The 69767-nt window shown below is 50.9% G+C and overlaps 2 protein-coding genes across 5 annotated transcripts; both read left to right on the forward strand.

Annotated features, from left to right (window-relative positions):
* Positions 1-1332: 1332 nt before the first annotated feature.
* On the forward strand, positions 1333-41752 carry LOC149857061 (dual specificity protein phosphatase 22-A-like). 2 transcript variants are annotated; one of them, XM_090062167.1, is made up of 9 exons: positions 1333-1532; positions 1637-1688; positions 9620-9653; positions 11926-12008; positions 18690-18739; positions 25431-25505; positions 26826-26997; positions 33842-34023; positions 38049-41752. In XM_090062167.1, exons 2-9 carry the CDS (start codon positions 1668-1670, stop codon positions 38140-38142), a joined length of 711 nt encoding a protein of 236 aa, XP_089918293.1. In that variant the 5' UTR covers positions 1333-1532; positions 1637-1667; the 3' UTR covers positions 38143-41752. The 2 variants fall into 2 exon arrangements, with proteins under 2 accessions (XP_089918293.1, XP_089918294.1); XM_090062168.1 differs by lacking the exon at positions 38049-41752 and having other exon boundaries at positions 1358-1532; positions 33842-37791.
* Positions 38051-59104, forward strand: IRF8 (interferon regulatory factor 8). Of its 3 annotated transcripts, none has more exons than XM_090062166.1 (9): positions 38051-38138; positions 47045-47219; positions 50144-50327; positions 51832-51923; positions 52637-52748; positions 53333-53389; positions 54086-54469; positions 55655-55770; positions 57787-59104. In XM_090062166.1, the coding sequence occupies exons 1-9, from the start codon at positions 38128-38130 to the stop codon at positions 57961-57963; spliced, it is 1308 nt and encodes a 435-aa protein (XP_089918292.1). In that variant the 5' UTR covers positions 38051-38127; the 3' UTR covers positions 57964-59104. The 3 variants fall into 3 exon arrangements, with proteins under 3 accessions (XP_089918292.1, XP_089918289.1, XP_089918291.1); XM_090062163.1 differs by lacking the exon at positions 38051-38138 and adding an exon at positions 42079-42133; XM_090062165.1 differs by lacking the exon at positions 38051-38138 and adding an exon at positions 42079-42133 and having other exon boundaries at positions 53336-53389.
* The last annotated feature ends 10663 nt before the right edge of the window (positions 59105-69767 follow it).

Below are 69767 nucleotides of genomic sequence, written 5' to 3' on the forward strand. Positions count from 1 at the left end.
CTTCATGGGAGTGGTTCAAACATTTGTGGTCTTGAAAAATCTTCCCTTACCTAAAATGTGGTGCTTTGGGGGCAGTGTGTTAGAGATGGCTGCAATGCAGTTGGTTCAACTGCATTAGCAGTAAAGCTGACTGTTCTGCTGCCTTGGAAAGGAAGGTTGGTGAGGAGTTTACCGGGGGCTGTCCTTTGTGCATTGCAGTGCCAGTTCGCTAAATGTAGGGAATGTATTATGTATGCTTAAAGTGTTGGATCATTTCTCCCAGTAAAATATGGGAAGCTAGAGCTGGGTGTCCTTCCCTTTCCCTCCCCCCACACTGCTTTGACTGCTTCTTGATAATTTGGTCCACTCAGAAGCAGATTTAGACACAGAATCATAGGGTTGGAAGGAACCTCAGGAGGTCACATCTAGTCCAATCCCCTGCTCAAAGCAGGACCAGCCCCAACTACATCATCCCAGCCAAGGCTCTGTCTAGTTGGGTCTGCAAAACCTCCAAGGATGGAGAATCCACTACCTCTCTGGGTAACCTGTTCCAGTGCCTTACTACCCTCCTCACAAGAGATTTTCCTAACTCGAGTGCTCCATCCCAGGCTGTAAGGTGAATATTTAATATCAGGACTTTAACAGTGCTCACAGAGGAAAAGCAACGCAAGCAATCAGCTGTCTTGACCATCCTTTGCAGGCAATTACCCATATCCATTTTATAAACTTAGATTTCAGGAGTGGGGGTGGTGGAAATCCAATCTTGTGCTGCTTCAGAGAAGAGTTTGTCTCATCCACTCTGCGGGGAGGGAGGAACAGATGCCGTAAGCCTTCTCTTATGCAAATACATGGTCCATTACTTGTCGTTTCAGTGTGGGTCCAAATGAAGATGCTCTATTACAGTACGTGTGCCGGATTCCAATCTCATGCCTGTAAGTGTGAATCAAAATGCCATGTGATTTAATGAAGTGATTCTGCATTTCCATGAGTGCCAACCAGAGAATTTTGCCCTAATCCTGCTTTCAGCCCAGCGCTGTCAGGAATAATATTGCTGATTTTAACAGAATGGTAAGGAATTTGGACCCAGAAGGAAAATAATCAATGGGAAACTTGACTCTGATGGAGGCTTCTGCTACTGGGGAGAGCAGCGAAGGCAAATACCTGGAGCAGATCCTGAAAGGGGGAAGGGAAGATTCCAATATTTGGCAGGGGAAAGAGCCAGGCTGCAGCAGAGATGCTACCCTGCCGCACTGGGGAAGGTGTCCTGTTACTGTCTGACTGTGCTGCCTTGGGGCTTTTGATCACCTTCCTGTGAGCTCCAGGGATGAAGGAAGCCAGGTGGCACTGGGGAGTGACAGTGAGATGAGCGACTTAGCTGAGAAAGCTGGGCTGTGTGGGCAGGAGCCCCAGAGAGACAGGGAATCCGGAAGAGAAACCTGAGCCACAGCACGTCCTGAGAACCGTATTTCATCCTCTGCCCTGCCGCAGCTGCAGTCCTCCCCGTTCTCTTGTCCCACGGAGAGGCTGAGCCCTGGGCAGAGCTGCTGCCACTGGTAAGTGAGCTGAGTTTCCTGGGTGTCTGCAAACTCTCCTCTGTAGCTGTATGCACCTTGGCAGCCGGTGGATCTCACGGGCCTGTTTTGCTTTTTCTCTGCAGGTGACTGAGCGAGAACCTGCATCGAGCTGTCATGGGGAGTGGAATGAGCAAGGTACCTGCCCAGCCCTACTCTTGCTGTTACAATTTAGGCAAAAAAACCCTTGTTAAAAATGGTTTGCTGCTGTCCAGCTTGTGAATCTTGCAGGCTTGCGGGGGAAGAAGGAGGCGGGAGGGGATCTCTCAGCTGTGAGCTGGGAAGCCTTTTCCTGCTCTTCTCATTGTGATTCTTGCATGTGAGAGGCTGCAGGTGGTTCCCCCTGGGAAAAGCAAAGCAAAAAGTGAGCAGTGATTGTTGGCTTTAAACATGGGTTGCATTGTGTGGAGACATCTCCACCTGGAGAATGAGAGAAGCCCACACCATTAGCCTCTTACAGGGGCAGCACTCGCTCTTCTAGTCCCTTCCTGAATTCCAGGTCAGGGTTGTATTTTTGGGAGAACATATTTCCTCCCATATATTTAACTGCTCTGTTCATTTCTTTTGGATCTAACGGGGGCTGAAAATCATTAAGGGGCGAAGCAAGATTTCAGTGATGTGTTTGCACTTGAGGGCAGGCGGTGGGAGGATCAGTTACTGTTTGTGTCCTTAAAAAACAGAGAGGCATGAGTCATCCAATTTAAAATTAGCTTCTGGATTCAAAACAGAGATCAAGATGGGCTCTGGCTGTCACTGGACACTGGATCAGTACGGGCACTGCATTGCATTACTGTGTCGTGGAGCAAGATGAGGGTTGCACAAATAGGATGCCTGGCTTCCCTGTATAGCAGGCTGTTTTATGATGAATGTAGAGTCCTAGAAAAATAGGGGTAGAAGGGGTCCCAGACAGGATCATTCCCTCTCTAAAACACCCCCAAAAAATGCATTGAATCTGTGCTTTAAAGCTCCCATGAATGGAGATCCCACGACTTCCAGGGAACCCGTCCTAAAGTATAACCACCTTCATTGATAGCTGATCTAAATCTCCCCACTGCATTATATTTGGACCCTTTACTTCTAGTCCTGTCCCCTGAAAACATGAGGAAAATGTGACTGCCATCCTCTTGGTTATAATCTTCTGCAAAGACAGTCTTAACACACCGCTGTGACTGGCCCCATTTCTATTGAAAAAAAGTCCTGCCAGGGCCCACATGCAGAACTGGGCTCGATATCTTGTCCCAAATCCAAACCTGGCATTTGGAAACTTGGACACAGCTCGGAGCTGAATGTCGCAGCTTTTCAGGCCTGGTTTGCTTTTAGAGAACTTGCTGCCATGGCTAGCCCAGTACTGGCCTGACCATGCTCATTTTGTTCTCAGATCAGTGTGTTATCCGTAGGTCCCTGATGCTGCAATACAGTTTATTCAGCGTCATTCAGATTTCCAAACTGGTTATGTTCAAGGCTATCAGAAAGAGCCGCTTCAGTACTCAAAGTCAGAAACTCCCAACAGTCATCATGCTTAGTCATCAGCCCCCCAAGGGATGACAAGATTGAACGGTCACAAACTCCACTGTGACCGTTTCAGGCTGGACATAAGAAGGAACTTCTTCACTGTCCGGGCCCCCAAGGTTTGGACCAGACTGCCATCTGAGGCGGTTCAAGCACCCACTTTGAACAACTTCAAAACACATTTGGATGCTTATATTGCTGGGATCCTATGATCCCTGCTGACTCCCTGCCCCTGGGGCGGGGGGCTGGACTCAGTGATCCTCCGTGGTCCCTTCCAGCCCAAATGTCTATGAAATCTGTGAAAACTTAAAGGACCTTCACTTCTACACCTTGTACACCTATTTTGAGGGGCATGTTTCATTGCTAGTTCTTGTGACGTTAGCTCCTTCAAGTTCAAAGTGGGATTCGATACTAGTAGCTTACCCTTCCTCTCTCTCTAGTGCAATTTTTCTGTTCTAGCATAAGTAGTGCCCTTATACATTACTGACTCAGTTTGCTATACATAATAGTTGTACTCTGAGGCACTTTGATTTGGACATAGCTATTCTTAGAACAACTTCTGTAACCCTAAGTGAAATACTGTCTTGTGTGAGAAGAGAGGACAGGCGGCAGATCAGGGGGTGGGCAGTGAAAACAAGCCCGTGGCAGGGCAAAGATCCAGACATGGCAACGTTTCCCATCTCGGGTACTGGATTCTGCAGCAGTGGGTAAGCCATGGGGTATAACACAGATAGTCGTGCCCACAGCCCCAGGAGAGGACAGCTGAACTGGCAGGATGACTCGTGCCGCAGCAGCCCCAGGACGAGATCACTGCTTCTGTGGAGGACAGAAAATAAGTTCATGGACATGCCAGTGGCATGCGGTTTCCTAACCCTCCCATTTTAGCACCTCAGCTTGCAAGTAAGTGATTGGGGATGGTTAGAAGTCATTTGTAGCAGCAGCAAGAATAGATTTTTAAATTATTTAAGCAGATCGACAGCCTTTAAACATTTATAGGTGGGGGAGCCAGTGTGCAGAGTTTGGCAGGTTGCTTTCTAGGTAAGGTTACCAAGGTTGGTGTGATGCACACGTTAACTCTGCTGACAAACAGGGTAAGGTGGCACTGCCAGTGTGTGCACTAGATGTCTTACGATAGGGGTGCCAGGAAGCTTGCCGTATAGGTTAGGACAGTAACAAACCCACGTCCCCTTAGGGAATGTGATGGCCAGCGTGTGTGATTGCATTACCTGTCATAGGGACAGCACTTTGGCAGTGTGGGTAGATCATGCCACCGCCAGATGAGCTCTTGGAGAATCTGTCAGTGTTTAGCAGTATGGGGTCTCTGACATGTTGTTGCACAGTTCTGAATCCATTCAGTGGATGCCAGTGGTGCGCGTGCATCTCATCGCATCTGCTACTAGGACTCACTGAAAATTGGCCAGGCAAAGCATGAAAAATCCAAGCAAAACAGCCAAAATCTTGCAATGTTGCTCCATGGAGCCGCTGTATTGCACTTCTGAGGACTTTACAAACCCCACCTCCTTGCCCCTTGGAAAACCCCATTTCTGTACCGAAGCCCTCCCTCGAGCCGCTCTCAGCTGGGCTTGCCAATAAGCGCTCAGAGCTCTTTGCACCTGTTCCTGCTGCCCAGGAAAGCCTAGGCCAGGTCTGGCGGAAATGGAAAGGGCAGTCACATCTATAACTTGCAGGGCATGGGAGGTGTCTGAGGAGGAGCTGGCTGCCAGTGGCTGAGTGGATTTGCTTCTAAACTGAGACAGGGAACTGGGGAGCCAGCTGCCAAGTCAGTGTTAAGGGACGGGGAGCGTGGGCCTCCGAAGCCAGGCAGAGGACTTAAAACAGGAGGTTGTCATCGTCATCACTCGTTATAATGTTAGTAGGAATAAGAGCAGGGCTTGGTTTGCCTTCTGGGTTCTGAGCCTCGGATGTGCACTTGCTACCCAAGCCTTTCTCTGCCGTAGTGAGGGGTAGAGACTCACTGTTTTCAACAGACAGCTGAGAGGCTCATACAGTGCCCTCATTGCAGCAAAATTGGTGCTAAAGGCATGGGATGTGGGAGCACGGCAACCTCCCGTGAATGCTGGGGTTTTCCCGGAGGGTTATGCTTCTGGGCTGAGCACTGGTGAAGCCCATTGCTTAGTCGCACACATTTGCCCATTTGCTGGCTGAATGAAGAGCATCGCAGAGGCTGGAAGAGTGAAGCCCTGTGGCGGATGAGGTATTTTAGACAGAAAAAATCCTCCCTGAGTCTCCTGAGGAGGAGCATGGTCTCACCCCAGTCCCCACAGACACTCCCAGCTCTGGGTGGGATCACAGTGCTTTCGGCACTACCCCGGGTCTGTATTTAGAGATTTCCTCTGCTGCCCCCCAGCCCCTTCTGCTAGCTTGTGGGATGCTCCAGAGATCAGAAGACACCTGCATCCTTTGAAACTAGGTCCCCCACTTTCCACGAGACAATGCAGCTCCGCCAATCCCAGCCAGGGGCTTTGGACAACCCTGGTTAGAAGTGCACCAGTCTGTCCAGACCCAGCCTGTCTCACTAGCTTGGCAAAGGCATGCTGGTTTCTGCAGCCAATGGCACACACAAGAGTGATGTGGTCAGCATCCCAGCCTCTTGTCTTTGCCTCTCTGGCTTGATGAGCAGGTGCCCTCTCCCAGCTTGGTCATAGCCTCTGGCAGGAGTCTGAAGTCAGGCTTGAATTCACAGCCCTGGAGGTGCAGCCAGGCATCCTCATGGTTGCGTTCCAGCATCCTGCAGCAGCACTTCAAAGACAAAGCATAAGGTGCCAGAGAGGAAACATGAAGGAGTTGGAGGGAGATGAGATGGCCTGCTCCACGCACACCCTGATGGGACTGTTGCCTTCTTCATTGCCTTAATAGACTGGCATGCTCCTGGCCTGCTGATTGATGGCCTTGTCTAGGCTGGCGCTGAGCCTAATGAGCTGAGGGAGGGAGGCACAGGGCCTCCATGAGGAACACGGCGGCTTTGTACACACACGCGCACGTCGTGCTTGGCAGCAGAGTTCTCCCAACGCAGCCGTGAGCTTTGTCAGACATTACTCACAGCCGCTGCGAGAGCCCCGGAGAAACACCGTGAGCCATGCAGCAGATGGTCGGGGGCTCGGAGAGCCTGGGGAGGTGCACGGCAGAGCGCTGTGCACAGCTGGGCAGCACAGAGGGTGTTTTTCCTGCATCCGGGGTGATGCATGGTGGCGCAGCCACGAAGCAGGGCCCTGGGGACGTTCACTGCTTTGTAATCCCAGGGAAAGGCACGGACGTGCATCCTCTCCAAGCTTCCAGGCTGCTCCCTCAGCTTCTCCAGCCCTCGCAGACGTTCCTCCTGCCCCAGCTCTCCTGCTGGAGGGGGGCTTCCACTTGCCGCAGCTTTGGGTTCAGTTGCTGGGGTGCAGTGCTACCTGCCCCCTCTTCATCTTATGGTGGGCTCAGTCAGATGCCACAGAGCAATGCCTTTCAGGTTGGCCTCTCTCAGATGTGCCTTGGAGGCACAGAGCCATTCTGGTCTGGGGTCATTTGACCCCAGTACTCTTTCCTGCCATGGCAGGGGGTCGGACTAGATGATCTGCTCAGGTCCCTGCCGACCCTACAAACTATGAAACTATGATCCTTGTGGCATCCTGCATTGCGTGAAAAGGATGCTTTAGGAAGGGGCTTTTCTACCTGCTCTGTGCAGAAGGAATCCCTCACCTCTTATGGCAGAAATCAGCTGCTTTCACCTTCTCTTCCACCATGGATAGATGCCTCTGGACTCCCTACTCCTGCTGTCCTGCCCAACCGTCATCATCATCATCATCATCATCATCATTATCAGATATGCCACTATAGATGGCTCACTGGCTGTCTGATCTTGCTTTGCCCGATCTAGGGGGCATGGGGCTGGAGTTGTGGGCTAGACCCTTTCCATCTGAGCACATCTGGAGTGAGATGGGGGCAGAAAGGACTTTGCGGTCCCTCCATGTCCCTAAGCACATGGGGTTTCAGAGTTGTGCCAGGCTGCCATGGCCTCCAAGAGGCTGGGAATCACCGGCGAACAGTGATGCTTTGATCCTGTTTTCATCTTCCCAGCTTAGCCAATGCTAGGAGTTGGCCCTGTGAGGTCAGAGCCACCTGGGAATGAAGAAATTACCCCCAGCAGCCTTCTTCTCACCTTTGCAGTGTGCCCCCAAAGATTATTGCACTCTATAAATATTCATGGCTACCCCTCCCCTCCTGGTGACCAGCAGCAGAGGACTGGGGACGAGACCTGTTTGCTCAGAAATGCTGGCGGACGTGTCCTGAGCAGAAACAGTCCGCGCCTCTGCCATCTATTTCCAGCTCCTCCATCCTCTGAGCCAACCTCTCCAACTGTTTGGAAGAGGAGGTTGCCATAGAAATGCAAAACAAAGTCCCCGGTGTCTCCGGGCACAGCCCTTGCTCATCATTCACAGTCAAACCTCCTCTATTAAAAGTTCACAGTGGAAGCTGTTTGTGTTTTTGTTACCAGGCAACTCAACGCGCCCTGGGCTTTGCCAACATGTTGGGCAACTAGTTTGGCACCTGGGTCACATTCCCTGCTGGTGTCTCCTGCCGGTCAGATAAGCCTTGGTGCCTCTTCTTATGGCATCGTGGCAGGATGGGTAACATGCAGGGTCTTAGGGGACCGGAGTGCCCACGGCATGGGCAATGCGGTGGTGGAGGCCTTTTGTGTCTGTTGTCGGTCTCGGGGTTGCTAATGACTGAGATAATACGCTTAGGTATGAGGATAAGCTTATGCATCTCGGATTTAATTTGTCTGTAAGGCACAAATCTACACTGCCTTCCAAAGAGTAAGGCTCAAAACAGATATCTGGGTTTCTATCCCATTGTCCCCCTTTGGACCTGTGAAGCATCCAAGATGACATGTCTCTTTGGGACGATCTCGGCTAAATTGAGTTCAAGCTGTGTGTGTAAACCATTATCCCCTGCCTGTTCAGATGCAGTTTAAAGCCTGGGGCCATCAGACCCAGGATAAACCCCACCATCTGTTTCCATCCTGAGAGGTATTCCCATGGGTCAGCTATGTGAAGCGAGATGAGGATCTCAGTTCCACGTCCGACCTTCACTGTAAAGCCATTTCGTCAGCGGGGCACTGCTTGATGGGGGAGAGACTGAGCCCCTGGGTTGCACCCTCTGCATGAAGGCTGAGGAACGCACTGTGCAATCAGCAGTGCCTCCAGCCCAGCACCCTTTGTCTGTGGGTTAGTGAATCCCCTGCGTTTTTTCTGTGCTTTTGCTTCATATTCGACCCAGGGTGCTTGCAGCCAGAGGTCCTGATCCCATGAACACTTACAGCATGTACATAGCTTTAAGCTTGTGAGTGGTCTCATGGGGTGTGTGCAGGGGACCAATTGCACATTATGCCATTCATGCATATGTTATGTCATAGGTGTTAAGTGCATCCTTTGGGAAATACCATCATCCTCACAGTGGTTTCCCCAGGGGCAGGGGATGATCGCCTTCTGGCATGGGGTAGTGCCTGTGGAGGTAATATATAGTGATGAGCTCTCCTACGTTCATTGCTCGTGGGAAGATCTTGGCTTTACACCCACTTTATGGAAATGGGAGACTCCTCCCTAGCTTGCTTCTGTGACCTTACGGCTGAGGGCAAGCAAAACTCGGGGGCATCCGAACCTCAAGCCTCTGGGCTTGGGCCTGCACATAGGATGCCTGCCAAAGGGTTTGGGAACATTTGAAGCCCCAGGTGGGGGTGAAGGATGTTTGCTGGTAGCAGGGCCACATATGGTTCTTGAATGACTCATGGGTTCGGAATTGATTTGGATGATTTGGCTTGAAACATGAAAAATTTTACTTAAAAAAAAAAGTGTTAAGTGCATACTTTGGCCTGCAGAGCATGGCATAAGAGAACAGGCAGACTGAGCTGAGAAAGGAGAGGATGGAAGAAGAGGGGGTCATAGGATACTCCGGCTCGAAGGGGCCTCATGAGTCCAGCCCCCTGCTCAAGGCAGAATCAGCTCTGGTTTTGCCCTCCTCCTCAGGCCCAGTGAGTCCCAGATCCACAGGGTCTGCTCCCTCGGTGGCTCCCGTACTTTTGGGACTAGCTAGCAGACCATTTAGTGTCAACCCTTGCTATTATGTGCAGGCTCGGTATCCCTTTATTACCCAGCTTTCCATTGAAAACATTATAAAAGGTGCACAGGGGGTGGTGCAAGCTGTGGGCAAAGTATTGCAGCCTCTCCTACTCTGCTGCGGCCGCAGGTTCAGGGTAGAGAAACTTTTGTGTTGTACAGCCCCCAGCACACCCCTGGACTCCACGGTAATGGTAACAAGACTGTCGTGCTTTATATCACATGTGTTCTTGCTGCATCACGGCCTGTCCTCAATGTAAGCAGAGCCCTGTCATCTGCTGCACCTGATGCCCTATCGTTGGCACCTGATACCCTCCGAGCAGGTCCCCGCAGCTCTTCCCATGGCCCCGGTTCGTTGCAGGGCTGCGGTTCTCCCTGCCCGAGCTGCAGGACTCCTTCTGGGGCGACAGCTTCTGAAGTGTCTCTTTCTTTGTCTCCCAGGTGGTTAAAGGTCTCTACCTTGGGAACATCCGGGGTAAGTGTCTTTTGCCAACTGCTTGCTGGTTCCCGGGCACATTCCTATCACCGGTGTTGTCCAGGATGTCAAGCGCAGCACAGTTCCTGCTGCCAGCAGTGGAGAGAGGGCAAAAGCCTGATCCTGGCAGGTGCAAAGTACCTCCCAGAGGATGTGAACTTGCTCAAACAGCCATTGACCTCACTGTGAGTTGAGGTCTCAGCACCTCCAGGCTAGGGACCCGGGTTTTTTCTCATCTGCATTTGGCCCTGAAATCCCAGCCCAGGGGAGCCTGCCATGACGTCGCGCTCGGCCTCTGATCCTCAGCGGCATGACGTTTGCTTCTGGGGTCGAGGGTCCTGACCTAAGCAAACCCTGTCTGCAGGCTCCCAGCTCCTTGCATGCGTGCTGCATATGCAGTCTGGCTTCTAGCAGCCAGGCGGGAGGCTCGGTGCTTATATTTGCATGTTATTACCCCCGTACTCTTCTGCACCAGAGAGCTAAACTGGTGATATAAATGAGGGACATATTCCAGAGCAGGCTGGCTCAAGGGAAGCTTTCTTCGGTATGTTTTTCCAAGACTGGGCTATAACACTTTAAGGACTCATTTATAAGGTCACTCGGTGCCTTTTGCTCCTCCATAGGCTTCCTTCAGACCCACCTTAGCTGCGAAGCCTCTGTGAAATCAGCCTGTTAAATTGCTTCACTGCCAAGAGACAAGACCCGCGAGTCTCCCTCTAGAACAACTCTTGCATCTCTCTGATGCTGCTCCTAACCCCTGGCCTCAGTTTCTTGTCTTAGACTGTGACTCTCCGGGTTAGGCTTCTTGCACGATATGATTCTGCCTCCAACCAGGGCTTCTGCATGCAGCTGCAGTATACCTACTCAATACTGCTCCTGGTCCCGTTGCCTGGAGCTGGGCTAGCTACCCTGCGGCACATGTCATAAGTGGCACAGGCAGCCTCCTGGAATGGCTTGCAGCAGACTGGGGAGGGAGCAGAAAGCAGAGCAGCAGATTGGCCAGGGCAAGGGGATCAGAGTAGCACCTGGGGAGGCTGTGGGGCTTGAATTGTGGCACGCCTGCCCTCTCCTTCCCCACTGGCCTGGAGCAGTGTAGTGAGTGCTGCAGATGCTGTGCAGGGCTAGGGCAGCAGAAAGGGACCAGCTGGAAACTTGGGGACCATGCAACCGACCCCTTGTGTAACCTTGGGGAAATCAGGATCACAGCACCACCCAGCCTAGCAGGGTTATGATAATGGTGAGGGGTGCCCCAGACACTATATTACCAGGGAGCACGGGAGATCCAGCGGGCAGAGAGGTTACAGGCTAACGGCTGTGTCTTTAGCTTGCTAGCACCAACGCCAATGGGAAAAGTTGGCTTTGTTATTCAAAGGATCTGATTTCCACACGGCCAGGAATCCTGGTGCAAAAAGAGACTCTCTTTAAAGGTCAGGTCAAGCCTATCCTTTCGGAGAGGGAAGAAGCTGCCTCTCGTGGTGCTGTGAGGTCCTGAACGAGCACCAAGGTGCAGCTGGTTGCAGGTCTTTTGATTCTCCATGCCCCCGGTGGACATTAATGCGCTAATCCTCACATCCTTCCAGTGCCAGGGCTCGGCTTTGGGGCGTCCCGTGCAAGGGTTCAGTTTCGGACCCTTACTCTTTGCTTTCCAGCCCAACTAAAAGCTTCACAGTGACGCAGCAGAGGCTCTGCCGTGAGTTACCACTGCCCCGAGGCAGATGGGCTGCTCATACGATGGACCCCCATCGTCACAAGGGGGGAAACTGAGGCACAGAGCATCTGAGCAGCTTGCTCAGGCTCACAGAGGGAGCTGGCATCAAGGCTGCTGGTACTGGATTGCTGGCTGTGGGGACCTTTCTGGGCAGAGATGTACCCCACATGGAAATCCTCACGATCCACCCTGAGAGCAATCAGGGCCTGTCAGATTTCATTTTTGTCCAAATTATTCTTGAGGAAAACTCAAACATTTCTTCTCTAAATGCCAGGAACATGGCATTTTTAGGAGGAGGAGAAAAAACCCAACCCTTTCCATTTCCCAATGATTTCTTGTTTCTAGTAACATCAGAGCCATTAGCACCAGGAAAGACCTATTGGATTATTGATTTCATTATCGTGCTCCGGAGACGGATCAGATAGTAAATGGGTGCTATGTCAGAAGGTAGCCAGAAGACTGCTGTGTATTTTCAATGCAGCTGAGAAAGTGCTACCTCTTAGAGCTGCGTGAGGCTGATTTTAAAAGAGAGGATGGGCACTTATGAGAATTTTCTATCTGCAGATTCTGAGGACAAGGAAAATTTGGCCAGGAACGGGGTCACCCACATCCTGTCTGTGCATAACAATGCCAAGCCTGTGCTGGAGGTGAGTGTGTTAGGGGCATGGGGTGGGCAGGGGTGGGGGCTTGTGTACCTCTGCTCACAAGTACTTTTGGGATCCCTGGCCCATGCACGGTCAGGGTCACTAGAGGGCACTGCAGCCCTGTGCAAAGTTACCAGGATTGTTGCAGGCAAGGAAAGGGGCACACGCATGGGCGCAGAAGTTGTACCCACGTGGAGGCGATCAGTGTGCACTTGCAAATAATTTGCTGCATGCACGTGCCCTCTTGCACCCAGGCCCTTTGTCAGCCTCAGGCGTCTGTTCTTGCCACACGCTCTGTTCAGGGTCGCTGGTCGGATCGGCTGGGGCTGCAACCCCTTGGTGTATTGGTGCCGCTCTGGGCACTGGAGTCAGATTCAAATTGGTGCCTCTCTCACTGGGACTCAGTGAGGTGGGAGTTGCCATGAGGATTCCCATAGGCACCTTGGGAGCTGCCTGGGTGAACCATTATGCACTGGCCAGATGACCAAAGCAAGGACCTCCGGCTAGGTCTGGATGAGGACGTCTCCCTAGGAAGAAATAGCTCCTGCCCCTGTCCTCCACTGAACCTAGTGCTCTATTTCCCAGGCAGGTATAATAACCTGTCCCCAACCCCATCTCCACAGCTCAGGGAACACCATGCACCTGCTCCTCTGTAAACACATCCTCTCCCCAAACCCGTGAGGTTTCCTGAAGAACGGGCCAAGGTGTCCTGCTTTGCACCTCAGCCTAGACTGTAGCCAGCCCTTGATCCCGTTAGCTCTGCTCTAAGCCTCTTCCTCGCAGCCATGCAGCAGATGCATGCTGCCCCATTCAATGGGACTTTGGTGGGAACGAGTCAGCAGCAGGGATCCAAGGACCCCATGTCTGGGGCCCTGTACTTTATTGAGAGACAAGGTACTTTTTAATGACTGATGGACCATGCTATAATGCAACCCAGCCTGTGCCATTGCATGCTTTGCATTGCTTCCCACTGTCCTGGCATCTGCTGGAAGGATAAAAACCTTACTGCTGCTTCAATAAGAGGAGTTTCCCTTTGGGTCACAAGGAGGAGGCTTGTGGTTTTACAGGAACAAGGGGTTTGGTCCCCTGGGATATGAGGATGCTGCCTTTGGCTGCTTGCAACTCCTCGGTTTCGAGCAGCACCTCTACCGGGGGTTGTTCCTCCTCCAAGGAGCATAAGCAGCGCCATCCTGGGTCAGACCCGTGGTCCATCTAGTGCAGTAGGCAGCCCCTGACAGTGGCAGAAGGGGATGCTATAGAGGGAGAGCACTGAATTGGATATCTCTAGTGATCCATTTCTGATTCAATGTCCTCCCTGGCATCATAGAAATTGTTGGGGAGGGCTGGAAGAGACCTCTGCAAGTCATCTAGTCCAACCCCCATGTAGTCCATCCTATTCTATATTTAGAAATGCCAGAGGAAATCTCACCTACCATCCTGTTCAATAGGCATTAACAGATCTATCACCCGTCCGTTTATCCAGTCCCTTGCTGAACCTGGCTCTGCTCTCTGCCTCCACCACCTCCTGTGGCCACGAGTACCACAAGTTAAATACACATTGCATTAAAAACTCAGTGCCCATGCTCTTCTTTATACACTTGAAGGGTTGTCATGGGCCAGGAAAGCTGGAGGAACAGCTGGCTGCTGGAGAGGTTTTATTTTTACCTGGCTGCTCTGCAGATCGGAGGGGCCGGGGTCACATTGTGAAGGGATGCAGTTCTCAGGGGAGTCGTACAAATGCCGTCTGTGCACAGAGGGACTGGGAAAGGGTCTGTTTCCTGCTCCAGTGTCTGTGGCAAGTTGTCTTGTTTTCTTTGAGAGAGGGAGAAACCATTTCTCAGAGGAGCCTGAGCTGCAAACCCCGATTTCAGCACTCCCTTTGGGCATGCGGGCAGCTCAGCGGTGGCACGAGCATTGCTGGCTGGGGCTGGAAAGGAGGTGCTGAGAGCTCCTGGGGTTCTCCAAAGACCTCTGAGAGCCACAGGTCTTACTTGTCTTTCTCTGGGTACATGCACATATCTGAAGCTGTGTGTAGCATTTCCCTCTCCTCCTGGGGTTTAATTCTGTGTCCCAGCACTGGCTTTTGGACTAAATCTCAGGGCACATACAGAGACTAGTCTCTCTGCCTCCTCCAGACCCAGGGCTCTGCGAGGAGGCTCCTGCCATGAGAAGGGCAGAATGGCATGGCAGAAAATAGTGGGTAAGAGAGGGGGAAAAATGACCAGAGTGAAATTGAGACCCAATAGAAGGGGCTGGGCTTTCCCAGTTGTTCCTGTGAGCATGGTCCTTCCCCACTATGGTCAGGACAGCAAGCACATGTGTTTTAGGGCAGATAACCTGTCAGGTGTGTTGAGCCTGGCTAGAGAAATTCATGCCTCTCCTGTGCATCTCTGTGTCAGCAGCACCCAGGCCCCCTGCCCCTCCATCCTTATTCCTCTTGCTCATTATTATGAGCAGAGTCTCATCCTAAAGGCTAAGGCCAAACCAGTCTCCCCATACACTAGGTATTGGGCTCAATAAGAGGCAAACCTTATCCTGAAAAATTTGTGGGCTAACCAACTGGGGCAAATCCAGGCAAAGTGACTTGTCCAGGGACACCCAGCAAGTCAGTGGCAGAGTCAGGAAGAGGCCCTCCCCCACCAGCAAGGGCCAGGCTGCGTGTTACTCCCTGGGCCTATCTGCTGGGCCAGGAAGCAGCCTCAAACCCTATTCCTGTGTGAACACCCCTGCCTGGGAATACCAGGGCCTGTCCTCTCTCCTTCCCCCAAGAGAACTGCAAATAGAAATAACAGCTGGAGCATTTTCCTTGTTAAGACCCATTAAGTAATTTGCAGGGGGAAAGGAATCAGAAATGGCTCCTGGCGCCAGGAGAGCAGCAGCTGCCAGCTGCAGGAGCAGGGCCACAGCAGACGATGGTGAACCACAGCCAGATCTCACAACACGCGCGTGCTCGCGGCGCTGCCGGCAAAGGGGGAACCGGAAAGGGAGCTAGCTGGGGAGGGGGTTCACAGAGAGGGGCCAGGAACCGCAAACCCAGTGCCGTTCCCAGGCAGGGAGCAGCCGGGCCGATGCCTCCCTTCCTCCGCTCTGCGGGTCCCGGCTCCCGCAGGGAAGAGGGGGCTGTTTGCTGAGCAGTGGTTTGATTGTGTATGTGGGAGGCGTCACTGGCCTGGACCAGCGTCCCGTTGCAACATCCTCCTTGGCTGGGCTTCGTGCTTTGGTGGGAAGCAGGGGTCAGCTCCACGCCTGCTTGTGCTCATCCCACATTGCCTAATGCGCCTCACTCCTGCCTGTCCTGCTTGCCTGACACTCCCCTCCTGCATGCAGGGGCACAGTCCCAGGCCCAGCTCCCGGCTCTGCTAATGCCCCCCATTCCCTGCCCACAGCCCCCCTGCTCCTCCAAGCTAAATCTCTGGTCTGCCGCACTACCGGCACCCTCCCTCCTGGGTTGCACTGCATCACCCCTGGACTCCCGCCGGTTCCCTCGAAGTCTGCAGAGGCTGGCAGTCGTGCCAGGGCAGGCAGTGGTTTGGTCCTGAGTAGGGAGGAGGAAACCACTAAACCCCCATCCCCGGGCTCCGTCGGAGCCTCTCTGCTAGCAGAGGTCAGTTCTCACGCTATGCCGAGGTTTCGGGGCAATGCCTGGCTGTGCACTATGCCCAGCCTGTGCTTTCCAGCTCCTCCGTGAGGTTTGGCATGCGTGGGTGGGGGCTGCTAGGAAACTTCAAGGATGCAAGGCAGGAAGGAAGGAGCCTGCTTTGCAGAGCAACAGAGCTGTTGGCAGGCTGAAAGCAGGGGGACGGGCACATGGACAGGCTTGGAGAGGAGGGATGGGTCTGAATAACTTGAGAGGGGGAGAGAAGAGGAAGTAGGACAGAGACCCCCAAGCCTTTCCTTCCACGGCCTGCAATCCAAGCGGTGGGGACGGATCCTGGCTCTTGCTTAGCGGCGCATCTCTGGCTGATTCTCCGAAGGCTGGAATCCCATTGTCCCTTGGCCCGGCTCCCTCTGGGTCACTGCTGAAGCCGTGGGCTTCACGGTCTCCCCTCATAGCTGTCCTGACCGCAAGCTGCCCAGCGCCCTTTGGCCCCAGCTGGGCCGTTCAGTCTCGTATCCCAGTCATACCCCGGTTTTTGCTCGTATGCCAGTCTCACTCAAACCTGCTGCCTCCTGCTGTCCCAAGCCCGGGCTCCCCGTAGGCAGCGCTGCCGATGCCCCTCAGCTCCGAGCTGTGGCCCCTGCTCTCCCAGACCTATGCCCCAAGCCCCTCACCCCCACCTCCTGGACCTCCACCCCACCTCCACTCCCAACGGGAGAGTCGTGTGGGTCCAGGATCATGCCCAGCAGGTCAGGAGGAGACCCTAAGGTAAGGGGGTCCTTCTTCTCTGACCGTAGCTTCATCCTGGGGTCAGGGCAGGAACAACCATGTTTTGCTTCCTCGGTGGACTGCTCCTCGCATCACTGCTTTGAGGTGGTGTGGAAAGGGGGCTATCTCCACCGTGCCGAAGGGGAAGTAGCAGACCTGACTCCCCTCCAGATGTGGGAGGGAAGGTTTGAATTCAGGAGCTCCTGGCTCCCACATCTGTGTTCAGGCTGTGGACTTCCTTTAGCAGTGCCCGTTCTGTTTGGATGCCTCCTGACCCACCTGCCTGCCTCGAAGGGGCCATGAAACCCAGGTCGTGTTTGTCAAGAACTGGGGGTGGGGGGGGCGTTTCCTTACCGTGAAGCAACATAAAGTCTCCCCCCAGCTGTTTGCATGTCAACAACCGCTCTATATGAGCACAGCCTGCCCCTCAACCTGCTTATCTCCAGGGTATCTAGAGAAACCCACGAGTCTGTATGGAGGTGAAGCTGCTTTGGGGCAGGGGGCAGCTTGTGGAGGGGAGTGCTGCTTCGCCCTGCTCGATCCGTGACATTTAAAAATGCAGTGAATGCATGTAATGAAAGGCTTGAAACAGGACATGCGTGTGGTACCACTCTCTGTCTTCTGCAGGAGGTGAGACAAGGAATTAGAGCAATGGCTTCTGGCCTGAGGTTTATGTTCTCCATGGTCCCTGTTTCAGATATGTAGTCCCAAAGCCAGATGCTCCTTGCAAACTTGTGCCAAAGTGCACTGAACCCAAGGGAAGTCTTTCCACTGCCTTCAGTGCACCCAAACTTTTCTGAGTTCTTATGGGGCGCTTGACAAAAATTGCCCTTTTTTTTTTGCAGTTTAATTGCATCACACATTACATGTACAGGTTGTTTTTTGGGGTTTTTTTTGCCATTTAAATGAGTTTGTTGCAGTGCAAAAGAAACCACAGGCTCTAATGCAGTTTATCCCAGGCACCCTCAGAGGGACAGATGAGTGGGAGACTCTACATGACCCAGGACATTGTTCAGGCAGGGTTCCCATCCACTTCACTGGGTAGAAAAAAGCCTTCTTTCTCATTTTAGTGCAGCCCTGAGGGGAGGGAGGCAGCACTGTGTTTTAAAGAAACGAATAGAAGCGCCTTCCCAGCAGCGCAGCATTCCTGATGGATGTGTATATTTAAATAGTGAAAGAGGAAATGACATTTGTGAGAGCAGTTTCCTCCAACCCTGTCGATAGAGCCTCTTCCTGACCAGCATCTGACCCCGCCAGGAGAAATCCATCTATGTCCATTATAGTACACTATCCCCAACTTGAGCCCATGACAGCTCTACATCATGGAGCTGGTGGGAACAAGCCGTTTTACCCGTAGGCTCGTAGGGGTGGAAGAGCTGTGTAAGTTCAAGCCCTTGCGCAAACGCAGGAGTTGCCATTCCCAAACCAGCCCAGGGAGATACTCATCCAGACTCTGTTTGAACCACATGCCCAGACTGCTCAATTCATGGTGTTAGCACAGTTTCAGGGCATGGTAAAAGCCCTATCTACAGCCGCAACCGCGATGCATCTGGGAAGGGAGACTGCATTGCGTTGAGGCCCCCGGCTAACTCTTAACCACGGGTTTGTGAGATGCTGAGAGTCTCGCGTGCTTCCTTCAGGTTCACCCAGGGTTTCAGAGCTGAGACACTGGCTGCATTTCAGTGCAGGTTAACCCTCAAGCAAGTGAAGGAAAGGAAGGCCCTTTTCATTCGTATTAGAGCTGGGCTCACTGTATTATTTGTTAATTAGCTCCAGTGGGTGGATGGACCCCTTGATGTCAATGGAAAAAAAATCTCTTGGGTTCAGTGCAGCCAAGGATGGCTGTGGATAGCCAGAGGTTAGCAGAATGACCTTGAGAGTCAGCATTGCCCTTCTTAAGTGATGGACATTGCATTAAGTCAGGAACAAATACAAATCATTGCAGGCCTGCAGTAGATTTTATGAATGATCTAGGTTTGTCCATTTGACTGAGCCCAGAAAATCAGTGCCAGTTGCTTGAGGAAACCTTTGTATTGGCCGGTTTATTCTAGGTTTAGGGGCTGGAGGGGACCATGAGGTTCAGTGAATCTGTGCGAATCTGCAGCCATTGTAGATCTTGTGTAGTAAGCCTTGTGCTGAGGCTATAGGAGCTCCTTGCTCTCTGAAATCAATAGGGAAACTCCCGGGTTTCAGGAGAGTCTGCATTTCATCTCGAGAAGGTCGCACTTTGAGTGGGGAGGTAGAAACGGGACAGGGCGAGCATTCATCATTCAAAGCAGCAAAGGGATGTTCATGATGTTACTTTCTTTCTGTGTCAGGACGTGACGTACCTCTGCATCTCGGCGTCGGATTCGTCCGCTCAGAACCTGTAAGTCCTAGCTCGCACCAGGAGCCAAGCATCAATGTTTAAATCGATGAGAAGTTCATATTTTAATTGCCTTGTTAGCATGATCTTGACATTATGCTGAACTTAAACACAGCCTGCATCGTTTAAGACTGTTAGTCATAATTTTAGATTTGAAACCACACGCCCAGCTGTATACATGCCTGTGCGCTCCGGGCTGGTAAAAACACGAAAAAGCAGTTTCCTCAAAAATGTCAAAGTTGTTTCTGTTGCACAGGATTCAGAACGGATCCATTTTTCATTTGCTTTAAAATAAAGAAATAGATTCTGCTATTTTGAGGTAGCAGAGATGCTGGAGAAACCTGGCCTCTCTCCAACCTATGGAGAACTCACTCAGAAGGAGTAGTGGATCTGCTGTCGTGGGGACAGGATCTAACCTGTCCTCAGAAGCATTATTGCCAACCAGAGCAAAATGATTATTGGCATTTTTGCAAATGAAAACGATTGATAAGTCTTTTGATAAAAATGGATAACATTCCCCGTGCACACATTGCAAGCAACACTGAGAAAAGTCACCAAATACTTCATGAAAAAACAAGTCGTTTTTGGTGAAAAATTGTTTCTGAAAAAAAGCCTTTTTTTTTCAATGCAAGTGGAGAAATTTGGACTAGCTGTATCAAGCGGTATCTGTAATTGTGAGCATAGAGGCACGTGGTTTTCTGTCCTTTACATGGCTTCCACTCACATCGTTGTCCTGGAATACCGATTTGTTTTACTGCTGCAAGGTGCACATGGCTGACCTCACAGTGTTTCCCAACCAATGGGACGTGTCCCTTCGGTGGGACGTGAAGGTCGTGTAGGTGGGACTTTTAATGTCTTTCAAAATTTCCATTAACGATTAATGCAATACTGAAATAAATGTAAAAGTAAAAATGCGCTTCTTGGAAAAAAGTGGGGTTTTGTTTTTATCATGGTGGGACCAGGGATTTTGGAGAAAATGCTTGGTGGGACATAACTGGTCTAGCAGATGCAGCAGGTTCCCTCCTATGGACTAATTGTGTCTGTTTGCACAACATGAAACCCTCTTTCCCCATAAAAGCAGGTGCTGGAGCAAAGGTGATGGCACCTTGTACTTCATGCCCCACTTGCTTTGCTTTTGGAGTACCATGATGGGGTGTTGTTTGAGGGGGATAGGCACCGGCAGGGTCAGTATTTGGGAATCTGAGATCTAGGAGCTGCTAGTGCTTTAGAAACTGGGGACATTATTGAGTCTTTCTCTGAAGATGATCAAGCAACCTGCAATGGGCCTCCTCAGCCATATAGATGTTTAAGATTGTGATTAACATTAGGATAAATGTTTGGTAAATGGTCACTTTGCTGAGAAACTGAGTTTTGAAGGGACCTAAAGTATTAATGAAATGGGGTTGAGTTTAGAAAATAGTTTTAGATGGAAAAGTGTGTGCGGGGGAGGGGGGGATTTTTGAAAAAAACCTTCAAAACAGCTTGTTTTAACAGAAGACTTTTGTTCATTTGTTTGAAAGACTTTTGTTTCAGAAATGCCAAAACCTTCCAATTTTTGACATTTTGGAACCTCGGCTTTTCACCCCGAAGCAGCATCTCTTCAGTCCCCCTTGCTTCTCAGTCTATACGGGCTTTTCTTTATGGGGAACACTGGACTGTCCAGAAAACTGTGCATTGCTGGCTGGGCCCTTGAAGAGGCAGGCCACCCTATTAATGTCACCCTGGGCACATGCATGTTGTCAGGTCTCCCTGTGGCAGGAAGGGTAGATCTGGCTTTAGGATGTCCATGGAGATCCCTCCTCTCACGCTCTCCCCTTGCATGCAAAACCTGTAGTCTTGCTCACCCCCGAGCCAGTCTAATTCCTTCTCCTCCCATCATGTTGCATGGTCAGGATGGAGGGTACATGTGTGTGGTGGTGGTCAAACATCTCTTCCCTTTCTTAAGCACTCCTACATGATCTGCAGAAGGCAAGCAGGCCCAAGGGCCAGGTTGTGTCTCAGCAGAGTCAGCAGCTGGCCCAGTGGCTGTTAATCGGCTTTGGGCAGGCCAGTGCCCTCCAGATCCAATTGCCTCTTCATGCCATCCTGACCCTATAGGGTTAGCCCCTCAGTTGTGAGCGTCATGGGTTGGAAAATGCAGCTTGAGCATGGAGTTGTGTGTCTGGGGGGAGTGAAGATCTTTCCTTCTACTCCCAAGATCTGCTCATTTTTATCATTTATCGTCATTTTTGAGGTTTCTTCCAGCCCTATGTCTATGAAATCTATGAAATCATTGCAGAAGCACCCCCACGCAATGTCAGATTTTCAAGTGGCCTCCTTACTGCTCATACATTGCTGCGTCCTTGGTGCTAGCGCTGGATTGGAAACCAAATCTTTTGGGGAAAGACATTCCTGTCCCAGTAATACTGCTTGCTCATGTTTCCACTGAGCAGAAGGAGAAGCTTTACAAGAAAAGTCCTTCTTCAGCAAGATTAGGGATTTTTTTTTTAAACTTATCACTGCACTTGTAACATGTCTATGAAAATTTGGCCACAGGAAGGAAGACTTGTTCAACAGGCTATTTTTTGCACATCAGTTTGTGCCATGGATTTCACAATCCTGGTGAATTTAGAAACGATTTCTAAGAGAAGTACCAGAGACCTTGCCAACGCCGAGGCAAGCTGCAACGATGACGGTGGGAATTTGTACCTGTTACTGGGCGGTGGCTCAGGAAGAGCATTTGGTCCACAGGGCTGACATTTGGAAGCACAAGGGCTAGGACTCTGGGGGCTGACATGCAAGAGTCAGCAAAAGAAGGTTCCCTTGGTGGGGAAGTCAGCACTAGGATAAAAACCTAAAGCAAACAGTTTTGCAAACTGTCCTGGCTCGCGGGGCATTTTTGGGGCTGGAGTACTGTGCAGCGGGAAGCCAAAGGTTTCAGTCTCTTCCAAAGAACCAAGTACTCCCATGATTACAAGGATAAGAGTGCTTTTCCCCCCTTACAAGTGTAATGGAAAGTATTTAAGAGAAATTCCTATGCGTATTAGTGCCGGAGAATGACTCACGGAAAATATTGCCCAGTCAGAGAGCGGCTCTAGTGACCTAACCCTACGGATCTGCAATGGCATGGAAAGACTCAGTCTTCATTCACAGCCTTTGTTTTCCACTTCCTTAGCTGGGATGAGCAGGGAGAGGGGGTGGGTATGACTAAATGGAGCCTGGGTGGAGCTGGGGGTCTGCCGTGGGTCGGGCTCCTGGGGCCGAGTTAGGTGTTTGGGCAGCGTTTGAGTGTGACCCCAGTGTTCAGCCAAGAATGCAAAGGAGCATGGAAAGAAGAAGACCGGTGAGTGATGTAATGCACCACCCCATCCATTTCTAGGAGAGACGTTAGGGGTCGGGACCAAGCAGTGAAATAAGGATAGCAAGAAGGGGCAAAATGCTGAAGAGTGCATGGAAACGCGAATGCCAGGAGGCAGGAACTAAGCGTTGAGCGCAACTTTTGTTGAAGGCGCAGGATGTTTCCAGCCAGGCGGTGAAAAAGGGGAAAGCGTGTGGATGAGCCATGTGCCTTTGCTATATTCGTTCAAAAGAGGAGAGGCTGAAGATCACTGGAGGCTCACGTACCGCCTGTTCTCTTTACTGCCTGCCTGCAAGGGAGATGTCTGCAGAGAGCCAGGTGGGTCCTGGAGGAATGGTCTCTCTGTGCTTTGGGCACTTGCTGCCTGGTTAAAACACAGTTGGTGCCTAGATATGATGCAACCCCCTAAAGTGGGGTAGCTGTTGCCCATCCAGTGATGAGGGACACCTGAAAGATGAGGGATAGGACTGCATTACACCGGTGCGCACATCATCTGTCTGCAGCTTCCCTGGGATAGGGGTTTGCTCAAGGCGAAGGAGCTGTTACTGGCTCCCTGCCCGCCTGGCAGGGCCCTGTGAGAGCGGCCACAAGATCACTCTGGAATAGCAAATGTAGACTGAGCTGGGCATCATGCAGAGCAAGTCAGCGGGCCCGGCGGACAGGGGTCGAGGAACGATGCAGAAGCCCTGGCCCCTGCCCGAGGCTGGGAGAGCAGAGCAGATGCCCGTCTCCACTCAGCCTCCAGTGACTCCCAGACAATTCGCACTGGTGTGGCTGAGGTCAGAATGGGGATCTCCCCTCCCTGCCATCCCGTGTGAATGGAGAGGACGGAGGACCCTGTGGACTCAGGGACCTGCCCTTGTTCCCAGCTCCCTACTCCTTTTCTCCTGCTTGGCTGAGTGGGGCTGGATCAGCTCAGAGAGGAGCACGGCCCCCACACATTGGACCCAGCCCGCTCTGTTTCTGCAACATGCTCTTGGATGGTGCTGAGGTGACGAGCAGGGGGAGGTTTTCCTACTAGATGCCGCATAGCACTGAGCATTGCAATGGCCTCCTGGGGTGGGCATGGAGTCGCACTGTAGATGGCACAAGGAAAACCCTGGAGACCCCCAGATCCTGGTGCTAAGCTCTGGAGGAGATGGTTTCTGCCCCAGAGGGCTCCCAGTTATAGGCCAGAGGTGGGAGAAAGTCAGGATAACCACCCCCTGTGCTACAGGTCAGTGCCCTTCATACCAGCCCCATGTTATATGCCAGTGCCCTCCAGATCTGCCTCTCGATGCCATCCTGAAACCATCGGGTGGGGGTAAGTGACTGGACCAAGGTCTCTTAGGGAGGCTGTGGCAGAACCAGGAGCTGACATCAGGTCTGTGGGGTCCCAGTCTGGTGCAGGGCTATGGTTTAGTTCCCCGGCAGGCAGGTAGGTACCTAGGGGCTCCTCTTGCTTCGGCCCCTTCCTCACTGTAGATGGGGAAGCCTTCTGCCTCTGTTTGTTAACCGCATGCAGGGGTTAACGTCATTCTGTCCCCCGGCTGGGCCCTGCCTTGGGAGCGTAACCTGCTCTCCACATGCAATTGTTTGCTTCTTGGCACCAGCCCTGGCTTGACCCCCCTTCCCGGGTCACTCAGGGCCGCGCTTTCTGCGCTGTCCCGTCAAACCGGCATCGCCTGCAACAGGAACAGACTTGTCCGCTCTCGTCACGGCTCATTCCTAATTAAGCAAGCCAACAACCCTCCTCAGGGCAGGCGCCTTCCCATGCAAACCTGCGGCCTGGGAGAAGTGACAAGTCTCTGCTCATCAGCAAACCTTTCCTTCCCATCCCTCGCGGCCTTTGGATTCGGGGGGCTGCATGTCGTTAGCTCCATTCATCAGCTGGCCCAGAGTGCAGGGGCCAGATTCCCCGCATGGCTGTGGAGTTAAGCTCATCAGGATGTGGCTGTTTGGGTGACTGGCCCCTTCCCACGCGTGGGGCTGGAAATCTCTCTAGCAGATGCACCAATTGTCCTAGAGGTTGGCCTCATCGCTGAAGTGGTCGAGTACTTAAGCGATGCACCAAACTGTCATGCTTAAACCCCCCCTAATGCACCTGGCCAACATGAATGTGTCCAGTCCCCTTTTGAACCTGGTTAAACGACCAACCTCATGACATCTTGCGCAAGGAGCGCTTTCAAAAGCATCTCGCTGCTCCAGTCTGGACAGCCGGCTGCGTGGGAAACCCCAAGAAGCCCTGTCCCAGTCACATCCCTTCTCCTTGAGTTTTCTGGTTTTTAGCTTTGAGTCAGAGGGATCTCAGTGGGACAAGCTCCCAGCCCCTGCCAAGAAATCCAGCCACCTCCTCATCTACAGGCCAAAGCAGCTGCAATGGCCTAGAAAGGATAGAGCAGTTCTCAGAAATGATGTCTGGACAGGTTACAGGAGTGGGCTGACATAAACAAGATGCGTTTCAATACTGACAAGTGCAGGGTGCTGCACGTGGGCAGCAGAAACCAGGAGCACACTTACAGACTGGGAAACTCCCTTCTTGAGAGCACGGAGGCAGAAAGGGATCTTGGAGTCATTATTGACTCCAGGATGAACATGGGCCGACAATGCGAGGTCTCGGTTGGCAGGGCTAACCGCACCTTGTCCTGCATCCACAGCTGCATCTCGAGTAGAGCCAGGGAGGTGATCCTCCCCCTCTGTGCGGCGCTGGTCAGGCCGCAGCTGGAGCGCTACGTCCAGTTCTGGGCACCGCACTTCAGGAGGGATGTGGACAACATTGAGAGGGTCCAGAGGAGGCCACTCGCATGATCCGGGGACAACAGGGCAGACCCTACAATGAGAGACTGCGGGACCTAAACCTGTTCAGCCTTCGCAAGAGAAGGCCGAGGGGGGACCTGGTGACTGTCTATAAACTCACTAGGGGGGACCAGAAGGGTTTAGGGGAGACACTGCTTCCCCATAGCCCCCCGGCATGACAAGGAACAATGGACACAAATTATTAGAGAGTAGGTTTAGATTAGACATCTGCAAGAACTACTTCAGTCAGGGCGGCTAGGAGCTGGAACCAGCTTCCAAGCGAAGTGGTGCTGGCTCCTACCCTGGGGGGGCTTTAAGAAGAGGCTTGATGCCTACCTGGCTGGACTCATCTGAGTCCAGTCTTTTTCTCCCGCCCAGGCGGGGGGTCGGGCTTGAAGATCTACAAGGTCCCTCCTGACCCTACTTCTGTGATTCTGTGATGTCTCTCGAAGGCTGTCCCCTGCCCTGAGAATTACTCAGTGCTTTTTACTGGGAATTGGAAAGGAGGAGCTTCCTTGAAAACAGTTTGACTCAGATCGACCAGCTCTGCTGTGCCTAACTTTGTCATTTCTCTTCTCCTAGGATACAGCATTTTAAGGAGTGCATCAAATTTATTCATGAATGCCGGCTGCATGGGGGAGGCTGCCTCATTCACTGGTCAGTATTGCTGCCAGCTTCCCCATTTGCTAATATTGTTCCCTTCTCATCCCCTCCCATTTCTTGTCACTAGTTTTGTTGCTATGCCCATCATGCTAAGAGGACTGTGTCGAGACCCGGACTCCACCACGCTGCACAAACACACAAGCTAGGCACAGACATCGAATTATGCCTGTGTATCCTGGAACGGAAATCTCCTGGGATTGCCGTGGACACACATCACTCTCCTACTCAGGGTGTAGTGAGCGGCTGAAGGCACTGCGGCTTTTCTGCCATTGGTTCAATGGTGCAATCCCGGGATGATCATTCAGGTGCACTTTGTGATGTCCTGGGATAAACTTTTAGTACCTCTTATCCTGTGAATCTTTTAAGGCTTTGTCTCAGGACAAGGGCGGGGGATGACTGAACAAGTGTGCTTTGTCCTGGCATAAAATGGTTTATACTGGGACAGATTTGTTGTCTGTTTGTTGCCATAGAGGAAGAGCATCAGAGAGGGGAAGTGGGAGCAAACTCCAGGTCTCCAGAGACCCTCTGCAGTTCCTCCTTCCCCAGGTTAATATGCAGAAGGCTCTCCTGACCTTTGTTTCCATTGCACTGCCTGTAACCATCTCCCCAGTGCACTCGCTTGCTTGCCTCTGCTCTACAGTTGGGACATTTTAGCAGCCGGAGACCACCCTGTGGCTATAGCCATGCCCAGCCCTCCCAGGCTTGTTTCCCCAGGGCTTCCACCACCCAGCGACTTGGGCTCACGCTGTGGTTTCATGATGCAGATCAAAGTGAAATTCACTCACGCTGCTCACGATACAGTTTTGCATCCCAGGCAGGCAACCTGTATGAGGGGTTCATGATTTCTACCTGAATGCTGAGTGCAGCCTCGGGCTTGAATCTTAGCTCTGAGCTGGCCAAAGAGCACATCCATGCTTCAGTGCTACAGGGACCCCCAAGGCTGAGTTAACACTTCACTCCAGTGACTGCCACGTAGGCAGGCCCCAAAGCTCAACTCCCTCAACTGGGGCTGGTGCTGAGGCTGGCCCCGGATCTTGGCCTGGGTCGATTCAGGATATGGGTGCATCTGAGCCGTGCAAAGCGGAAAGCAAGTTCTGCACCGCTCAGGACTTGAAGATTGGTTCAGGGGTTGACACAGAAAAGAAAACCAAGCCCTGGTATTGAACTGAAGGCACTGACAATAGTCCCTAGGCAACGAATTGCCCAGTTCTCATGCAGCATGAGTCACCCTGATATGGAAAAGCCTCCCCTGGGTTTGCAATGTACCCATGTGCACTTCTTTTTTTCCCCTTCCCATGTCTCTGGCTATGCCAGCCTGGCTGGGGTTTCCCGCAGCACCACCATCCTGGTGGCGTACCTCATGACCGTGACGGAGCTCAGCTGGGAAGAGTGTCTGGCGGCCACCAGAGCGGTCCGCTCCTACGTGAGCCCCAACTTCGGCTTCCAGCAGCAGCTGCAGGAGTACGAGAGGACGCTGCTCAAGGAGGTACGGCCGTCTCCGCTTATTCCTGCCGGATTTGCACTTAGCTGGGTGGTGCTCAAAGGCTCCCATTTCCTGGCTGACACAATGGGGCCATGGAGGTGCATGTGCATGTTGTGCCGTTGGCCCTTCCCTCTTGTGCGGAGAAGAGTAGGTTCAGAGAACCAGGCAGGACCTGCAGGAGACTGTGCACGAAGCTCTATTATTCCTTCAGGAAAAAGGAGGCATGAAAGGCCATTCATGAGCCATGGTTGCTGCATTCACACAGTGACAGCTTTTTAAGGGTGTAGACCAGGGACTGGCAACCATGTAGGAGCAGTGGGCCAGATCAGTGCAGCTCTGAAGGTGGGTTATGCTCCCTTTGCCAGCACCATACTCGCAGCCCATACTGCAGAATTGCTGCTGGGTCTGGCTTTGTGGGCCGGATCCAGCCTGCATGCTGTAGGTTGCCAACCCTTGGTGTAGGTAAATGTAACACTTGTATCGCTATGGAGTGATACTGGTGAAAGGCAGTAGCAGCAGGGTGCAACCTGCTGGGTATCATCCCTATATGACTCATGGTCACCCACCGCTTTGTGACAAACGAGAAGGTTCAACTACTGAGCGAACATGGGCATGAATTTTGCTTCTGGCTTCCACATCTGCCCATGGCTTTCTTCAGGGTTTTTCTGCAATCATACTGGTTGCCTAAGTTGCATCCATGATAGACCGATGCAGTGTCATCCTGGCTGGGCGTCCAAAATGAATCAGGGACTTTTATGCCCACCTTTTTTTTAAGGGTCCCTTCATATGCAGCACCAAAATTTGTCAGCTTTGCATTCATGCATTCATGGATTGTGCCAGTGCCAAATTCTGGCAGAAGTGTGGGTTTGCACAGGTTATTATACCTGGGGATTTAGTCTTCTGTGCAATAATAATAATAATAAAAACCCTAAACACATGGTGAGTGAATTGAGGAGGACTGGCTGAGTACTTGGTGGTGTCACTGTCTGGTTAGCTCTGCTAGCGGGTTATGGGAGTGACTAGTGAAAATCCAGAATGCACTGCGAATGTCACAGCACATGAGCTTGGGTATAATTCCAGGAAACATATTAATCCTTCCCTAGAGCAACCAGGGACTGGGCAAAGCTGTGCAGGAGACAGCCAGAACTAAGACGGTGGGAGTGGGTATTAAGGGTCTTGCCAGGCAGGGTTGTGGTGCTGAGGGTCCCCTGCAAGCAGAGCCTCACCTGAAAGCAAATTTCCCACCTCCAGAAAGACTCATTTTTAGGGAGAGATACATCCTCCCACAAATGAAGCAGAAAGTCGGAAAGCTCCATCACTGCCCCAGCATGCCAGTCTCTGATTTACGAGATGGGGGCTTTTGCAGAGAGAAGACTAGGCTAAATAGCTCTAACACACACTTTCATAGTGCATCTGCATCGGACATCCGGTGTTGAGCTGGAATACAGGTCTCTGCAAGCTGAGGTGGAGGATCTGCTGGCGGGTGCTTGCAGGATGGCCCTCAGCTGAGCCTAGTACACTCCATGCCAAGTCCCTGGGTACCTGCAGGGGATTTTTTTCTGCTTTCTGAAGGAGCCCTTGTGCCAGCATGTGATACTGCTCTGAATGTCAACAGCTTCCCATCCAGCCCTAGATTCTGTGTAGGCCAACTTCCTTCCTTCTTGGGGCCGCTGGATGCTGGGGTGAGGTCAGGTCGTTCTGAGCCAGCGCCGGGTGGGATGGGGTGGGCTGCAGTTTCACATGATGAGCAGCAGCCTGACAGTCACCAGCCCCGATACTTCTACAGGAAGTCAACCGGATTACAAAACGCACTCCCCCGTGGAGATTCCCTGCGGGGCTTCCCCTGTGTGCACGCCCACTGGGCTGCAGGGACTGGGAGGCACTTGGCAGGACCCAGCCGAGTCCCAGCAGGGCAAGCCGGGAGGGAGAGCTGCGGTGGAGAATCCTCCAAGTTCAACCAGGTTTGCTAGCTTTGAACAGCGGATGTCCCCCCCACAATCATGACTTTGGCTTTAACATCCTGAGATCCCACATGCCGTGTCTCTGCCTTTGGTCACACTTCGGTCCCTGTTTCCAGCGTTCCTCAACAACATGAGGGTGAGAAACTCCTACGCTCAGACAATATATATGGGATGTGTGTGTGTGTACGTACATACATACATACATACATACATACATACATACACACACACACACGTATACTGAGACTCACATAGTTAATAATCGCAGAGCTCCAGGACTTGGGACTTTCCTGCAAGCGCCCATTATTGCAAGTCCCGTGACAAAACCATGCGAGTAAATTCCAGTGCTTGTCTCGTCTCTGCCAGCTCCCGTATCGGAGAACAACAGCTACTCTGCCGAGGGTGGACAGAGCCGGTCTACTGCATCCTTCTAGGATAAAAGTTGATTTGAGTGCAGACTGCAAGTGCATATTACACAGGCTTTCCTTGAGATGTTAACAGGGGTGAGAAGCGTGAGAGTTCAGGCGAATCCAGACTCCTGGCAGACATGAGAATGTCTTGCTGGCAGCAGCTGATGTTTCTTCAGTCACTAAGCTAAGAGGATAGGAATGGGATAGCGAAATGACTGCGATAGCCCCACTTCTGGCCTGGACAGGCAGGTGAGAAAAGTCTGTTACTTAGGAAAGAGCAAGTTCATGTTCGAGGGCACAGTTTGCAACAGTTCTGGGCATTTGGAGCGCAAGCGCCGTTACGGCATGTGCGTGCACAGATCAGGTACGTGTGTGCACATGACTCACTTTACACTCAGCACGCCTGGGAAATTCTCTGCCTTTGTGCAGCTGGTCACAAAAATAAAATTGCATGTGCCACTATGCTTGCATGTGCATGCCTTTAATAGTGGAGCATCACTGTCTGTATCCATTTGAGTTCGATTGGCTTGTTTTCCTGCCGTGTTGATGGACTAAGAATTGCTCTGCAACCTGTGGTATTTTGTCTCCTGGACAATAGGAGATAACCTGATCTTGCATGAATCAGCCCCGAACATATACACAAATACGCAGACCAATAGATACAATACCCATATGCAGCTACAAGGGGTGAGAAGGTCCACAGGGAAGGGCAGTGGAAGGGTCCTATAAGCTTGTTCAGTAGATCAGATTCTGGCCTCTAGTATCCCTTTCAGTGCCTCAGTTTATGGACTCGGTGTATAAAGCAGCACCCCAGGAGTTAGAAATGGGGAAGGCCTCCCGACTGGTGTCACTCTGACTGCTCCAGACCTCAATTAAAAGGAAACCTGGATGGAAGCAGGAGGGACAGCTCCCTAATACAGCTGGGGGTTAGTGATGGAGGAATGGCACTGGAAGGGGGGAAGGGGCTAGCTAGATGAAGCAGGAAGGGAGGAGCTGGTGATGGATGCACTTGTAAAAGGAAGTAGCCAACTGCAGGACAGAAAACACTCGGGTGGGGGAGAGAACAAGCCAGAAATACCCAGTGGTCACGATAAACCGCACGTGGAGAATACCTCCGCCTCCCACATAGGGAGGCTCATCCAGACGGCACCAATTCCAGATGATCCTGTGCCTCTTGCAGCATGCCCTGTGCTCAGGCCCGTGGGAGGGCTAGAGAAAAATGCAGTCCTAAAAGGGGAGGCAGTTAAGTGGGCTGGGACGGGGGTGGAGGAAGTGGGTGTGAAACGCGTCTTAGTTGTTCCTTGGTGCAGAGAGAGTTTTCCCTGTGAGTCAGACCCGGTCCTTCATGGCTGGCTTTCACTTTCCCCTTTCCGTAAGTCAGAGAGTCAGCTCCAAGGGTAGGGCTTCCGCAGAGGGGGAGCTGAAACTCGGCCTTGCAGGCTGGTGCTTGTTCCTGCTGTGGAGGTGGCTCCCTGGGGCTTGCTATTCATGCCGACAAGTGACTGGCAATGCACCTGTGCGAAGGGAGCCTGGCAGTGCAGAGACCTGCCAGTGCTGCTGCAATGTCGGTGCCCAGAGCAGACCAGGAGGTATCTGGGTGCCGCCAGCTAGAGAACAGGAGCAGCAGGTGCCTCAGCAGCTCGAGGATTGGGCCATGAGAGGATGAGAGATGCTCCTTTATAGCTGAGCTTTGATGACGATATGCAGGGATAGGAACCGGCAGTGAGTTTCTTTCTGGGAAATCCCTCTTGGCAAGCCACAGCCAGGCTGTTTATTAGTACAGGCTTGCTGCCAGCTCCCTTTTCCGCTGCTCACTCTGTTGTCCCATTGCCCTCTCCACTCCTGTGGAGCAGCCGAACTCTTACCACCAGCATAGAATTGGAGAAAATCAGGGTTGTAGGGACCTCAGGAGGTCACATCTAGTCCAACCCCCTGCTCCAAACAGGACCAGCCCCAACTACATCATCCCAGCCAAGGCTTTGTCGAGCTGGGTCTTAAAAACTCCAAGGATGGAGAGTCCCCCACCTCTCTGCAGAGCCTGTCCCAGTGCTTCACCCCGCTCCTAGTGAGAAAGTTTTTCCTAATATCCAACCTCAACTTTCCTTGCTGCAGCTTGAGCCCATTGCTCCTTGTCCTGTCATCTGCCCCCACTGAGATCAATCCAGCTCCATCCTCCTTGCAAACCCCTCGCAGGGAGTTGAAGGCTATTATTAAACCCTCCCACAGTCTTCTCTTTTCCAATCTCAGTAAGCCCAGTTTCCTCAGCCTCTTCTCATAAGCCACGTGCCCCAGCCCATGAACCCTTTTTCCTTGCCCTCCGCTGGACTCTCTCCAGTTTGTCCACATCATTTCTGTAGTGGGGGCCCACAGCTGGACCCAGGACTCCAGATGTGACCTCCCCAGTACAGAATAGAGAGGAAGAATCACTGTCCTCAATCTGCTAGCAGTGCTCCTACTAGTGCAGCCCAGGTTGTCCTTAGCTTTTTTTGCAACAAGGACACACTGTCAGCTCCTATCCGTCTTACTGTCCACTGTCGCCCCCAGTGCAGGATGCTCCCACTGTAGGGCCAAGTGCAAATTCAAGGAGACCCAAAGTAGGTTTGCACAGCAAGTCCTGCCAAGGTCTTGTTTTGTGCACTCCCATAAAAACCTCCGTGCAGAAGACCTGGCATCATAATATCAGGCCTGCTGTTCCCATCCCGCTGGAATCAGTCAGTGGAACCGGAGAGCTAAACGGGTATCAGCCCCGAACATATACACCTATACATAATATCCTCTTCAAACAAGGGGGGAGCAAGATCTGTGGGATTCCAGTGCGCCGTTCCCTTGGGGCCGACTCCAGTTTGCAGGGGAGTCGATCCGGTGATGGTGTAGGATTCCCCTGCCTGCGTGCTGTTTCCTTGCATGGAAATGGAGCTATTGTAAGTCTTCCTGGTTCACAGCAGCGAGCGCTGCTAGATGCAGTGGGCTCTGCAGCTGGAAAGTGATTTGAACTGGAAACACAGAAATTTCCAATGGAAAGTCCCAGGATGTTGGCGGACGTTACCCATTCAAGAGCGAAGCTTGGGGGCTCCCTTCACGGTCAGAAAGGGAGTGGATGGGGAAGGAGAGCTTCCCTTGGGCAGACACGGAGTTGCAGAAGAGAAATACCACAAAGGATTCGGCCTCAAACTTCTTCCCTGTCCAGCTTCACACCTAGGTTTTCTCACGACCATGCCCCATCCCACTTGCTCGCAGCCCTATTCCCATATTTCCCCTGTGGCCACTACAAAGCTTAGTTTAGTCACGTTATTTGTAGGATCATGGCAGGGTGTAGACACCAGGGCTCCATTGTGTGAGACAGCCCTTTGCATGAAGAGATTATAGTCTGGATTACGCCAGGAGTTGCAAGGAGCATAGGAGACATAGGAGCTGCCTTTGTGGGTCCCAGCCCTGACCCATCCCCGCCATCCAGTCTCCCCCAGGAGGAAGTTTCAAGGTTTCTCAGACACTTGGCCATAATGTGTGCAGAACCTGTGCTGGCCTCCTGCTAGCTATACCTTTAGACATAGCTTCCCACATGCTGTCTCCTTCCTGTCATGACCTGGCTGGGAGAATAATGTGCATATCCCAAAGAGACATGGTAGCCACGCTTTGTTTTCGAACTTCCAGAATCTCAGCCCAAATCCAGTTAGCCATATTTTTTACGATGGGCTGGTGATACCGATAAGACTTCAGATCGGCAGATGCTGGTTGTCCAAGTTCCCATCCACGAAAGATGCGAGGTCACTCCGTGGCATTAGAAAGAGCAGGAACTTCAGAAGTTTCTCAGGCCTAAAAGTGCAGAACAGTGTTGCACTGTTGTGGTATGAAGCAGATGCACGAGCAAGAGCAAGTGTGGTTACACAGCTCCATCTGTGCTACGATTAGCACTGCTGAACAGCTTGTCACAGTGCCTCTCCTGCTAAGTTCAGCAGAAGTTATATTGAGCTTTTCTGCTCCTGCCTTAGCTGTCCCAAAGAGGGAGGGCTGTTCTTTTTTGAGTTGGAAATTTCTGGTTTCAAGCTTTCAAATGCAGCTGAGGCCAGGTGTGCCAGGCAAACTCCCCATCCCCTGTGGCAGCACCCTTGAGCGTATTGCAACAGGTACAAATGTCTAGTGTCTCGCTAGCTATTTGTGTGTAACTGGACATGCGGATGCAGTATCCGTGTGCACAAATTAGGCTCAGAGGGGTGGATACAAAAGGGCCCTTTAAATATTTTGTGACCTCAGGCCACAGCCCAAACCCCTCTGATCTCACAGGGGAAAGTTTTACTATCCCTGCAGTGAAAGCATGCATAGAAACAAGCCCAATTTAATTGGTCATCGCAAGAATTCGAGGTAGAACAGGGAACAGGTTCTCCTTCTGCAAGCGCAACTGCTCATCTAACAAAAAACCAGAGCTCTGTTGCGTCTCCCCCGTGGCATTCACAACTCATTTTGGTTTTGTCTCGGCAGTACCGAGCCTGGATTCGATGCGAGTATGGCAGGAACCCGTTTAATGACCAAGAGGAGCTTCGGCGCTTGCTTGTGCAGCAGGAAGAGAAGCAGAGATCACAGAGAGCAGTTGATTACTGGATCAATGCTCCAGAACCGACGTACTCCCTGCCTTACAATGCCTATGGGACCAGCAGAAACAGGTGGATGAACAGATAAGAAAAGACTGGCTACGACAGTATCCCTGTTGGGCTGGAAGCCTCTGTGTTGGTCTTTGTGTGAGGAATTGCTTTGATATTTGTGTGTAGGGCGGAGAGCTAGCTGAATGCCACCTGCTCAGTGGATGGAGGTCAGCATTTTGGGGTCCTGCTCCCAGCTCTGCCACTGCCTCAGTGTATGACCCCAGGCAAATCCCTTTCTCCTTCTGTGCCTCTGCTCACCCATGTACAAAAGCTCTCAGGGGTGTGGAGAGACGTCACTAATTACCAGCAGCAAAAGTGCTTTGGAGGAACAAAGCTGTGGAAGCAAACATCTTGATATTAGTGGACTGGCCCTTTGGTCGTGAATCTTTTAGCCTGATGGTGCCCCGTGGTCCCCTTCTGATCTGCACTTGCCATGCGGTGGTATGAAGGGCATCATGGCTATTACACATGCTGGACCCAATTCACTGCTGGGAGAAGCAGGCACCAAGCCATTGAACTCAAGGGAGATGTGCCTGTTCATCCTACAGGACTAGATCTACCCTACAAATTGTTGCCAGGGCACTGGGTTGCAGTCAGAGCATGGGCAATAGCTTCTGAAAGCCCATCTGGGTCTTCATTGACCACTGGGTCTTCATTGCTTTCCTAGTATTCGCAGTGCTGTATCAGGCAATGGAAGCCAGAGGTAGGCGAGTCCTGCTATCACCTCTCTTCCCACTTGCCCAATATTTTGCCAAGGCAGGTTCACTAAAGCTGGGGGGAATTTGGTTCTAAGATACTTGAGTAAGAGGTTTGTGCACAGGGCTGGAAGGGAGATGATCTAGTCCAGGGGTGGCCAGCTTGCAGCATGTATGCCACAAGTAGTACTGGCAGCCTCTGTGCATGGTACACAGCAGATCAGGGGAAACAGTGGCAGAGTGGCAGGGAGCAGAAAGCAGAGCAGCAGATGGGACAAGAAGCCTAGGGCAGGGAGCAGAACGCAAAGCTGCAGATCAGGTAGGGGAAGGGGATCAAATTTCCCTGCACCTCAGTATCTAACTTCGCTGCACATGAAGCCAGTCGCTACTTCTGTGACCCTCAAAAGACTCGAAGAATAATTTGATTACTGCCATCTTTGTAAAAACCTTTTACATACTAGAAGGCTATTGTCATTCTGTCCCCCAGGTCATGTCTTTTCTAGGTGAAGCAAAGCCAGTTCCTCCAGCCTGTCCTCAATGTACTTGCATTGATGTTCCTTTATGGCATGGCCAGGGTTGCACCATGCCTTGGGATGTCTGCTGCTTTGGCCACTTAGAGTATGGGAAGACCTTGAATTCACTCCATTTGCCCGTTTTGTCCCAGGAAACATGAACGGGGTGCCAAGGGACAGCATGGGGGAAACCTGCCACACCACAGCTTGCACTCCTGTCCCTAGCTGCACGGACATCACAGGAATTTGTCTAGAACAAACAGCTCAGTGCCCTGATTTCTTTAATCCAGATGGGGTCAGATTGTGTGTGATGCCAAGACCCCTTGGCTTAACTTGGGTAGCAGAAAGGGACTTTAAAATAAGAGCAAACCCAGCAAACTGGGAAAATTTTAATTAGTGTCCACCCAGCCCAAGGCCCTTTTTACATTTCCAGGTAAATCCAGTGCAAACAGGCCCAGAGGTCTTCAAATCTTTGTAAAGACCTAGCAGGAAACAATTGTTTCGGGTGCTGTGATATGGAAAAGCAATTGCCAACAAAACAGTCAGTGAGGCCTTGATTAGAACAGCACTTAAACAGGTGAATAGTTTAATTGAGTGAATTGGGACTGCAGCCAGATACCTAAACTTGGGCTGAGAAAAGGCTAACAGGAGTGAGTACTTGCCTAAGCACAGGTGTAAACGATTAATAACAGGAAGAGCCTGCCTAAATGTTTTGCATCTCATTAAGGCACCAGATCTTGTTTCTCAGAGGGCCTCATGTTTCTACTAGTAGTCTTGAAATTGCCTGGGCCTAGTCAGCTCCAGGCAGCTTTAGAAGCCTTAAAATTCAGCCTTCAGATGATACAGGCCACATCTACATGTGCATTAATGTACTTTAGTTAATGCGCATTAAATCTAGTACCTCCAGGCATTTTGGCATGTGGAAGCACTGCAGTCCTGGGTGCTTTGAAAAGTGCCTGGCGCTGCGACGCTTGCATTTGTATAAGCGGCAAAATGTGCATTAGTGCTGAAAAAGTGGTGGCACCACACTTTTGAACTAAAACTCATTGGAGGTACTTCAGTTCAAAAGCACACTGTCACCATTTTCTATGCACTGACACGCATTTTGTTGCTTATACGACTTCACGTGGCGCAGTGCAGTTTGAATCAGCTTGTGTGTGGAGTGGACTCTATTAATTGAGCCTGCTGCGAAGTAGCGGATCTCTGGTGTGTCGCAGAGAAAAAAAGTATGTATATAAATGCCCTCCATTGGCGGTACTAGGAAAATGTGCATTAGCCTGCCTTAATATGCATTAACTAAAGAGTACGGGACATTTATAGATGTGCTCTGGGAGGCTGAGGGGGGGAGGGCACTTCAGTTAGCGAGTCATGCTAATTAAAAGTGCCCAAGTGTCACGTGTATTAACATTCCTGCGCTGAAAAATGGCAGCAGGTTGCTTTGAACTAAAACTCATCAAACCAGCTTTAATTCAAAGTGCTGGATTTACAGCATCTCAGAGCAGCCTTGCTGCACTTCCATAGGAGCCCAAAGTTTTTAAATAATGCTTATAGCCTATTTTAATGTACGTTAACTAAAACATCTACACATGCATTAATGTGCTTTAGTTCATGCTCATTAAACCCAATGCCACCATTGTGAGGTACTAAGAAAATGTGCATTATCTTATTTTAATGCACTTTAACTAAATAGCATGGGTTTTTAGTGATGCTTTAATGCACATTTAAACAGGTTAAGGCACATTAAAGTGCATGTGTAGATGCACCCCACCTTTTTAGTGACATGTTAAGGCACATTAAAATAGGCTAATGCATATTAAATCACATGTGTAGACATGCTCAGTGTTAAACTGCACACAGCTACCTTACAGACTAGATACATAGATAATGGGGCCAAAGTGTTTCTATGCATTTAAGCAGTTAAATGCACTTAACCATGCCTAATGCACGTTTGTTCCAGTGTAAATATTAGGCAAACATCTGGAACAGGTGTCCTGTTTTGCAGTTACATGAATTATGCACTTTTCCATGGATACATAGAATGGAGTACACTATATCCCCATATTTACAGTTAGGTACTGCTTAAATAACAGCTTCTTGAACCATGGCTTCAGAGTTTGCCCAAGAAAGATAGGCTCAGATATGAGGTGGCTATCCATATTTATATCCAACATAAGATTATGGAAGAAAAAGCATGGAAATACAACTTAACCCTAAGAATAAACCCTATGTTATCATTTGTGCTGTTTCATTGCTGAACTACAGGCTTCTGTAATGACTTAAAATGCAAACATCATTTCCATCCATCCACGTACTTATTTGATCATAAGCGTCGGAGCCTCTGGAAAATGTAAAAAACATGATATTTTTATCTTTCACCAAAAAATGCTATAAATATCTTTTGTGAATTCTCAGAACTGTAATGCCAGATGCCATCTTTCCTCAGAAAAAAAGGATGTTCAAAATATGTCACAATTCAGTTGACTAGTTTCTGGTCCCTGGAGTGCTTTGAGTGTGACAGAGTGGCAGACAACCAGATAAATATTTACGTTGATAGTAGAATAAAAAAAGAAATTTGCTACAAATGGGGATTTCCTGTTCTTCATGCTTGCCAGGGACAAATTTCCTTTGGGTGCAACTTCACTGGGATCACAGAGGCACGGTCGCGATTGCTGGTGTCTTTGTGTTGTGTATTCGTGTAGAGGGCCACAGTCAAAATGAAATGAGGAGTTCATTTAAAAGGCCCATCCTTTAGCCAATATCAAAGAAAATCCTAACAAATCCTGATGGAGCATCTCAGCTTCTTTTTCTACTTTTGTCTTGTCCATGCGTTGCTCCCTAGCCTTCACAGCAGAGGGCTGATAACCAGCAGAAGAAAGTACCTGCAGCCTGCCCTACCTGGGAAAGCACCTCTCACCAGTATGTGTGACAGGTAAATTAACTAATGTGGGTCGAATGGATAGAGAGGAAGTCAAGCAGACTCATAGATATTGCATCTAATAAACTTGGTTAATCTTTTAGGAAGCAGAACATGGAACTTGTGAATAGGAAAAGAGAAGAGAGTTGGTTTCTGGTGTTAATAGGAAGTCATAGTAGATATGTGATAAGCAGAGATTACATGTGCGTTAGGTGTTAGGAGCTCCCACAGCCAAGCCTAGAGCCGATTGCTGCAATATCCCACCATTGCTCACTCATCGAGGGCTGTATCACGGGGCCCTTCTGAACGCCGTAAGTGTGCGAATGCAGGAGTGGTCAGCTGTTCCACGTGCCTGTGAGTGACAGGCCGTGCTACTTAGGATATACTTCTCTATAAAGGCAGCATCCGGATTGGGATTTGATTTATGACAATGCTATGGGGTACCAATAGTCTCTTGAGTGCATATTACAACATGGGTTGGGCCTCAGCTGGAGTACCCTGTCCGGTCCAAGGCACCACTCCTCCAGAAAAACACGGATCAACTCAAGAGAGTCCAGAGATCAACCAAGATAGCCCAGCAAACATGACCTATGAAGAAAGATCGAAAGAGCTGGGCTAGTTTAGTCTAGCAAAGACTGACAGTAATGGCCTTCAAATGGGTCGCAACTTACCTCAAAGTACCCAGCGTTGGCTTGTTGCCCCTGGCCCCAGGATATCGGATGAGAAATATTTGGCTTAAAGTGGAGCAACGGTGACGTTGATTGGACCCAAAGAAAAACGTATGAAACTGTAAGGTCAGCTAAACACCGGAGAGGTCGTGGACTCTCCATCACTGGAGGGTTTTAAGCACAGTTTTGGCAAATCTTGAGCACATATTAACAAATTAGCAGCAGCGTGAAGCTGGCTGCCGTGGCCCTCCTGATTTACCTGGGGTATGTCTTGGGCTTGGCAAAATATTGGGCATGGGCAGTGTGATGCCTTGGCAAAATATTGGGCAAGTGGGAAAGAGAGGCTATAGCAGGACTCGCCTACCGCTGGCTTCTACAACCTGTGTCAGGGGTGACGGCGTAGTTTTGCTAAGAGGGTTTGTCTGGGGTGGTTTGGGTAGGGACGGTCCTGCTTCAGGACGTTTTAGGACTAGATGATCCCTATTGCAGCCCCACTCCTCTATGATTACATGAACCCTGCCAGGACTGGTTTAGCTGACCCTGTCTCTGGGGTAGGAGGGATGCATTACAGTAGATGACCTCTTGAGGACCCTTATAGTCGGGTGATTCTTTGGCAACGGTGATGCTACATTTAAAAACCAGAGTTGTGAGCTAGGAGGATGCCACCATCAGTGGTGTTACTAAACTGCAGGTACTAAGACTGTCCAGAAACACCTCCCCCCCCCATACCTTCTCTCATGTATGCAACATTGCCTTTTTGTCCAGGACACTACCGAGTTACCCCAAGACTTGTGCCCATCCACTAGCACTCAGAAGGATGAATGGGTCGTGGATTCAGAGTTTTGCTTCCTACACATAAGGGAACGTGGAGATTGAGGTTGGGGGGTGGGGGCGTTTTACATGAAAAAGAGAATCTCTCTTTTTTAGTGAGGATTTTCTAAAACCTAGTGGCACGAAGTCTTCTTCTATAATTCGGGTCCAGTCAGTAGGTGTCACCACATACATGAGCAGGGCTGTCTGCAAGCTCAAGGCCTGGAAACTTTCTAGACTGAGCAGGATGCTTCTGATTTTAGGCTGGAGCCAGCAGAAGCGGTGGGTGATTGGACACCTTTAATAACCTTCTGGGGGCTGACCCGGTGGTGTGTGGGACTCTCCCTTCTGATCGACTTCCCAGTGCAGCGGCTAGCAACCTTTTCCAGCCACGAGCTGGACCCACGCAGCTCAGTCCAGCACGGGCCACAGGGCTTCTGGGGCACATCACTGGCAGGGGGCTTTCCTCGTGCCCATGCTGGGCCAGGCAAGTGGGAGCTGCCCCTGGGCTGCTGCCGCTTCCCCCAGTGCCTCCCTCTGCCACGGGGCACGGCCACTGCTGCCAGCTGGTGGGAAACCGGGAGGTGAGGAGCCGGGAGGTGGCAGCAGTGTGATGGACACAGCATCCATCTGCCTGGCCCCGGCATAGCTCCCACTGGCCCACTTTGCAGTTGGATTTGGGGATGCTGGGGGACAAGCACCAACAGCAATGGCTGGGAGTTGCCCATGCCAACCCTGGCACAGCTCCCTGCTGCTCAGCCCTGGGGAAGGGCACAGGCAAAGCCCTCGGGGTCCGCAGGGCAGATCAGTGACGAGGTGGCCCGCCCCTGCCTTCGGGCACCAGGGACACTCAGCCTCTCGGAGGAACGCTACATTTTTTTAACTGTATTTTATTGCCTCTGGTGCGTTTCCTGAGCCATCCCAGCTCCGGTAGCGCTCTGACCCAAGTGCTGCGACAGCACATCCTTCTAGTAGCTGTGTTCAACACGTCGCCTCTTGCGTGTTTGGCATTGGGAGCAGTATGGGACAGCCTGGCTGGAAACGAAACGCGCAACAGGAGATCTTGTGGGGGAGGCTATTAGCTGACAGCCAGCCGGGGGTAACTTTTTTCCTCCAAGTTATTACCACTTCCAGTCAGGCCGCTAAACTAGAAAAAACTCCTGGCTCCGATTTCACATGCCCCAGGGTGATTCCTTCAAGTTCAGTCAAGCTCTCCTGATTTCGGGCACGGTGGGAGCACAGGTTGCAGGCCTGGATGTAAACCGCACAGCTCCCGCCTCACTTCAGCGGAGCAGACTTGTTCCTTCTCGAACTCCCCGGGGCGCTCTGACTTTTGTGGATGCCGACTTCCACGAGGCGACAGCGTTTCACACTGCAGTCAGTCACGGGTTTCCGGATCCGTGGGCCGGAGCTGGAACGGATGTCTTGTAGGGATGGATGGGCAGCTAGAGCTGGAGAGTTGTACAGCTAACAGCGTTTCAAATGTAACAGACTACTTTTGTGCTAAAAAGAAAAGTCCTCTCTTTTTTAAATACCTTTTTATGGCTGCAGAATAGCCCAGGGACCAGTCTTGAGTGTGGCCCATTGCTTTTTTGTACTCCCCAAAGGCTCTGGGGCAAGCACCAAGTGGATGGGAGATCCCTTCTTCACTAAAGCAGAGATCATCCTCTGAATAACCCTACCCGAGCGCTTCTTGGTCGTTATTCCCTAAATCACATTGGGGATAATATGGATGAGCCTGAAGAGAGCATGGATTAGGCTGGCGATAGTGTTTAAAGACCAAATGATTAGGATGGGGAGTTGTCACCAGTTCCAGCAATGCGTTTATGTCCCAGCTTCTCGCTTCTCTTACACGAGTTATCTTTATAGCTCTAAACACCCCCTCGACATGCGGCAACGGTCCCTTCACTGCAGTCCCAAACCTCTGAAATGCCAGAAGCTGGATGCGACAGCAGTTCATCTGGTTTTCGGGTGCTTTTCTCTTCCCGGCAAAACTGGGAAAGCCAGCTGGACGGAGCCGGCCGAATGGAGAGCGAACTGAGAAGCAGGGCATGAATCCTTCCTTGGGGTTTTGCATCTCCCCCCTCCCCGTTTTAAATGCCGGGCCACCCATCCCCAGCCGGGACGCACTCGGCGCCCCCGGCCCCGCTCTGCACCCTGCCGCGCCGGTGGCACCGGCGCCCGGCGGCGGGACGCTGCCGCAGCCGCGCGGCTCCCGGCCTCGGGCATCCCGCTCCCGGGGCTTGCGCGGGCAGGTCGGTGTCTCCAGGACTGGAGCCCCCGCGGCCGGCCGGGGGGGACCCGCCGTCCAGCGCCCGCCGCCCCCGGCCGCCCGGCCTGATTTCTCGGAAAAGCGGGGCTTAGGAGAAAGCCGGGCGGGAGGGCGCGGCCCCATTGGCCCGGCGGCGCCGCCGGCGGCTCCGCATTGGCCGCCGGCCCCCGCGGGGCGGGACGCGCTCGCCCCGCCCCCGGGGCCTTATATATGCGGCCGGGGGAGCGCGACCCGCCGTGCCGGAGCCCGACCGCCGACAGGTGCGTGCGCCGGGCTGCCGCTCGGCTTGCTGCCCGCGTCTGATGTGCCGCTCGGCTTGCTGCCCCCTCCCCGTGGCTTTCTGCCCCCCTCTGATGTGCCGCTCGGCTTGCTGCCCCCTCCCCGTGGCTTTCTGCCCCCGTCTGATGTGCTGCTCTGCTTTCTGCCCCCTCCCCATGGCTTTCTGCCCGCGTCTGATGTGCTGCTCGGCTTGCTGCTCCCTCCCCATGGCTTTCTGCCCCTGTCTGATGTGCCGCTCGGCTTGCTGCCCCCTCCCCATGGCTTTCTGCCCCTGTCTGATGTGCCGCTCGGCTTTCTGCTCCCCACCTCATTGCTTTCTGCCCCCGTCTGATGTGCTGCTCTGCTTTCTGCCCCCTCCCCATGGCTTTCTGCCCCCGTCTGATGTGCCGCTCTGCTTTCTGCCCCCGTCTGATGTGCCGCTCTGCTTTCTGTTCCCCACCTCATTGCTTTTTGCCCCCCACCTGGTTTGCTGCTCCCCTGGCACCTCTGTTTTCTGCCCTGTGCCCCATCTGCTGCTCTGCTTTTTGTCCCTTCCCCGGCTTGGCACGGGGGCTTCCTGCGCCACTCATGGCCCCTGTGCTGTGGGGTGGCCGCGCCGGCTTTAAAAGGTTGGCTGGGGAGGTTGATAAGGAAGAACGTGTGGAGTCCTCTTTGCTGCGGCCGGTGTGACTTGGCAGGCTCGTCCGGGCTCGGTGTCACCTCCGAGCGCCTCTGGCAGGGCTGGTGGGGCAGCAGGAAGGTGATGCTCCCCCTGCCCCAGCTGGCCAAATTGCGGGAGGGGGAGCAGCAGGTGGACAGCGCACTCCGGCTGCCTAGACGGGCGCCCAGCCAAAGTGGCACGTGCATGGAGGCACCTCCGGAGCGGTCTCCTGAGCCCACGGAGAAGCCGGGATGTGGGAGGAGGGGGAGGAGGAGGAGGAGGAGGAAGCAGCTTTCCAAATGCCGAGCTCCCGCCTCTAGGCCTCGGCTTGAGGGCAGTGGTCTTCAGCCTTTGCAGACCTGTGGCACTCCTCGGGCAACGCCAGCTCTTGGGTGTTGCATCCTTTTTGACTGCGGGGAAGTACTACGTAGGTGCCAGGATGGTTATAACGCTATGGCTTCCTGCTCGGTATCTCTGGGTTTGTTTTGCGAGTCATGTTTGCACGCTGAACAGTGCCACGTGGCACCCTGCGGCCCCCGTGAAAGGGTCTGGAGGACCCCCAGGGTCCTGAGCACCCTGGTTGAGAATCGCTGCTTTAGGGAGTCGGAGCTGGGAGCAATACCCCCCATGGTGGGGGGTGTCTTGCTTGGAGAGGTGGGCAGCATGCCTTGTCAGTCTGTCTTAGAGCAAGGTTTGAACATTGCCGAGGCAAGCTGAGACTTGCCGGCGTTTAAGAATACCCCTGCAATGCGGGTTTTCGGGACTATTTAGGCCAGATATGGATGATGCGCTCCTCATCTGCCCTCTGCCTTGGCATAACTTAGGCTACGGTTGATAGGAAAATGGGCCGAGTAACCAGCCAGCGAGCAGTGCTGAATGAAGCCTGCCTTTGGTTCATTGAGCCTGAAGCCATCTTTCTTCTTCTTCATCCCTTTAATGATGGGCCGCATGGAAGTGAGAGTCTCTTATTTCAGCGAGGTGGTGACTTGTCTTTGGCTTGTGTAGCAGAGGAATAATTTGAAAGGACTGGCCTGGGTTGACTAGACGTGAGCAAAGCCATCCCTGCGTCTAGTGTGTTCCCAGACCATGCCTACATCTGGAGGTTGATATACTGGTTGATACAGTAGGCTGTCAAAAGACTTGTGAAGCTAAACTGGTTGTGCCGGTGTAGAAAAACACCCCTCCCATTAGTGAAAAACTGCTGGTAAAAAAAAAATCACAATCTTTAACTGGCTTCTTTGTTCCTGTGTATTGCAAGCGATCTCCAATCAGTGTGTGGTTTCAGCATGCCATGACCATCTCCGCTGCTTTCGAGCTCTTGCATCACGTAAACCCCAGCTATGAGTTGCAGAGGGTTTGCATGACTTTACATGGCATGGAAGCGAGGCCAAGCTCCTGGGCAGCCTAAAATAATGGGAAAATAAATTGTAGGGACAAAGGAATGAGCTAAAGACAGAGTCTCCCCTTGAAACCAAGTTTTTTGAGTGGGGGGGGGCGTGTATTTCAGAAATGAGGCTTTTTTTTTTGTTGGGGAAGCTCATAAGTAGATTCAGAAGATGTTCAGTCATACCACCAGTCCCTAGCAAAAAATAAAAATCCTTATGAGAGGCTATCTGAAGAGATGCCAGTTTTATTTTTAAAATTGAAGACTTTGCCTGAATGTGACACCTGGAAAATGTTATCTGGAGTCAGGAGAGAGCGGTGTCCATCTCATCACTGGAGCTGTTTACAATGCTTATCTTGTAAGGTTGCTTTGCACCACTTTGCAGGGAAGGGAGCCAGCAAACACTCAACGAGGACATCTGCGAGTCTGTCCCGGAGCCCTTGACAAGTCGGTCATTAGTGCCTGTGGCAGAATAGGAAGTATGAGAAGGGTGAAGAAAATTGGAGGGGGAGCAGAGGAAAGCTCTGCGTTTGAGCGCTTGCTCTTCTAAGTATTGCTGCTTTCACCTCTGGTAGGAAGCCAAGGAGGGAAATGCAACGTTGCAGGAATGCCTAAATCACGATTGGCAACTCCAGTCTCCTAAAAAACAAGATGCAAGTTAACATGAGACAGCAGGGGGAGAGAGGAAAAAAAGTCCTTTAAACATCTGGAAATAATGTGTGGCTTGAAATCAGGAAGCTGGGTGGGTGGGGGAACTTAGACTCAGCTGCTGGGATGCTGTTGACATCTATTTTTTTTCCAGCCATGAAGTCCCTGTGGCCACCCGTCACTGGGAATTGCTGCTCGAGGTGACATCACCCAAAAAGACCCGCAGAGCCGGGGGCCACGTTGGCCCGGGTAGTCTGCAGTCCACCCCACTCCATTATTTAGCTGTAGGTCATTTTAACCCGATAGCCGGAGTCGTGCTGCGTGGCTTGTGGCTCTCTAGGTACTTTTATGTGGGGTTGTGGGGCCCTGACCGTGCTCCCATTGCCGCTGTCATGGCTCCAAACCTGTGGCCAGAATTTGTGCACGGCGGCATTTGACTAATCGGACACTGCGTTCCCTTGTGTGTTCAATGCACACTTGAAATCCAGGTTTGAGCTAAGTGGTGGACCATGAAATGGTTTTAACATAATCAGGCGTGTTCATGTGCAGGTGTTTTTTTTTTTTTCCAACCAGGAAAGCCGCCGACACATTCAATGAATGATCTTGTTTGGATCGGGTAAAATGGCTCTCTTCTCCTTTGCCCTCGGTTTGCATTCATGAGAAGGCTCCCAGAATCAGCCTTCCTGGTCGGAACGAATGGAGCCGAGCGTGCGAGTCCAGACGGCAGGTCTATTAATATTGCTGACCGCTCAAATGGCTTCATGACCCAAAATGAAATAAAATGACATGGGGACGCTGAGACGCATATCAAAACTGCTGAGCTATAGTGGGAGATCTGCGGCCTAAGGGAAATTCTCAGTTTCTAACTATAGTGGTGCTGCTGCGTGCACTAAAATTAGATGGCTCTCAAAACGCTCAGTGCATTTTGCTTGAGTTTGTACCTGCAGTCTCCTGCTTCTTGCTCGGGACCCCAGCTGTTGGGACCTAATGGGCGTTTGCCCAGGGTAACAGACTCTTGCTGAAGTTTAGGACTTCATTATAAACTCTTCTCTCGCAGTGGTGCAACTCTGCTGAAGTCTGGGTAGGCAACAGCAGAATCAGGCTGTGTATTCCTCCTTTTGGAGGTAAGGAGTCTGTCAAACCGGGCCCTCAGCGGGTACAAGCAGATGTAGCTGCATTTAAGTCAGGGTTGCATCCTACCAGCTCGCTAATGCGGCCTAGTCTGGACACGTACTGCTGCGCTCTGCGGTGTCAAACGAAGGCTCCTTTCAGCAGTGCCGGTGCAGGGCTTGAAGTGGCTGATTTAGGGAGGGTATGTCACCTGCGATTCCAGCACCAGGGGAGGTTTTTATTTATGTGTTTTTAAATTGAAGATAACAGGAGGAAACGTGGGTTAGACACAGGCTTAGTTACTGGGTGGGCACCTGTCCAGCAACGTAGGGGGGATTTCTAGCGGACGGGACTTCTTGTGAACGGTGAGCGTATTCCCAGGAAGAGGGTTCTTTACGCGGCAGCCCTTTTGAGTGGGTCAGGAAGGCCTCCGAGGGGCACGGCGCCCGCAGAAATAGTTGTCAGTGCCATTTGAAGAAGTGCTTTGTGCTGCGGCGCAGGAAGTTTGCGTCCCGAGAAGTACCGATTATAACCAATTCGTGGAAGTGCCAGCCAAGAATATCATTTCTGTGAATTTGGGTTTTATTCCCACTTCTCTGGCTATTTCTAACCCTTTCCAAATGTGTAAGCAGACGCGTGTGCGCCCCACGCAGACCACAACGCAGCTTCAGGCCAGCTTCGGTTTTTTTGGCTCTGAGCAATGCACTCCCCCGAAGTCAATGCAGTTGCTATGGATGGATGTGAGAGTGACCCAGAGCAGAATTTGTTCTTTCAGGCTTAAAGCGTGTGTTTTGATCCTGCTACACAAATGCATATTCATATTAATAATCTACAATGGGCTGTTTTTCTTGTAGCTTTGGAGCCCGATAGGTGGGATGTGTATACTCTTAATGGGGACACTTTGGCAGGACCACACATTAAGTACTGACAACATACAAGATGCAGAAGCATTGACGACTCCTGCCCCGCCGTGCAACCTGTTCAGCTGTCCTGCAGGTGCCGTTACCTCTCCATCTTTGGCGATGGGACAGCAGAGCTTTGATTTCCACGTATGACAGCAACACGTTTCTTGGAAGCCCTTAATAAATCCCTGCCAATTCTCCCTTGCAGGATGTGCGACAGAAATGGTGGGAGGAGACTCCGGCAGTGGCTGATTGAACAGATTGACAGCGGGATGTACTCCGGGCTGATCTGGGAGAACGAAGAGAAAAATATGTTTCGTATCCCCTGGAAACACGCCGGGAAACAGGATTACAACCAGGAGGTGGATGCCTCTATCTTCAAGGTAAGGGATGCTCTCAACTCCGCTAGGGCATCACTGTCTCTGGTCATTGCTGATATATTAGCACAGCCCCTGTCCCTGCACCTGCTTCTGTAGCCTATTGCATGCCTTATGCTTTCACGTCCTACTGACTGGCTTCGCTTGCAGGATGCTCTCAGCACCTGAGAGCAGGTGCCAGTTCTGGTATAAGAGTAAAACGGGTTACCTCCCTGCAGGTGCATTTTGTGCTACTTGGGGGGCGTTGTTCTTGGATAGCAAGAATTGCCCGGAGCTCCTTTAAATAAATCCAAATTGGGCATGCAATAAATAACATCTCCTAATAACTGGCCTGATTCAAGAGGTATACCCATGTATAGGGCTGGTTTTGAATAGCCCATCCTTATTATTTAGGGATGGAAAATTGGAGCTATAAAGAAATGAAAATGTTTGGGGAAAGTAGTTGGCACCTCTGGGCCATTTTAACTTTTTTACTTTTACCTGGAGCAAGAGAGAGAGAGAGAGAGAGAGAGAGTGTGTGTGTGTGTGTGTGTGTGTGTGTGTGTTCCTACAGAGACAGAACCTTGTTTTCTAAGCTTTACCTCTCAGGGGTTGCAGGCGCTTAGTAGCTGCCAGGATTAGGCCTGCGCGTATCCGTGCTTGGCTGTGGCTCATAATTATAGTGGGATTAGCAAGGTTTTGGTGAATTTCTAAAACCGGTACATGTGCTTAAACTGGTCTCCTTTCAAAGAAAGCTCCCTCTCACCACAAAAGGTGAGTCACGCTTTCTTCTTCAAAGAGAGAAGCTTTCCCTGGTCAGCTGAAGGTTGAACATTAACCGAGTGGAAAGTGCTTTTTCTTTCTTTTTTCATGAACAAGGCACTTCAAGCCTTTGATTGTTAAACATGCTGCTGTTGCCGACACAATTCCCAGCATCCCCAAGTGGCTTTTCCGGACTTGCTTGTGCGGCAAGATGATATCAAGTTCTGTGCTGGCTCCAGAATAAAGTGCGGGGTCAAGGGCAATGGGCCAACTCTTGCTCTGTTTCACTGGTGCTAATCTTCTGGCCAGCAGAAACGTGCAGAATTTGGCCCTGTGAGTTACTGCCTTTCTCCCTTTAACCAAGGTTTATAGTGTCTTTACTTTAAAGTGTGTTCCCAAGGGCTCATGTATGGACGTTGCCTTTTACTGGTGACAAACTGACCTGGTCTCTGAGAGTTTTTGAGATATTTATTTTTACTGTAGACATTTATTCACAGAAAGTGAGAGTGCCTTTGGATACTAAGGCAGGTGCATAACTATCCTCACTGCAGATGACTGCGGTTGAGTCTCAGTATGGGTTTTGGACACATTTAAACCCCTCCAAAGAGATCAAGTTGGGCTGTTTTCCAAATCAGTATATTCAGATCATGTTGTTGAGTTAATTCTTTTGATTCTTTAGTATCTCTGAATATAGATTTTTTTTTCATTGCATTGTGATACCACCAAGGCTGCCTATAAAACATCAGCCTTCTCTGGGGGTTTGGCTTTCTAAAACAAACTTGACCTTGTACTCTTTTTCCCCCCAAAAGTGAGCCCCGCACCACAGTGCATCTGTTATATGAAGACTGTGGCCCTGGCCTCAGGCACTGACATCTGTGCTGAGCTCAGCTGTGGTGATCACCAGTGTATTTTTGGAAATCAGCTTTCACTGAGCATGTGCAAGAGGGCTTAGAATAGCTCTGGGTCAGGACAGTCAGGGGGGGCAATGTAAAACTCTTTCTGCCTCACTCGCCGGTCTTCCCTGTTGTGATCAGAGCATTTGCAAGACTCGTTTGGGGCCTCAGTTAATTGCTGCTGCCGAGTCTGGAAGGCAGAGCATGCTGTGTGATGCGAACGGTGGCTCTGTGTGGGCTTCTTGCCCAGAATAGCTGGTTTTCGGTGGAAGAGCCGCTTTTTGTTTTAGAAAACTCTTTTGAAACCTGTTGCAGCTTCCTCTTTGCAAGGCCTCACTTGCAAGTGCATTGCTCCAGAGGGCTGGATTATCTCCGGCTTTGCATGCCCTGCCGGCCTCCACTCCCACTTTTGCCCTCCTTTGGTCCTGCTTGCCTCTCCCCAGCTGGGATACCCGTCCTGCACTTTTCCAGAAAAAATGGGATGGTGCCGGGGAAGTGACTGTCTTCCCCATGCCGCTTGCCCGGGGTAGATTTCCATGCAGAGAGGTGTGGGGGCAGGCATGGTCTGACCAGCTTGGGGCCCCAAGGCCAGCTTCAATACTTGTGGCACACAGATAGCCTCCGTTCTGGTGCATCTCACAAGATCCAGCCCCCTATGAGTGGGTGAAGTGTCTGGACAACACTGTCCTTAGGATAAGTGGCTGGAGAAAGTGGACTCCAGGCATTTCAAATAGGGCTCCCTGACGGCAGAAGATGCTGCATGCAGGAGAGCTGGGCAGTGCATGGGGTGCGACCCTGCCTTCCTACCTGCATATCTTACCTGAAAGCAAGTTAAAACTTCCTGCATGCTGGTTATGGCCAGATGTTTATCGGCCCCGGGCTGTCAGCTGCCATCCTTCCCCCTTCAGCCTCTGCATTGGCTTCTGTGGGGCAAGATGATGGTACCCCGCTTAGGACCCAGGAGATGAGGGTTCAGTTCCCATCCCCATCACAGGATTTGTGCATGTCTCAGGCGAGCAGGTCTGTGTCTCAGAAAAATGCCTGTAAAATGGGGACCGGAGCACCCCACTACCTGATAGGGATGGTGCAAGTTGAAGTAAAGATTTGGCGGTGGATTGACAGGTGCCAGGTAGGTAATCTAAGATAGCTGAAGCGACTCAAACTGGAGCTGGCGGGGGTGTCCCCTGAGGAAGGGCATTAGGAAATGGAGTAATGGGAGTCACAAGGGCGAGATGTGGCTCTGGAGTCACAGTGCCGGTTGTCAGCAGACTTTGCTTTCTCTGTCCCTTGTTCCAGGCGTGGGCCGTTTTCAAAGGGAAGTATAAAGAAGGTGACAAAGCGGAGCCCGCCACTTGGAAGACCAGGCTCCGCTGTGCTTTGAACAAGAGCCCGGACTTTGAGGAGGTGACGGACAGGTCCCAGCTGGATATCTCAGAGCCGTACAAAGTGTACCGCATCGTCCCGGAGGAAGAACAGAAATGTAAGTGCTAGCGAGTGACGCGACTCCCCCGCAGCTGCCCTTGTACCTCCGAGGGGTCAGTGTCAGGGGAGGCTGTGGCTGGTTATTAAAGCAAAGGGGTGGACCAAGAACTGGACTAATAACACTGCTGAAAGCTGGTGCCTTTGACCTACATGCAAATTTTAGGCTGCATTTCCTGTAGCTTTCAGCTCTCACCAGCACGAGTCCCTGCCGGGCCAGCCTGGGTCTGTCTGTCCCAGCGAGGTGCTAGATGTTAGGGCAGCTCTTCCCACTCCCCTCCCCAGCCCTGCTAGATCTGCCCTCTGCGTGCCTCTTCCCAGCCACGCATCCCTGTGCCATTGCTTCTTGGGCAATGCAGACACCTGGGAATCCAGGATAAGAGTCAATGCAGCCTCATTGCATTAACTTTTTCCCAAGCATTGGGACCTACTGCCCTGCTTCAAGAGAAGCCTGGATAGCCTGGCTGGGAGACGAAGGGCCCCTAGACCACTTCACGGGGGCTCCCGCAGATGGCCTTGGCTTCTAGTGGATCCAGTCCCAGGACAGCAGACTCTCCTGGAGCCACAACATGGGTGGACCTGGGGAAATCTCCATGGGGGGAAGCTCAGGGGGCACGAACACCAGTGTTTCTAGTGTAATTCCAAGGGGACGGTGGGAAGCAGTGCTTCAAAATTGCCCTACTGAGATTGCAGCAGTGATTCTGGCCCCAACATTGTTCCCCCCAAAAAGGTGCATTGCCCCACGCTGTGCAAATGGACTAAACCCCCCTCTCATAACCTCTCAGTAAAATCAATGATTACAGCCACAATTGTTCAGCAGCAAGCAGTTGTTGCAGTGGTGTCCGGTCTGGCGCTAGCTGCGCTAATTTTATCTTCATCTGTGGTTAGGGGCGCATGGTTAAAAGAAAAACATGCAAAATGCAAGTTGCCAGGAAATCTGCCTCCAGCCTGCTGGGCTCTGTCACCTTCATTCACACTCGGGGCTCTTACATTTCTGTGCCCTTGTTACATGCTTTATGCAAATTGCATGGCAGGTTCCCAGCGACAAGACTGAGCTGTGCTTGGGCAGGAGGAGCAAAAAAGGAAAGAAAAAAAAAAAAAAAAGAAGCAGCCTTATCTCCTCTCCATTTCCTGTAGATGGCTGAGAAAAGGACTGTGCTGCAGCAGAATTAGCTTTTTTCTAGTGTCCTGTAACCCAGTCAGTTTGAGCCCACTGTCCTTGCTCTGCCAAAACTCCCATTGACTGCACTGGGAATTTTCCCCCCCGAGTCAAAACTACCAGCCTCAGATCTCATGTGATTTAAAGTAACATGACAAACAAGGCGGTTGACATGGGACAGTGAGCAATAAGACACGTACAATTTTTTTTTTTGTGTGTTGCTTTCTTTGCTTTTAGCAACTATGCACCCTTGTTGGTCTCCAAAGCCATCTGCTTGCTTTTGCAGTCTGCTCTTTCCGAGGATGCTGTATAAGGTTTAGCGCTGAATCGCTGTGTTTCTCTGCAGGCAAAATTGGCATTGCAAATGGGAACAGCTTGAACGAAGTCAATGACATGGACTGCAGTCCCTCCACAATAGTAGATGACCTAATGAAAGAGGTAATGAATTGCTATGGCTAAGAGCAAGATGGGATTTCTTGGCTGAAAGGGCTGCTGATGGCAGAGTTTCTCCCTGGATTTTTTTTGCCTTTTTTTTATTGGCAGGGTGGGATAGATGGGAGAATGAAGTTCTGATAATCGCTGTTGCAAGGTGGGCAAGTGATGGATTGCAAATGCATTTGTCCCACCTGTTTTCATAACACAGTGCAAACGTCCGTGACACCTGCTTGTCACATCAGTGACGCTTTGCCTTGCTTTCCTTTGTGTAAGCATTTCAGCTTGGGCCAGAGCTCAGTAGTCCTTGTTGCTCTTCCTGATGGTGTTGATCTGGGCCAAATGCTGCTCGCAGCTTCCCACCCACTTCCCAAGCCCAACCCTTGGTCTCTTGGCTTGTTCATGAAGCCCTAGGCCCAGATTTCTAACCAGCCACAAAAAGGGCGAGTTCACTGATGTCACAGACTCCTGGCTGCTTTATTATAATGGCCTTTCCCACCATTCCTTATCCTGAAAATAACCTGTTGCAAATGGACACCGATTGCCCAAAATGGCAAAACTCAGTCCAGGTTTGCTGTCCAGATGATTATAAAATCACAGAACATGATGGCTGGAAGGGACCTCAGGAGGCCACATCTAGTCCAGCCCCCTGCTCCAAGCAGGACCAGCCCCAGCTGCATCATCCCAGCTAGATCTAATGATTTTTTTTTCTTCCTCAGCCCTCATGTGTAGACGAATACCTGGGAATAATAAAGAGAAGCCCATCCCCACCTCAAGAAAGTTGCCGAAACCCTCCCATCCCAGACTGGTGGATGCAGCCATCTAATCCGTGTAAGAAACAAACAGTAAATGTGATGTTTTAATAGAACGGAGTTTGGTTCAGTAACCACTGAGGAACCAGACAGGAGATGCATGCGATCTCTGAGCAGCTGCCTATAGATATGCTGCTAGCTTAGGAAGAAGCTGATTGTACATCAAATTATAAATCTTCCTGCAAACATTTTTATTTTTGCAGTGGTTGGCCCTAACCTCCTCCAATTTTTAATAGTTCATTAGGACTTTGTGACCAACTTTTCTGGATTCAGGTATCCTCAGGTCTCTACTATTAGCATGCCAGCAGCTTCTAAGTGTCTCTGGGAGGTCTTCAAATTCCCATGAGAAACATGGGATCTGTAACATCCTGGATCCCCTGTTGGGTACCCCTGGACTTTGACTCTGCCCTTGATATGGGCAAGAGTCTTTCAAAACCCCACAAGGGCTGTGTATTTGAAGGTGAAAGCCAGGAGGAATAATGATGTGGGTTTGGCGTGAGGAGGTTGCGCTGAAGCTAAATGAGCGGGCTGCGGTTATGGAATGAGACCATACGTGTGCCAGAGCATTATACACGGATGTAACTTTTGTTTCTTCTCTTCCAGCAGCTGTGCCCTTGATGAACGGGTACTCAAACTGTGAGCAGCTTCAGGGTCATTCAGGTACATCGCTGCGTGCTTCCTAGCTCAATGACATGCCAGTCCCAGTGCTCCTAGATAGTCCTGCCATTATGGCACACAGTGATCATGGGACCGCTCCCCTGCCTTGGTGCTGAGGATGGAGGCCATAAAGCATGAGGCAGTGAGCATAAAGAGAGTATAGAGAGCCACATACTAGGGCATTGGCCAGATCCCACCCAAAGGTACGGTGCTGGTGAACCTCTCCCAGCCATACCCAGTGTTGTCCCATAGAGCAAGCTGCTTTGCTGACATGATTTACCCAAGTCTAAACCCTTTGCTGCTCATCAGTGGCAGAAATCTGTAGCCTGGGGACAGGAGGGGGCCATGTGCTTGAGACCATGCTGTAGTCACAAACGGCATGTCCAGTACTAGCTGATAAAGCCATAAGGGTCCTAGCTCCTGTGAACTGATGGCAATAAAAAGCCATGCTTCAGGAGGTCTACTCACGGCAGTAATAACTGCAGGCTCTCCTCTAAAAACACTGCTTGTTCCCACCCCAGCAAGCTGCTGGAGAGCCATGATGCTGACAGAGCAGCCAAGGCTGCTGGTAGCTGCACCCTTGGCACATCCAGGGCTCTTGTAGCTCTGTCCTGTGTGCAGCCACGGGTTGTTGTCAGCCACGACGGAGAGGCTGTCTGTGCATCCTCTGAGAGGCCATGTCTGCGTGTCTCGCCACAGGCTACTGTCAGATGGTGATCAGCTTCTACTATGGTGGGAAGCTGGTTGGCCACACCACAACCTCCTACCCCGAAGGCTGCCGGATTTCCCTCAGCCAGCCCCCGACTCACAGCGAGAAAGTCTGCACCGACAGCCTGGAGCACATCCGGTTCCCTTCTGCTGACACCATCCCCAACGACCGCCAGAAGCAGATCATGAGGAAGCTCTTTGGGCACTTGGAACGGGGCGTCCTCTTGCACAGCAACAAGCAGGGCATCTTCATCAAGAGGCTGTGTCAGGGCCGGGTCTTTTGGAGTGGGAACACCCTGCTCTTCAAGGACAGGCCCAACAAGCTGGGAAGGGATGAGGTGGTCAAGATATTTGACACCAACCAGTTCATCCGAGGTTGGTACCATGCTCTTTTTATGTCTTTGCCCCCGTCCGCTTTCCCCTTGGACAGTTCTGGGAACTGCATCAACATCCTCCTGCGCTGTCGGGTCCCACCTTCAGCTAGTGGAAACCTGCATGTCTTTTGTGAAGTCCATTGTAGTTGAAGGGGTTTAAATGCTCCATTTTCCATTAGAACAGCGCCTGGGTTTGATGCAGTCTTGAATGCACTTATCTGCAGGGTGTGACAAATGCTGCATTGTACAGATGGGGAATGGAGGCTGAGTGACATGACTGAGGTTGCACAGGGAACCAGTGGCAGAGCACAATTTTGAAACCCAAGTACTTCAGGTCCCAGGCAGTACTCTGACCACCAGACCATCATCCCTGCTCTTGAGGTCAGCTAACCTCCATAGGTTTATGCCACATGAAGATCTGGTGCTTGCTATGTAGAGTTCATCCTCAAAGTGCCCAGCTTCAGTGACGGCTCCAGATACCCTGTAGTTTTCTGCCTTCTTGTGTGATTTGGCATGATTTGCATGATGCACCAGAGGGTTGGTTTTATACTGGTGAAGGATCATGCCTAGATGCCCTGGGGTCAAGGAAATACCTGTACTCTTATGTAGGAGGGTCACATCTGGATTGAAATGCAGCTCTTACTGACCTTGAGGTGGCTACAGCTCAGGACCTGCAGTTGTTCTTGCTTTTCTTAGTCTTCCTCTTAAGAAATAAAAAGTATATAATGCCCAATTTGAAACACACACACACACACACACACACACACACACACACACACACCCCTGTTCCTCCCCCCTGTAACTCCATTTGCCTCCTGAAAGGGTTTCCAAAAGTGTGTGTGTGGCGGGGGAGGGAGTGCTCTTCGCTAGGCTGAGAAGTATCAAACATTGGAGCCGGACTCTTGCCTTTTCCTACACACAAATGCAGACAAAGCACTTCAGCTTGGTACTCTTGAACTTCATCCCTGACATAACATGGCCTGCATCTTGCCACAAAGCCCCTTGTGGGCTTGGACCAGGAGCCCCTGCATTGAGATTTAAAAATCTCCAGTGGATGGGTGTGGACAACATGCCTGCTGCAGGTGGCTGGGGGCCTACAGCGCCTGCTATAGCTGTGCATGCAAGTGCAGATCTCTCCCATGATTCATTTCTATCATTTTCCAACCGTCTGCATTTCTCCTCTCAGAGCTGCAGCAGTTCTACAGCAATCAAGGCCGCTTCCCTGACAGCAAAGTCACACTGTGCTTTGGCGAAGAGTTCCCGGATGCAGTGCCCCTTCGCTGTAAACTCATCCTTGTGCAGGTAAGATTAGATACGGGGGGAAGTTTACTACTTGACCTTCCCCCTTTTGTCTCCCACAGCTCAGTTCGGCCTCTCTCCCCTACCCTGTCTCTTCTGCTTCTAACATTCAAGACCAGAGCCATCAAGCCTCAGAAGCACAGAGCTGTATGCCACACGTGTGCCTATGTCCTGCAACTGCACATTCAGAAGAGTTGTTTGTCCACACAAGCCGAAGGAGACAGCCATCCAGGCTGTCCATTTGAATCATTTGCACCCAAGCAGAGCCAAATTGCATATGCAATCATATTAATTGCATGCACAAATTGAAGTGCAAAATGGCATGCAGCCTTGCTGTCAAGCTTAGCAATCTGACCTCATGTGACTAGGAAACATATCTTTCCTCCCCTTTTCCTTTGTACTTTCCTGTACTTTGCACTGTCATTGCCATTTGTTACGTACTTCTACCTCGTCCCTCATTCCTCAGCTGTAAGCTTTCTTCTCATCTCTTGTAGAAGCTGACAAAGAAATCACTAGAACTGCTTGAGTTGCCACGAGGAGGGTTATGGTTTTAAGCAGGGAAGCAAGTGTGGGCAGCGAATGGTGGTTTACAATGCCAAGTCCTTCAGGATACAGAGGACTGAAGGAGCCTAGAGCAAACCTTCTGGGTGGCGAATTAAAAACTTAATGGCAGACGAGCGTATTGGCTCTAAAAGGGCTTCCAAAGCTTTTAAATGACTCCCAACGACGAGAAAGCAAAGATGCTTGTCATCAAGTAAAAACAGCCCAGTTCTTGGTGCTGCTAAAGCAGTGACCGGCATCTCCAACCAAAATTAAGCTTCCGTTCTGCTTGGCACTTGATCTCCAGTGATCCCAGGACTACCTTGAAATAAGCTGCACCTACTTGTATTGTGTGGCAGGAGTTTGGGCTGGGTCAGGCATACCCAACAGTGCTGTCAAGAGCACAGCTGAGATCCTGGGTGTATGCCCAGGGATGCTCCAAAAGGCAGCCATGTGGGGCTTATTGCTTGCTGATGGTCTCAGCATTGCTGCAGCAGTCATAAAGAGACACTCCCCTTCTTTGAAGTGCATTTAAATAGGCAAGGCAAACCAACAGCAGGGACAGGTGCACAGCTTACATCCGTGTGTAACGGCAGACAGACAGCACAGACCCCTGACCTAGGAGACTTGATCCATCCGCTGGAGAACGACCTTTATTTCCCTTGAAAGAATTAGATAAATGCAGGAGATAAATGACACCAGGTTTTGTCCGTGTTCATCCCAGGGCAGCAGTTTGCTGAAGGCAAATACCTGCTCACCTAATGGTGCGGTATAGTAACAGCCCCATCCCGTGTGAGCCCCCCGGCATGGCTGCATGCCTGTCCAGTCTTGATCCCGCCTTACCCCAGCATGATTTACACTGGTTTGTATTTTTATGTCTGTTCATGGCCAGAGAAGGGCAGCTGAGGCATAAGGGGATTTAGTGACTTGCTCAAGATTATTGAGTTGTAGGCCAGTGTCTCCCTACATCCTTCCCTCTTTTCCCAGTTCCTCTCTTGAAGGTTTTCCTGGTCCGCTGGTACCTTTCTATCTGTGCCTTTTGTAACCAACCTCTTGCTTGTAGCACTGATGCGCTATACCGCAAGCATCAGCTTGACTGTAGCAGTTGTATAGGTTAAACCATTAACAGCTAGCTCAGCCAGCAAGGTAATCGGGAGCAAAAGGAATCGGAGACTCTAAACCAGTGGTTCTCAATCATTTTGGACCCGAGATGGCCCTTGCTGGACTCATGGCCCCCTCTATAACTCTTGTGATTCGAGTGGCATCCAATTTAAAAAATGAATTTACTTATGGCAATGCATACCTCCTTCCATAGAGGCTGGTTGATAGGGGGTCAGGAATTGTCCAGGCAGGGGCAAGCCTAAGCCTAGCTTAGGCCTTGTGGCACCCTTCAAAAGCCTCCGCACCCTGGTTGGGAATCGCTGCTCCAAGTTCTCTCATTTTATTTAAGCATCTTGGTGGTCTTTTCTTCTGCCATAGGTGGAACAGGTGTTTGTTAGGCAGCTGGTGGAAGAAGGAGGAAGATCTTACAGCAACAGCCCGATGTTTCCAGCCACTGAGGAGATGCAGCCCGAGCAAATGTTCCGGATCATCCAAGATATCTGTGGGCCACATCAAAGGCCGCTCTTCCGAGAAAGTCAACAAATCGCTGTCTGAGCGGTTTGGGGTTTGTTTTTGTTTTTTTAAGTGGCAGGGTTAGAATAACTCCTTTCTGGTCCTGGCACTGACTGATCTTTGGAAGTCTTTCCAACTGTGCATCAAGAAGCCCAGAGACATTCATTTTGTATTCTTATTTCTTTATTTTTTGATGCTGTTCATGGCCGAGAAGTTCCAATAAACCCAGTGATTCAAAAGGTTCATTTATTAGCAAAAGGGCTAGACGAGACCCGTCCATTCTGGGGAGGTTTGCCTGCTGATCCTTGGCTTTTGCACACACAACCACGTGCTTTTTATACTGTGCTTTGTCTGCATCCAGGATCAGCAGAAGGCGGGACCTTGGATTTCTTCAGAATGAGTAGAAATCGCAGTACCGCTGGGACTTTCCGGTCACTGTCTGGCATCCCACACATCTAGCAGTAGATCTTAGCTGAGCTAGGATGGTTTGCATCTGCTGAGGTTCTGCCCCTCTCTTTTTAAAAAAAAAAAAAAAAAAAATACAGGTTGAGAGAGCCTCAAATAAAATGGAAGTCTCCAGGATCAAAGCACCCCGTAGAGGTTGCGATCCCATTGAGGGCGATGGACAGTGCAAACCTGTTTAAAATGCTGTTGTAAGCTGCCAAAGATTGGACACCTGAAGACGCATTTGTTTTTTACTATGGAGGATTTTTTTGTATATGACGACTTTGCAATTTGGGAACAACCCCTCTACATCCTGTGTAAAAATATCGAATATAGGAAACGCTGGTTTTTAAAAAAAAAAAAAAAAAAAAAAAAATTTCCTAGCCAAAGAGAGTTTTATGTATTCATATGATATGCAAAATAATGTTCATTTTAAAGTTTGTGGCAAAGTGTTAATAGGTTTACTTTAAGCTCAGGAGTGCATGTGCTCTCCATCTGAGGTGGGTACATGGTAGGCAGGGCATTGGTATATGCAAATCCTGACTAACATGCTTTCTGTGCAAATGGAGCAGGTGAATTTCTGCAACATCTGACGTGCGTGCTTTGCAGCTGAGAGCCCCGAGCAGTCCCTCATGTGAATTTCTGCTAGGCTGCATATTTATTTTTATGCCTGATTATAAAAGTTTTTTGGTTGTTTTTTTTTCCTTTTACAATTAAAGTGCTCTATTTTTTAAATCTCTCTACCTCTGTTTTTCTTTTAACGGCAAAATGAACTTGGTTTGAGTTGGGTGGAGCGGGGATCCTTTTTCCCTTCCAAAAGGTGGGGTTATCGCTGTTGCATTTCTTCAAGGTCACTCATGGGAGGATGTCTTCTGCCTTGGTCAGCTAAGCTGGCACTGTGTATCCCCATCATCTGACCCTGTGAGATGCTGGGCCCTTATCTTCCACTGCACTGAGTTCAGCCCTGGAGTAGGATCAGTGCCTGGGAGAATTAATGTCTGGGTGCAGTGTCCTTTTGCAGTATGGGGAAGTCATTTATTCATTAGCAGGGATTTATTCATTAACAGGGAGTTGAGTTTAGGGATCAAACTCAGGAAAACCAGCTGTTGAGTTTTGCACACGTATTTTTAAGGTGCATAAGTTGAGCTGCTAGACCCTGCTCCAGCCTGTGAAAGGAAACATGGCTTTTTGCAAGGGCAAAATATCCAGTATTAATTCAGGCAGAGGAAATTGTAAGTCTCTCCCAAGTAGGGACTGATGTGTCCCCCACTCTTTCCATATAACATGAAGCCCCATGAGAGACGGCTTGCGGCGCACAGGCTACATTGGCAGAGGTGGGGAGAGGTTGCAATATTGTTGGCCCGAGTGACTGCTCTGAGCTCCCGATGTAGCGCGCAGAGTTAGGCCTGAGGACTGGGACTCTTCAAGCCAGGCAGCTGAGGAGGGCGCTGCCCATAGGAGACATCAAGGAGATGCCCGGGGTGGGATGCTCGGTTGTGTCCGCACAGGGCTGGCCTTGCTCCAGGTCTCCGTGAGAGGAGTGAGGCAAGACCTCTGACCCACAGCTTGGTGGCAAGGTTGCTTCCCAGGAACAGAGGGAAACCCGTTTTCACTTCCCGCGCCCCCCCAAACCCCTCCCTGTTCTGCCCGAGTTAGCAGTGGAGGCTGGACCCAGGTCTCTTGCCTCCTAAAACAGTGCTTAACTCCCAGCCTTTATGGCCAAGACTTTGCATCCGAGGAGCCTGGCCCAAGCCCCTGTGAAACGGCTTCCGCCTCAATTCCCTAGCTCCTGCCTATAGATGTTTCCCCACCATGATTGCTTTGACCCAGTAAATATTCTGTAGAAACCAGCATCAACAGGAGAAAACCAGCAATCACCCTAGCGTAACCAGTTGCCCAGTGATTTGGGCTCCCTTCCCTGGTGCCAGAGCCCTGGGTCATGTCTGCACTTCACATTAGAGCAACCATCAAAGAGGTCCCCTCCCAGGTGAGTGGGGAGCAGGGTAAAACGGACCAGCCAGCACCCCTCGTCATCTTTGGCGTGAGCCTTGATTGGGTTGACGTGCTCCCAAATCCCCACAGGATTAGGCCCTGCAGGTGGATTGGCATTAGGCAAGACAATGCCTACTTTAGGATGCAGATGCTTAAACAACATGAGATGGAGTCATTTGGGGGGCGGCATCGTGTAGGCACCTTTGGTGGGGCACCCAGACTGTCCAGCAGACTTTACTGGTATCTGAAAGTGTGATGGCTGCTGGGTGGATGTCTTGGGGGTCTCAGCAGTGCCTGCAGCAGATTTAGCCCTTCTTGTATCCGGCTCATGGCGGGGTTATAGCAAGGTTCAGCTTCCTGCAACTGCCTTGTTCTGCCGTAATGGCCCCATTCGACTGTGCTCCCCTTAATCCCAAACCTGCTGCAAAGGAGCCAGCGTTGGGCTTGTTCGGTCCACATGCGTGCACACCTTGCGGTAAGTGCCACGCTGGGTCAGACTAAAGCTTATCCAGCCCAGGACCCTGCCTCTGATGGTGGCAAATAATAGATGGGTGCATAAGAGAAACCAGGCATGTGTACAGCAATCCCTTCCCTCCCAGGCATCGGCTATGGGGCTGTCCAGAGTCTGCGGTAACATTCATAGCCCGGATGGACCTGCTCTTCGTACATTAGTCTGAGCAACAGCTTGGGGCAGCGAATTTATGATGTGTTGGTTATACAAAAAAAAAAAGCTCCCTTTTTTTTGTTTCAAACCCGCTGCCTGCAAAATGTCACTGGCTGCTTTCTAGCTCTTTTGCAATGAGACGCGTATCCTGAATCAGGGCCACGGAGGGCAAAAGGGGGCAAGGCTCGTTTTACTTCTGTCCCTTCTCTAAGGGTCCTGTCTGAAAGGAGGGTGCATCCCAAGGGCCGAATCCCTGGCACCGAAAGCTATTTTCCCACCAAGGCCTGCAAGACGTGAAGAAGTCAAGCTGTTAGACCCTGCTCCAGCCTGGGCTCCTTGCTCAAAAGAAAAGTGGGTTTCTGCAAGGGTGAATAACCAAAGAAGACCCACTTCTTGTCTCCTGGCCATTCCCGAGAGCGTGGAGGTGGGGAGGCGGCACAAAATTAGCTTTGGTGGGTCACGGAACAATGTGTGCCAATGTGTGAAGCCCGTGACACGCCGGAGGCACAAACACGTCTTGTGGTTCTCACAGCTGTCTTGGAACAAGCTCTTCCCCAGAAACCACTGCCCTGCATTGGACTGAAACCACCTGCTGCAAGTGTTGACGGCTCTTTCTGTTTCCACAGCAATACGGATGAAGAATATAGCCGAGGGACGGGGCACGGTTGCGTTCTGACCTGGCGGAAGGCACGGTCTGTGTTGCTATTGCCCTGGCATCCCCGAGGCCGGGGCCAGGCCTCCCAAATGCAGACCCAGAGCAGCGAGGAGGGCCCAAAATAACGTGCATGTAACCCCACAGCAAGAGGCGACAAGCGGATCCTGCTAGAGGAGGGAGTGCTTTTGGTCCGCGCGGGGGGTGATGGTCTGAATGCCCCTGGCCAAGCCGTTGTCATGCTTGGTGTAGTCACCGTGGCTGTGGGGGGAGCTCAGCTTCTGCTTAGGATGTGAAGTCTGTTCATCATGGATAATTTATAAGGTCGGAGATGAATAGGGATGACCTCAGGAGGTCATCTGGCCTAGCTTCCTGCCCCAGGTAGGGGCATCCCTTTCTTTAAAAAGTCTCTCCAACTCTCATAACTCCCCAGGGAGCTCCTGGCTTAGGCTTCCTGACTGCACAGCTATTCATTCTCCTTTAATATTTGGCTCTGGAAAGAAGAAGGAATTGTTATGTGAAAGCCTCCTGCACAGAAATCAGCATTAATGCCATTTCCACTGGCTTAAAAACAAGGGGCCCCACCCTCAGCTGATGTCAATTAACGTTAGTGGCATTAGGCTCCATCACCTGCATGGAGGATTTAGCCTGAGCTTTAGGGGGCCTGATAAATAACAGCCATGAGTTTGCTATAGCCATAGTCCTGCAAAAAATGGTTTACTAAGGAATTAGGTATTTTGAAGAAGAAATCGAGGGACAGAGAGGGGGTCGGTGGCAGAGCCAGGAATAGATCCTGGTTATTTGGCATCTCAGGCTGGTGTCACTGTTCACCTACCAGGAGAGGCTAGAAATGCCAAAGTACATTGATAAATAGGGTTCTGATATCTTTTATTAGGGCAGCTCAAGATTGAGTTGGTCTAATAAAAGATATCAGATTTATGCAAAGAATTTTGTCTGCCTGTGTCGTTAGACCAGCGTAGCTACAACCTGCACCAGAGTACATTGGTGTCTCTTAGTGCTTGCCCTTTGGGGATCTCTCCATGAATCACTGACAGTTTTGGAGCCTCGACCCCCTCATTGCGAAGGCATTCAGAATTATTCCTGTTCCCCAGGTGGGTAAAGCAAGGTGCTCTGAAGTTCAGCCACTTGCCACATATGTGGTGTAAATGTGAGAGCCACCTGTGTCCATGCTCTGTACCTTCACCAGCTTTCACTTGAGTACGAAAACCCTACTTGGTGCAGCTGCATGAAACTTGGTGGTTTTCAGCTGCAGGGGGTTGTTCAGACACTTTCGTTGGTTCCTGTTCTCTTGGGTCCGAATGAAATGACATTTCGGTGCCTTGCCTTTAGTTAGCCCTTCCCACCAACTGGCCAAGAAGGGCCCCGTTACCCACTACCCACTCCCCTACCGAGGATATTGCAAGTCTATCGCATACTCTATCTGGCATCCAAAGTGCGGGCCATATACTTTAAGTGGCGTGATACATTGTCTGCAGTATTGATATAACATGCAGCTTATCAGTTTATACCAGTTTACAAATATGTGCTTTCCAGGCAGAGATCAGCCCATGTTTGCTCTTCTAAAGCAGTTGGCATGCCATGGGCTTTGGCCGTCCAGTGCCAGCCAGCGTAGCTGGAGCTGCTGGGTGGTGAAATGCCAGAGCAACCAGGAACGTTTTCACCCACCTCTCTCTGCAGAGGCTGAGTCTCCCCAAGGGCTGGATGATGGCATTTGCTAATTCATCCTGCTACCAGGGTGGAGATGCCTAATAACCTTTTTGTGGAGAGCCTCATAATAAAATGCTGTGCATAGCAGGAAGCAGGGTGATGCTGTTTGATTTCTGGGAATGCAGAGAGAATCTGAAACTACAGCCACTGTCCTCACTGGCTTAGAGCAGCTGTGAGGTCTAAAGCCAGCTTTATTATATTTAATGGCCAGATGACCAAAGTGACTTTGGGTGATAAATTTGCTTTCCCAGAAAAAGAGCCTGGTTTATAAGTTAGGATATTTCAGTGCTACTGAATGGTATGATATACTTTCCAATGGCTTTTCCTTCATTTTGGGTCAAAATGGAGCATGTGTTCTGCTCTTGTCAGCTTTTGGCATCAGTGCAAGCATTTAAAGTGGTGTTTTTTCTACATGCTGCATGATGACATACACTTGGATAGATCATCTGAATGAGGAATGGGAACGGGCTCCCCTCCAAATGGGGGAGAAACGAGACATCTGCAGGTGGTAGGATCAAGCAGGCTGATCCATACCTCGACTAGATTTGGGGTGTCTCCAATCTTGGCATCCAGGGGTGGAGGTAGGATTTAGAAAAGGGGGGGTGCAGATGCTGTGGTGCATCGTCACATATAACACAGCACATTTGTATCCAGTTAAAGAGAAACTAGATGCTTTATTACATTAAATATACTAGCCCTATATTATCCACTTTAAGATCACAGCAAAAACAAATATAACTATTGGAATGGGCACTGATTTGCTAGATTATATAGTAAGTTAAAAAAAACCCAAAAGAAACTATGCAAAAATAGCCAAAATAGTCAAAAGACATTGTGTCATTAGTCCCGTAGCCATCACAGTTAAGTGTACCTCTCTTAATTCAGATTCATAAAACAAAGTCTAGCCTTCTCGAGCATCTTGACAGCGCCTCCAATATTGCACTGTCAGTCACTGCGACATGAACACCTGAGTTAATGCTACCATGCTTAAATTCAGGTTTTTAGCTAGAGCTACAAGTGTGAAATAGAAGAGGCACATTACCAGGAAGGGTTAACAGAGAGCAAACATTTTCAGAGGAAGGATTGTTTGACTAGTGGAACATCAAGAGTGCCGGAAAGGAGAAAGGAGTGTTAACACCGGTGGACTGGAGACAGATTAGCAGGAATCGGGGAGATGACGGTGAGCCATGAACTCCACGGGCTGTCTCCGCACTGCCCGAACAGAAATGCTGTTGCCCGTCTTGTGCAGCTGGTTTTAACATTTGAGTGGTGCAGAAAACAAAGGAGGGGTGCAACTGCAGCCCCCCGGGTCCACCCCTGCTGGCATCTGGTTCTTCTTGAGAAAAAAAGCTCAGCCAGGGGAGTTCTCTAATGATGGAGGGTGTTTGGTACGGACCCAACTTGACTATCCATATCCAGGAAGTTGTACAACTGCAAAGACCAGCACCACCATATGACATACCCTTTACAGAAAGCTGTCTAGCCAGTCTCTTTTTTAATTAACTAGCCCAACCCAGGCTCACAGTTGAACTGCTCAGGGGTACGACATAAACCAGCTCCATCTGCTTCCTCCCAACCTCTCGCATTTGGTTTGGCCTCTCGCAGCCCCCATGGAAATGTGCGTTATAAAGCAAACAGTCACTTTTTATTTCTAGAAACAGGAGGGTTTCAAACTGGTTTGATTGCTCAACGCATCATTTCAGTGCGGCCACATGTCCACAAAGAGCATCTCTGGTTTCTTCCTGTCCTCGTGTTGTAATATGGGAAGCACTTGGCTGGATGTGCCCTCTTCCTCATGTTCGACAGCTGAAGGAGACCTCAGAGATTTTTCTCCTCTGAAAGAGGGAGACAAAGAGAGAAGGAGGAAGCAATGGGGTGGATGCAAGGGCTTTGCTCAGGGGTCCTGAGTACTTCAAGTCCTAAAGTCACCAAGGTGGCAATAATTTTGGGAGGCTGAGGGGCGGTTTGAACCCATAACATTTGCATCTCGTTCTGAACTTCCCTACCGTTCCGGGTACTTCGACCTATTCAAAACATGGGGTAGAAACGGGAGTATTAGCCCAGGCTGGGCTATAAGGTGCTTTCTCGGACCCGTCCGATCCCTGACATCTTCTTGGTGGGAGGGATTTTGTTTAGAGATGTCTTTGATGATCTCTTCACCTGGGCCATAACCATATCCCAGAATGCAACGGGGAAGCAATCAGAAGGGTCTTCATTGTTCCCGGTCAGATGGGAAGTCACAGGCAAGTTTCTGGGATTCATAATTATCCAAAAACCTTGGGTTTACCCATGTTTGAAGAAGCCTGAAACAGTTCAGAGCTGCTGGGTTACAAGGGAACCTCCTTTCCACGCTTTGGCCAAGATTTATCAGACTGCTTGCATCGAGGTTGTCCTGAACGTCAGGCAGTTTCAGCCGGTGATTGCTTTGGGGTTTTGGACTCTATATGTGGAACTGGGGGCTGTAAGGACACATCAACTGAAACCACGAGCAAAAAAAAAAAGAGTTGATTCCTCCTTCCCCGCTCCTCAAATGTGCCGGAAACACTGAGATTCGGGCAAGCTGGGAAGCAAAAAGAAAGCCTCGACGATGAAAAGGGGAGGTTAGACCCGCTTGAAAATCCATCACCCACCAACTCATTCAGAAGTACCGTGAGATAGCAGCAAGTGCATTTTTGTCTCAATCCATTTCTGCCCCATGACATTTTCCTCCTGTAACTCTACTTTGTGATATTCATTGTGAGAGCCTGAAAATAGACCCTGCCCAAACCACAGCTGTAAGAAAAAAGACACAGGGATGACAAGAAACACAGCTTTTGCTTATTCCTTGGCTTCACTAGAGTCGGGTGGTCTGAAAGCAGGATGCAGATCTGAAATCCCCCCCTGAAGTTTACAGGTGTCCAGCTACACTGGCCTGGCTATGCTCTCTTCTTGGTTTATATAAACTGTTTGCAATAATGGGAGTGCACGGACACCAAGGGGACAGGAAGGACAAAATGTATCACTGCAGCAAACGAGAATGTCCTGTCCGTGTCCATGACGGGGTTATGCATTACAAGACTGAGATTCAAAATCTGCTTTACATTTAGCAAAACCACCAAGCAAGGACTTTCTTGGCTGAGTCTAATAGCTGGACTGGGCAACAAAGAAAACGTATGCATTTAGGAGGCATTCGGAGAGAGCAGCTTACATTTCATGCAATTAAAAAAAAAAAGAAACGAGAAAAGCATTTTAAATAATTTCTCTTCTCTGTGCTGTTGCTGGCCGTAGAGAAGTGATAGCAACACACACTGAACTGCAAAGGGGGTTCAAAGGGCCCTCGTTGTACTTGAAAGGCACATAAAATATGCAAGGGCTGTCTACTAAAGCCAATAGCTTTAGAAGTCATGGGAAAGAGATGAAGGGAAGGCCCCCATGATTTCAGTAAGATCTTCTTGAGGGTGCACTGGGGTTTTTCATTTTGCTTCTAATCTAGTGGCTTCAATGGGAGTTTTGCCCAGTTTTATACCCTTCGACTGCGACAAAACTGTTAACATGGGGTGAGTGAAGCGGATGCGACGACACCAGTGCAGACACAGACCTCTAAGGTTGCTGCATCCACCTATTTTAGCTGTAACTTGAACTGGTGCTTTGTCAAACTGGGAGCCCGGCAGGCTTCAGAACAAGTGCCCGAGTGACACAGGACACGACACGTACCGTGGCTGCATAGCAGCTGGGGGAGGAAAGGGGGGCGGCAAGCTGCCTTTTGCTGGCTGCCGGTACGTACGTCTCGCCACGAATGGGACCTTTCCTGTTTACGACAAGCTGCAGGTCGGGTCTCACGAGAGATTCCTGCTGTCGGCCAAACAACAGCTTTCAGGTTCCTCTCTGCTGGGAGAAGGAGGGGGTGCAGAGCAGGCCCAAGATCCCAGCAGAAGGTGCAGCCCGGGATTTCCCTTTATGCATCGGTCATAAGCAGCATCCAGCTGGCTCAAGCACTATGGGTGCTAATCAGAGGTTGGGTTTGCCTTATGGATCAAACGTCAGCTTTGGCAAGGGGCCACAGATACAATTGCTATGGAGCTACCTTAGAGCAGTTCAGGACACCGATATCTCTGTGACCTAGCGAAGCCCTAACTTAGCGTGAGGCTTGCCACCTCCCGCAGTGCAGCTGAAGTCTGAGGAAGCACTCGGGTCCTGAGAATAACGTGGCACCGTGTTGGCTCTAATCAAAAAAAGGCTCACAGGATCAGTCTTCCCGGCCTGCTCAGCTGGGAGACATTCATCACGGGCATTGAGAAGGGTCCCGATTCACTTAGAGTGTAAACCCGTGGCATTTCTTACACATGCCGTGCAACCCAAGAGCTGGACTCGCTCTCCTCAGTGGGGCTGAGAGCATCTCTGGTTCAAGTATCCTTGTTGTGAAGACTAGCGGAAAGACGCCGGAAGACATGAAAATGGCACATTGGGGTGAACGAGATAAATGGCTTGCTAGCAATGCACCTGCAACTTCAGAGAGGGGCGTGGAAAGCTCTAACAGCTCCAGACATCCTGAATCCAGCTGAGGTAGATGAGCCCATGGCGTTTTGTCCAGGGCCTGACCTGGAACCCAGTGCAATCACTAGGAGCCCTGGACTTGGGCTCAGACGGTTAGTCCGTGCTACCCCAGCGCAATATGGAGGCTTAGCTGGACCGTCCTACCCAAGCAATTGGCTGCCATTTCTGAACACTGTTGCTGCAATGGCACCATCCATTGCTAACGAGCTTGGTGTTGCACCAAATGCCGACAGGAAACCGGAGAGCCGCTGAGGTGCATGTGGAAGCGCCAGAGCGGTTCTGAAACACGGGCAAGTGTCTCACTTGGATCTTTCTGTTCTGTATTTCTCTGCACAAGTAACCACTTCTCCCCCCAGATATATCTAGCTCCTGAAAGTTGGTGCAGGTTGCAGAGAAGGTTCCGCATTGCAAGGTCACTCCAGCTGCAATTCCCGAGGGCCGAGGTCAGAAAACCAAAGTATCACAGAGCTGACAGTGGGCAGAGGCCTGGTGAATTGGATACGTGTGGATCTGCGTTATTTCCCAAAGGCATCGCCAATGCAGTCATTTCTGGGCTGGAGAAGGAAGGCCTCGGGGGTACCTGGGGTTCAATTAGATGTTGATTTCCAAAGCCAGCGGACACACGTATCTATTCATTCGCCATGGCAGGTAGCACCGAGGTGGGACACTCCGTGTGAGCGACCTCTCAGACTGGGAGCATTCAGGTTGCATTTGCAGGGCGCTGAGCGAACTGGTCCGCTGGCATGGAAAGCGAGCAGGATACTCATTGGTAGCTCTTCCAAATGATAGAGGACACCATGAAAGCAGCTGTGCGGTGGAGACTGCCCTGGGAAGGAGGTGATCGGTAGTGTTTGGGACAAAGCAAGAGAGACTAATGGTAGGAGGAAAGGGGGTGATGGAGAAGGATAGGGTGATGGAGAGAGAGGGAGAGAGCAATGACTGGGGTGATGCAAAGGGGAGGAGGTGGCAGAGGAAGAGGAAGAGGAGGTGGAAGAAGAGTAGCATGCCTCTGTGAAGAAAGGAGGGTCACGGAGAAGATGACTCTTTTGCCAATGGATCAAGGGTCCGGTCAGGACTGCCCAGGGAAGGGAGGAATCTCAAAACAACTCCTCCGGTGCACTCTATACACAAGAGATTTATACATGCGGCCCCGTCTCAGTTCCTCTTTCTTGGCCACAGCGAGTTACGATACCGAATCTCATCCTCTTTGCAAAGGTGACATGAAAACTAAGGAGGCTAGCACAATAGTCAAGAGCGGGGTGGGGAAAATAAGCTCTCCGTGCCTGGCCCGATACCTCCTCTCTTCATAGTGGATGTGGGAAACTCTCGGTCTCTACAAGAGATTGGAAATTCTGATACAATTATAACCTGGCCGTGGGTTGTGAGAAATGAAGGGGCTTTACAGGTTGGCGTGTGGGGCAGTCACAGTCACGGTCTGCAACTCCCCCAGGAGCAGCCTCTGAGTGACATCTGAACATCCGTCCAGGGAGGAGGGGGATTGAGCAGAAAAGAAACAGCGGTCTAGACTGCCGGGCACTTTTGAGATGCTTCACCTAGGTCCTCAGGTTCCTTATTAATCCGCCTCGACTCCTTGCATCAGAAATCACTCCGGAAGAGACTTCCCCTCGCTTTGCAGAATTATAATGCGGAGGCACGATCTGCCTCCTCGTAGCAATGACACGTGTATCACCATGATACCTTTGGAAAGGGGCTGGGGGGAGGAATATTTGAGAAGGAAATGGAGCAGATGCCACAAAAAGTCTCGACAAAGCGCCAGATACAGCCAGGCCTACATTGGGCACAATAGAAAGGCCTTGTGCATCTCTCGCTGCT

Source organism: Crocodylus siamensis, chromosome 9 (genome assembly GCF_052110815.1).
Source record: "Crocodylus siamensis isolate JL-2025a chromosome 9, ASM5211081v1, whole genome shotgun sequence".
Lineage (NCBI taxonomy): Eukaryota > Metazoa > Chordata > Crocodylia > Crocodylidae > Crocodylus > Crocodylus siamensis.

Coding starts and splice junctions, on each gene's coding strand:
- LOC149857061 (XM_090062167.1), top strand. CDS start 1,668: ATGGGGAGTGGAATGAGCAAG. Junction 25,506..26,825: donor GGAGGCTGCCTCATTCACTG/GTCAGTATTGCT, acceptor TGGCTATGCCAG/CCTGGCTGGGGTTTCCCGCA. Junction 26,998..33,841: donor AGAGGACGCTGCTCAAGGAG/GTACGGCCGTCT, acceptor TTGTCTCGGCAG/TACCGAGCCTGGATTCGATG.
- IRF8 (XM_090062163.1), top strand. CDS start 42,084: ATGCGGCCGGGGGAGCGCGACCCGCCGTGCCGGAGCCCGACCGCCGAC. Junction 52,749..53,332: donor GATGCAGCCATCTAATCCGT/GTAAGAAACAAA, acceptor CTTCTCTTCCAG/CAGCTGTGCCCTTGATGAAC. Junction 53,390..54,085: donor GCAGCTTCAGGGTCATTCAG/GTACATCGCTGC, acceptor GTCTCGCCACAG/GCTACTGTCAGATGGTGATC.